At 41.0% G+C, this 72,089-nt stretch overlaps 1 protein-coding gene across 1 annotated transcript; it reads left to right on the top strand.

Moving 5' to 3' along the window:
• Positions 1 to 55,151: 55,151 nt before the first annotated feature.
• Positions 55,152 to 60,445, top strand: DDIT4L (DNA damage inducible transcript 4 like). The gene is made up of 3 exons (XM_014056867.2): positions 55,152 to 55,339; positions 55,933 to 56,066; positions 57,504 to 60,445. Exons 2-3 carry the CDS (start codon positions 55,976 to 55,978, stop codon positions 57,986 to 57,988), a joined length of 576 nt encoding a protein of 191 aa, XP_013912342.2. The 5' UTR covers positions 55,152 to 55,339; positions 55,933 to 55,975; the 3' UTR covers positions 57,989 to 60,445.
• The last annotated feature ends 11,644 nt before the right edge of the window (positions 60,446 to 72,089 follow it).

The raw sequence follows: 72,089 nt of genomic DNA, 5'->3' as shown, positions 1-72,089 counted from the left end.
AAGCTGAAGTGCTAGCAACAAAATGCAAAATGTCTTATATGAAAAGGCTAAATTCCACCACACATTGTGAAGGTTGCGGTAGTATTAATATATATAACAGGATTTCCCTAACGCTTGAAAAGGTGGGACCACTTGAGTCAATCAATACTTCCACCATTTGTTGTGGCCCACCAGCAGCCAGCAGAGCTGGCAGCAGAGTCGGACACTGAGAGATTGGGGAAGAGTATGGGCCAGTCCTGAAAGCTGGAGAAGGCTCAGACAAGGGCTCTGTATTGGAGGCAGAGATGGGGCCAAGGTTGTCTGGCAGTGATCAAGTGTCTACAGAGCTAGACAGCAGTGAGGCCAAAGAACAGCTAGAGCCTGTTCCCATTGTGCGCATGTGCAGAGCTGCCAGAAGGAAAGAACAACTCAGAAAGCAGGGTAGACTTGGGAGTAAAGTCACAGGTGATTGGCCCTCATATCTATATTAAAGGCCTGGAGACTAAAACGTATGAAGAATGGTTGCAGGAACTGGGCATGGCTAGTCTAAGGAAGAGGGATACAGTGGCTAAGATGCTGAGCTTGTCAATCAGAAGGTTAGCAGTTCAGCAGTTTGAATCCCTAGCACCACATAATGGAGTGAGCTCCCGTTACTTGTCCCAGCTTCTGCCAGCCTAGCAGTTCAAAAGCACGTTAAAAATGCAAGTAGAAGAACATGGACCACTTTGGTAAGAAGGTAACAGTGCTCTGTGCACCTTCGGGTTTAGTCAAAGTTTGATTTAGATAGATAAACCACCAGCAGGCAAGACAAGAAGCAGCAGGTGGAAATTTACCAAGGAGAGACTCAAACTAGAACTAAGGAGTAATTTCCTGACAGTTAGAACAATTAATCATTGGAATAGCTTTCCTCTAGAACAGGGGTGTCAAACCAGCAGCCTGTGGGCCAGATGTGTTATGCGCAGGCCATGCCCACCCCAGCTTCGCAAAGAGGGGAAAGGTCACAATACGTCACATGACAGCAATGTGATGCCATGAGTTTGACACCCGTGTTCTAGAAGCTGTGGGTGCTCCATCACTGGCGGGTTTTAAGAAGAGACTGGACAGCCATTTATCTGAAATGGTATAAGGTCTCCTACCTGAGCGGAGGTTGGACTAGAAGACTTCCAAGGTCCCTTCCAACTCCGTTATTCTGTTATGTATATATCCCTTCGCATAGGTTTCTATTGAAACTTGTGATTATGACACTGGAGTTCTACAGGTGTGATTTTCTCAATAGCTGAAACTGATGGGGGAAGTATGGGGAATAGGATGAGGGATATGGTTCATCGCGCTTTTGACGGGTCACGGAGGGATATTGCTTGCTTGAACCCAGAGGCTGGGAGGTTGTGTAAGGAAACTGTTTGATGTATATTGCTGCTATAAGAAAGACAAGCCAAATTAGTCAGTTTTCACAAGGACGCTGTAACAGATCAGAAAAAGGAAAGCAAAGAAATTGCCTGTGAAATCAGCTAGAGAGCTCAGAGTTTAGACAACAGAAGATGAGCTTCCCATAACCTGCAAAGTGAATGCTCAAAACCAGCTAAGTTCCAATACTGTAACTTCTCAAGTGACATTTTTGTGATTTATGTTGAGCAGTAGTTGAGACCGAGGCCCATTATTCACTCCCAAGTGCACAACTGTTAATAATCAGAAGATACTCCAATCTTGCAAAGTGTGAGAGGAAGGTTGTTGCCCCATAAACTCTAAAAAATGAAAATGAAAATTAAAACATGAAATACCCCACTTCTTAATTTTATGATAGCACTACACTGAAAACTGTCTTGAATTTAATGGATCAAACTGTAAGAAAATGTCAGTTTCCCCTTTCATAAATTTGGTTGCCAATCAAAATTTCAATCCTTTCCCCCCAAATTACAGGCTGTATCATATTTTATATTTCCTATTTATGCCAGATGTTACCTACAAATTTCATAAATACCAAGCTCCATATTTCTTAATTATCTTTCTTTCAATTTATGACAAGGGTGTCAACAGGATATGGCCAGAAAATTCAACATGTGATGTACATTTTTTTAAAAAAACACAGATATAGCTTTGATGGCATTATGGTGGTAGCATCTGAGTGATTGACTCAGCCTTCCATCCTTTCCAAGGTAGGTAAAATGAGGACCCAGATTTCTGTGGGCAATAGTGTAAACAGCTTAGAGAGGGCTGTAAAAGCACTATGAAGCGGTATATAAGTCTAAGTGTTATTGCTATTTTGACCCTTTTTTTTGGTCATAACAAATGTCTATTGAGCAGTAAACCATGTAACTCTGGAAGGAAGGACAGGAGGGCCCAAATGGAATGATATTGTTTATACAGCTTAATGTAAAGGGTTCAACTGTGCAATAACAATATTGTTCAATAAATATCGTTCAATAACAATATTTGATTGTTATAAAATATGGAGCTGAGCAGAGGGTGGTTTATCTCCGCAGTAACTTCAGTGATGGGGAACTATTGATTGTTCATGTGAAGCAAAATTTTGATTGCATTTCTTGAGTTCTGGCCTTGGCTGCTGATTTATAAGTAATGGTTTGTTGTTATGATGATACAGCTGGTTTTCTTTTGCCAGCTGGAAGCCTGATATAATTGGCAAGAGAAAGGAAAGATTGCTGTTCCATGGCAAGAAAGTAGGATGGGGTAGCAACAAAAGTGTATGACTGGCATTCTAACTTTCTACAAATATATTAAAGTTGATCATTTTCAGAATGGATATTTCCTGTGTTATCCTTCCCTTTGCAGCCTCCTGCACTCTACCCTAAATCCTTTCTGAAGAATGTACGTTCCTTGGGGAATAGGTGCAGGCATTTCTGTTTATATGTTTCCATATATTAAATGAATTCTGTATGTCTGCCATATAATAAATAGATAATAAATAGATATAAATAATAAATAGATATATTAAATATCCACCCACCCCCGCTAAAGCAAGAATAGGTATGTTGTAATTAAATACATATAGGGACGCAGTGGCTAAAGCAAGAATAGGTATGTTGTAATTAAATACATATAGGGACGCAGTGGTTCAGTGGCTAAGATGCTGAGTTTGTCAGTCAGAATGGTCAGCAGTTCGGCAGTTCGAATACCTAGCAATGTGTAACGGAATGAGCTCCCATTACTTGTCCCAGCTTCTGCCAACCTAGCACTTTGAAAGCATGTAAAAATGCAAGTAGAAAAATAGGGACCATCTTTGGTGAGAAGGTAACAGCGTTCCATGCGCCTTCGGTGTTTAATCATGCCAGCCACATGACCATGGAGACGTCTTCAGACAGTGCTGGCTCTTCAGCTTTGAAATGGAGATGAGCACCGCCCCCTAGAGTCAGGAACGACTAGCACACATGTGTGAGGGGAACTTTTATCTTTACCTTAATTAAATACATAAATCTTAGAAATGTATATTGGTTTTTATTGAGTCTGCCTGGTGCCAGAATCCACTAGAGGCAATCCTCAACTTATGAACCCAATTGAGCCCAAAATTTCTGTTCCGAAGCAAGACAGTTGTTAAGTGAGTTTTGCTCCCTTTTACGACTGTTTTTGCCACAGTTGTTAAGTGAATCACTGCAGTTAAGTTAGTCACATGGTTGTTAAGTGAATCTGGCTTCCTCATTGGCTTTGCTTATCCAAAGGTCGTAAAGGGGATCATGTGACCCAGGAACATTGAAACTATCCTTAATATGAACCAGTTGCCAAGCGTCCCAATGTTGATCCCGTGAACATGGGGATGCGTCAATGGTCATAAACGTGAAAAATGGTCACAAGTCACTTTTTTTCAATGCCATTGTAACTTGAAACAGGTCACTAAATGAATGGTTGTAAGTAAAAGACAACTTGTACTATAACAACTTTAACCCTTGATTATCCAATGTCCGTTTCAATGACTCCAGAAAAGAAGAGTCCACCACCTTCAAAATCAATAGATTTTATCATTTTTACTGGTGTGTAATCAAAATCTTTTTCATTATAATGTAATCTCAATGTTGCTCTTGTTTTGTTCTATCATCTGAAACAATTTGGAATACTTTTCTCTATTTTCTGTAGGATGACCCTTCAGATAGTTGAAGGATGCTATCATGTCTTCTTCCAGTACGATCTTCTTCAAGCTGAACATGTCCATTATGAGCCATTGGTTGCACATTGGTTAGAGTGCACCACTGCAGGCAATTTGGCAGTTCAAGTCTCACCAGGCTCAAGGTTCACTCAGCCTTCCATCCTTCCTAGGTGGGTAAAACGAGGAACCAAATTTTGGGGGTCAATATGCTGACTCAGTAAACCGCTTAGAGAGAGCTGTAAAGCACTGTAAAGCAGTATATAAAGTCTAAGTGCTATTGCTATTACCTTCTGCCATTCTTCATAAGAAGACCATTTATTATCTCAGTTATTCCCCTTGAGACTCCCTCCAGTTTGTGAACATGCTTCCTAAATTGCATTGGCTAGAATAAAATAATACAGTGATGACTGGCACTTTATCCATATTTTGTTGGAATATGGATGGCAGCAAAACCCCTGGGAACTATATAACTTTTGGAATGCAGAAGAAACAAAAAAAAAGCAGTACAATATAGTAGAAACACAGGAGCGAAACATCTGAAGCATACCAGATGTGGGTTCCTACCAGTTCAGACCGGTTTGGCTGAGTAAGTAGTAATTTGGCCGGCCACACCCCCAAATTGGTTCTATTAGTGAAGCATAGAAGCCACCATCTTGTTTTTTTGCTTCTGCGCATGTGTAGAAGCAATTTTTTTTACCTACTGTGCATGTGTGTGTAGCACGCATCAAGCCCGCACGCCCGAAGCGCATCCCTGAGCAAACCAGCAGTAGAAGAAGCCGGAACTCACCCCTGAAGCGTATGTGTCTATTTGCATTTCATCTGATATTCTTTGGCCATGCCTAAGTAGCATCAACAACTGCCACGAAATCCTAATGATATAATTTGTATTATTGTAATGACTTCAGGGCAAAACTACTTTTGATTGTGTGTTGGTTTTATGCCTGTTTAAAGGTTGAGGCCATGCCAAAGAATCTGTTGGAGCAATCACTTGGAAGAGTATTCCAAGTTCCTTTTAATCACAAGGACAGTGTCCTGGATGACCTGATGAAAGGGAACACAGTGTAAGTATTATGCTGCAGGGTTTTTTTTCCTGATTTATATCTATTGGATTAAATGCAAAGAAGTGAAATTCCTTCCCTTGTGCACTGGTAAGAATGTATTATTATTATTTTAATATATATTTTTATTTATTTAGAAACATACAAAATACACACAGACAAAACTTAGACGTACACTTCATTTACACAATACAGTACGAACAGGAACTTCCTGTTCTTTCTAATAGCAATTACCAATCGATACAATTTTCCATATGTTATTTCTCCTTCTTGTATATTTCATTTGCATTTTTTATTTTTTTTTATTTTTTATTTTATTTTAAACACATCAACACATCAACAGAAACAAACACATAACTTAAAAACAACATAGGAACAATAAGTTCCATTGTATATCATACAGCAGTTCCGAATTGGTTTCTTTGCAGTTAGTGTTTTCTCTGCTATACATTTCTATCTTTCATTCATAATCTCCTTATTCGTTATTCATTTGTATGTACATTTCTTTATTTATTTAAACTTAGCTACTTATGATCAGATATTATTTACCTATATTATGCTATATATTTTTACTGTCATTTGTTCTCTTACATACAGATTATAGATATACATTCATATAATTATTCTTTTTCTTTGCCATTCTTATGTTATTATTATCCCATTTGGAAGGTTATAAGGTAGTTTAGAATGCTTTGTTTACCATCCTTCGCACCTGCTAAGACACCACCTTGTTTTCTCTTTCTTTTCCTTTCTCCCTCCCTCCCTTCCTTCTCTACTTCCTTCCTTCCTTGTCTCCATCCCCTTCTTCTTTCCCTTATCTCTTCCCTACTCCTACCCTTTTTCTTCTCCTTCCTACCTTCTCTCCTTCTCTTTCTTTCTCTTCCTCCCTCCTCTTCTTTTTCTCTCCTCTCTACCCACCTTCCCTTACCTCATTCTTCTTCCCTTATCTCTCCACCACACTTCTTCTTCTCCTCCTACTTTCTCTCCTTCTCTTCCTCTCTCTTCTACTCTCTTCTTCATTTGCATTTTTAACCCTCTTATTTTACTCATCTATCTGCTATATTGGGTGATTACCTCTAATACATTTAAACTCTCTTGAGTGCATATCAGTGGTGGAATCCAGCCAGTTTGCACCTATTCAGGAGAACCGGTTGTTAACTTTCCAAGCAATCAGGAGAACCGGTTGTTGGAAGAAATCTCCATTTGGTTCTTTCCACTTTACAGGATAATCCTGTAAGGAAGGCAGGAAGGAAACATTCTGGTGTTGTTTCTAGCCTGATCTTTATTGCCTTGCTTAGATGGCTGGGGAATTCTGGCTGGGGAATTCTGGGAGTTGAAGTCCAGACATCTTCAAGTTGCCAAGATTGAGAAACACTGCTCTAGAGGTTTTTGTTTGGCTCCCTGACCACCAAGGCAACCGATATAAAAGGGAGGGAGCATAAAATTACTCTGATAGTCATATTAAAGATAAAATCCCTTTACAGTTACATTGAACAAGACCGACCATTTACAGCACCAGATTATCTTGGGCTAAACAATCTGAGCATCTATAACATTCATCTCCAAACAGCATCTGATTGCTGACAAGTCCAGCTTCCCATCAAAAATTTACTGCACCTGTTCTCATTGCACCATTATATATACCATATTTGGTTTAATGTTTTTTAAATGATCTACAGCAAGGCTAATTGAAACATACAGTAGGCAAGGATTCATTTGCATAACATCTCATCCCCAGACTACCTGGTATCAGAGAGGCTTTGAAACTGGAAACAACATTCCATTAAATCTTTATTATTGTTATTTTTTAAACAGGAGAGAAAGCCGACGGACAGAAGATGGAGCAGCCATTTCAGCGTTTGGTCTAAGATGAAGAAGGTCCTGGAATACAGGCAGATAATTGTACCCACCGTACCATACTTTGACCAATCTTAGAGGCCTGTTGTGACAATAAAGTATGAAGAATTGTGGGGGAAAAACGGCATACCAATGCAATAAAATAAGTCCCCTGGAGTATAATGGTACTTGAATTTATCATGATAAGCTTTATGAGAGAGCTCAGATTAGATTAATGATGGAGCTCAGACATATTTCATAACTTGAGTTCTGAAACTTTGTGTTTACTTCCAGGTTTGGAAAATGTAATGATTTATTCCAAACCTTTGTAAAAAGCGTCAGAAATGTGAGGGATACTAAATTTTCCTGCCCTCTTCTCTTCTTCATTGTCACTAAAGTAACAATGCAACCAATGTAAAAAGGATCCTAGAGGGGTTTTCAATAAGTTATAAAAACCTGGCTTTTTCACCAGGCCCTGGGGTAGGATGTGTGCTCTTCTCCCCTGTGATCTTTTAGATTGCCAGGAACATATCTATCCCCGGTACAGAGTAATTTTGTAGTTGAATGCATACTTCTTGTCATTTTTACTTGCTGTTTTATCCCCTTTATATAAGCCACATAGAGGTGACAAACAAACTGATAAATAAACAATAAATCGAAAGCTTGAGAGAAACCTGGGAGCAGGGGCGGGCTTCAAAAATTTTAGCAATGGGTTCTCTGCCTGGTTGCTGGGTGGGCGTTGCCATGGTGGGTGTGGCCTAGTTCGCCTCCTGTACTACGGTAGCTGGGGGGCTGTTTTTGCCCTCCTTGGGCTCCGGAAGCTTTCCTCAAGGTTCCAGGAGGGCGAAAACGGCCTCCATGGAATCCAGAAGCCCTCCAGAGACCAGAACGGGCCCAGTTCTGGCCTTTGGAACTTCTTAGAAGTCTGTCTTTTGCCCTCTCCAGGCTCCGAAGGCTTTCCTTGAGCCTCCAGGAGGCGAAAATGGTCTCCTCTGGGCTCCGGAGGCTATAAATGGGCCCGTTTCCAGCCTTCTGGAACTTCCAGGAGGCCCATTTTTTGCCCTCCCTGAGCCTCTGCATGGACCCTATACTTACCTGGCATCCCAAAAGGGCCACGTGGACACTCCTGGGAGGGGAGGTGTGGGAGGAGACAGCCAGGGGTGAGATTTGCGGGTTCACTGAACTGGGAAGATCCTTAGCTAGAGGATCGCCCGAACCCGTGCAAACCCGCAACAGCCCACCCCTGCCTTGGAGTGGATTTGTGTAGTGGGATTTCTGTTTCTCTTCCTGATGATTAAAACACAAACATAGAAGGCTATGAAGAATCTGAATATTGGATTCTATTCAAGATTCATTATTATCTGCAAAAGTAACGGGTCCATAGCAGGCAGCACCAACCCAACCTGAGCTAATCTTGCATAAGCAAAATTAGACCTAGGTAGTTCTTAGATGGAGTTCAATCAGGATGTGCCAAAGAAGTTTACGTTTTAGAAAAATCTTTCCAGAAGAATGGCAATGTCATAAAGGACAGCGCATCAGCATTTATATGAGTTGACTCATTACAACTACATTTCTTTGGAATGCTGAAAAAAATATATGACTCCTTTAAATATGTGCTCCACTGGGGTTTCATGCATTTGGAACAGAGGTGGCATTCAGCAGGTTCTGATTCCTTCTGGAGAACCAGTAGGGGAAATTTTGAGTAGTTCAGAGAACTGGTCAATACCGCCTTTGACTGGCCCCACTCCCATCTATTCTCTACCTCCCAGCTGATAGGGAGAAAATTGGGATTTTGCAGTAACCTTCCCCTGGAGTGGGGTGGGAATGAAGCATGGGTAGGTTTCAGCTGGTTCGCACTGGTACGGGCGTATCAGTTGGTGAAATTTAGTGTGCCTTCCTGTACCCCTTCTTCTGGAGGCCCCGTACCGGAATGCTCCCTCCCGTAGCCTGCTTGCACACGTGTGAAGGAAGCAAACAGCAGGCTCCTTTGCCTCGGCTACATGACCTTCTTTCATTTCTGCCTGCCTCTTTCACTCTTTCTGGCAGGTGGAGAATGAAAGGAGGTTCGCATAGCCAAGGGCAAAGGAGCCTGCCACTTGCTTCCTTCACACGCGTGCAAGAAAGCACCTCCACTGCCCGAATGTGTGAAAGAAGCACTCACTGGCCACTAAACCACCTGTTAGCCATCATTTCGCTTCCTCTCTCCCGCCATGGGCTCTCTGGGGGGGGGAGGGAAGATCCCTCCCAAAACCTTGCTTGTCCTGGTGGCACCCTGGCAATAGCAGCTAAGCAAGGGAAGGAGGAATTCTGGGAGTTGAAGTCCACAAGTCTTAAAGCTGTCAAGTTTGAACACCCCTGGGGTTTTCTTTCTAAAGGATTAGGGGTGCAAGGGTCTTGTAACTTGACAGCTTTAAGTCTTGCATGCTTCAAATGCCAGAGTTTCTGAGCCAACATTTTGGTTGCTAAGCAAGAGCGTTATTAAGTGAGTTTCATCACATTTTACAAGTTGGCCATGCCCACCCAGTCACATGACCACCAAGCCACTCCACCTGGTCACATGACCACCAAGTCACTCCCACAAAGCAGGCCACACCTACAAAATAGATTCTAAAATTTTTTGAAACCCACCACTGGAATGGAGATTTTGCAGTATTCTTCCCCTGCCACACCCACCAAGCCATGCCCACCAAGCCACACCCACAGAACCAGTAGTAAAAAAAATGTGAACCCCACTACTGATTTGGAAGCGTATCTTCCCAATTGTTGCCAAACTGTGCACAACCCAAAAGACAGATCTCTTCCATGTAACTGCCAAGAAAGCAACATGAGTACAGGAGTCTGTTCTTGCACTGAAGAAGGCTATGTGCCTAATTAGAATTCAGTTAGATATATTTGGGGCACCAGATGTTTTCCCATGGCTTTATTGCAAGTACAGTTTGGGTTAATTTTTATAAGGGAGAATTTTCTGATTGCTGCGAAAGTATCTCTTGCTGTAATATCGCATTGACTAACTGCCCACTCCTGTTGCTGCTGACTCAGATTGCAAAGGCCACAGAAAAAAAAATATTGATGTTGCAGGGCTTCCCAAAAACATAAATTAAAACAAGATTTAAGTACACAACATAACATAATGTTTTGAAAACTTTCATGAAAAAGCACATGATTCTCTTGTAGCCTATGCGGCTAAACACTTTGGTTATGGAGAATGTTAGAGAACTGTTGTGGCCCGGCAGGAGCCATTGGAGCTGTCACCAGACTCTGACAGTGAGGGGTCTTATGAGTTGGCCTTGGAGGAGGTGGAGGACCCTGGACAGGGTGTCGACTCCGAGCAGGGCGAGGAGAGACTGGTTGGCCACCAGGTCGCAGCAGAGCATTGGATCAAAGGAAATGTTCAGGAAAACATTTGGGAGTTGTTTCAGGATGCATGCAGACGAAGGGCTACTTGACGGAAAGAACAACGGAGTAACTACAGGAGGTGATTACGAGCAGCTGATGCTGATTAAGATCCTCTCCTGATTATAAAAGGGACTGTTTGTGCCATGCCCTGGTTGCAGGAGTCAACGTTCTCGTTCACGTTCATGATTCAGAGAAACCAACTTGGATAAGTGGTTTGCTGTGAGAAGCTTGTTTAATTGCTGCCAGAGAGCTTATCTCTTTGTTTATTTTGGGCTTGCAGCCAACAAGTGTCTGGACTGATTAAAACATTCTTTTGTACGTCTGTTTTGGCTTTCGTTCCTGGACAGAGAAGGGGGGGTCAGAACAGAGAACTATACTTACTTTCCAGAATAGTACCTCAATGGCTGCTTTTGGCATAAACTTTGATTTATGGCAGAATCAGTTTACTTCCTTTTAATTCTTAATAGAGATATATTTTAGTTTTGAGGGATGCCCTGGAAACAGGTGTGATCCCTTTTGATCTTTCGGATGATTACAGGTAGTCCTCAACTTACGATCACAATTGAGTGCAAAATTTCTATTGTTTAAATGAGATGTTTCACTTTATGCCACATTTTAGCAATAGCAATAGCAATAGCAGTTAGACTTATATACCACTTCATAGGGCTTTCAGCCCTCTCTAAGCAGTTTACAGAGTCAGCATATTGCCCCCATATTCTGGGTCCTCATTTCACCCACCTCGAAAGGATGGAAGGCTGAGTCAACCTTGAGCCGGTGAGATTTGAACCGCCGAACTGCAGATAGCAGTCAGCTGAAGTGGCCTGCAGTACTGCACTCTAACCACTGCACCACCTCGGCTGACTTTTCTTACCCAGTTGTTAAGCGAATCCAGGATAGTGAGGAATTGAAGGATTTATATCAGAGGTGGTATTCAGCCGGTTCGGGCCGGCTAGTGGAGAAAGTTTGGAGAATCAACAAATACCCCCTCTGGCTGGCCCTGCCCTTCCTCCCTCCCCCGCCATTCCCTGTCCTATATTCCCTTGTTTTTTTAGCTCAACTCATTCGCCTGGCAGAGCGAATCAGCTAAGCTAAAAAAAAAAGCTCAGCTCACACAGAGGGCAGTCTTTCAGTGCTGTGCTTAGAAAGTGCATGCACGTACACAAAGTTACAATACAGTACAATAGCAGAGTTGGAAGGGACCTTGGAGGTCTTCTAGTCCAACCCCCTGCCTAGGCAGGAAACCCTATACCATTTCAGATAGATGGCTATCCAACATCTTCTTAAAGACTTCCAGTGTTGGGGCATTCACAACTTCTGGAGGCAAGCTGTTCCACTGATTAATTGTTCTAACTGTGAGGAAATTTCTCCTCAGTTCTAAGTTGCTTCTTTCCTTGATTAGTTTCCACCCATTGCTTCTTGTCCTACCCTCAGATGCTTTGGAAAATAGTTTGACTCTCTCTTCTTTGTGGCAGCCCTGCTGCTATCATGAACACTGCTATCATGTCTCCCCTAGTCCTTCTTTTCATTAAACTAGACATACCCAGTTCTTGCAACTGTTCTTCATATGTTTTAGTCTCCAGTCCCCTAATCATCTTTGTTGCTCTTCTCTGCATTCTTTCTAGAGTCTCCACATCTTTTTTACATCATGGCAACCAAAACTGAATGCAGTATTCCAAGTGTGACCTTACCAAGGCATTTTAAAGTGGTATTAACACTTCACGTGATCTTGATTCTAACCCTCTGTTTATGCAGCCTAGAACTGTGTTGGCTTTTTTGGCAGCTGCTACACACTGCTGGCTCATATTTAAATGGTTGTCCACTAGGACTCCAAGATCCCTCTCACAGTTACTATATTGAGCAAGGTACCACCTATACTGTACCTGTGCATTTTGTTTTTCTTGCCTAAATGTAGAACCTTACTCTTTTCACCATTCAATTTCATTTTATTAGATAGTGCCCAATGTTCAAGTTTGTCAAGATCCTTCTGTATCTTTAGCCTATCTTCTGGAGTGTTGGCTATTCCTGCCAGCTTGATGTCATCTGCAAATTTGATGAATTCTCCATTTATTCCCTCATCCAAATCATTGATGAAGATGTTGAAGGGTACTGGGCCTAAAACAGAGCCTTGCGCCGCAGCATACTTCCCTCCATGTAGATGCAGTTCCATTGAGGACTACACATTGAGCGTGGTTGATCAGCCAGTTACGAATCCATCTGGTGGTGATGCTGTTTAAAGTTTAAAGTTTAATAACATTTATATGCCGCCCAATCCCGTAGGACTCCAGGCGGCTAACAATACAAATAAATCAAAAAGAAGAGAAGGAAAGAAAAGATAGATTTAAAAAACACACCATGCACTACATTCTAAGTGGGGCTGGACCGTGTTTTGGGGTCAACAGCCCCAGGCCTGCCGGAACAGCCAGGTTTTAGTGGCTTTACGGAAGGCTGAGAGAGTGGGGAGGATCCGGATCTCTGCGGGAAGATCATTCCACAGGGCCGGGGCAGCTACAGAGAAAGACCTCCCCCGAGTAGTCGCCAACTGGCATTGCCCGGTCGACGGTACCCCAAGGAGGCCCAATCTGTGAGATCTTATAGGTCGTTGGGAGGTATGTAGCAGGAGGCGGTCCCGGCGGTCAACCCACATTCTTCTACTTTATCTAGTAATGGGTTATGGTCTACTTTATCAAATGCCTTACTGAAATCCAAATAAACTATATCGACAGCATTCCTCTGTGCTATCATAGAACTGTTAGGAAAAGATTTGGAATCTCACCACTGATATATATTCCTTACAGACACCTGGTCATCTGCATCATTTTGGAGGGTGGTTGAAGCACTTGGAAGTTTATCTCTGTCCTCAGGGTCACCTGAGTGGTGCTCCTGGTTCCTGTAGTCTGAGCACTACTCAGGTAACCCTGAGGACATAGATAAACTTCCAAGTGCTTCAACAACCCTCTAAAAGATTGCAAATGACCAGCTGTCTGTAAGGAATATAAATTCTTCCATTCCCCGCTATCCTGTCAGAGCTGGAGAAGCTTTTTGGGTGAGAAGCAAAACATTTTCAAAGAAAAAACAAGAAATCCCAGTTGCCTCCTGAAAAAGCACCTTTTGGACAACCATGACTGACAATCTCTACAGACGTTGACCTGTACTATAATAGTAGTTTTGGTTTGACTTAAATGTAAGAGTTGCTGCAGTGCTCAGGTTGATGGTGAAGGCTCCACGCAATCTAAAAATGCCAGCATTGACTTTTCATAGGAGAAGGGATTCTCTTATCCACTAGCAATGTAACCTAGGCTGCCTGGCACTCTGAATTGATTCACTGTGGCAGCTATACAGCTGGCAGTAACTTTAGAATCCTGCTTTCCTTTGCCTGAGATCTGAGGGCCCTCCTTTTTTGCAGCTAAATTTACAGAGGGGAATTGGTTCAAACAGAAAAACACTTTGCTTAGCCTGTAAAATATACAGGCTATATTTCTCTAAAGCAGTCTTCCCATAACTGTCTTCAAGAACTGTTGGAATATGTTTACCGTTATCCTGTAACTCTTGGCTTGAACGATTCTGCACCTCAGTTTGAAGGAGCTTTTTCAAGATCACCCATGTGATGATAATTTATTCAGATCAATCAAACCCTCTTGTACGCGAGAACAAATTCACATCTTCAATTGCACTGGTTGTGGCAACAGACATTTTGGTTCAGGCTATATTCGTTTATTTCTGTTTTAATCCCTTTTTAATATCTATTTATACTCAACAATGCTTATTTTTATTCAATTTAATTCTTGCTTTCTGCCAAAACATAGCTTTAAAAAATCAACTACTTAAAGCACAACAATATGAAGTGTGTCATCCAGTAACATTAAAACTGAACTCATTTGCAAATTAAGTCTCAGTATCAAAGCATTTCTACCACCTGGCAAAAGGACAGCCAAGAAACTTGAATAGCACTCTTCCTAAATTCTTGTGACTAAAATAGTCCCACAGATTACAAAATGGCCCTTGGTCCTTAGTTCTATAGAGCTTTTTATGGCTTACTCAGCATGATGGATTGCACCCAGAAACAAGCCAGAAGGTATCCTCCATGTAGCTTGGATCTCAACACTTTGAAAGACAACCCAATGTTGTATGAACACCATAGCCTCCCCCCTCCCAAACCCAATAAACTAAAATAGATCCCCTCCATGGCAAAATCTGGTTCCTATAGAATTAGTGACCTTGGCACACTTATGTCAGCTCCACAGATGCAGTTCTGGCTGCCACCATCATTACCACCCTGGTATTCACACTCATAACTAAATTTAGGAGAGCATCCAAGCTGTGATCCCAAACCTTCAAAGGAGCATTTTCCATGCAACACAAGGTTTCTCTTTCGACTGGTAAGTATGTCTTTGTTACTGGAGTTCAGTTTCAACAAGTTTGCCTTCGTCCAATTCATCAATACCAGGAGATGATTACTAGATTAAACCCCTTCCTTGGATGCAGATGGAAATTAGAGTGACTCAAATGTCATCAATGTATTAGTGACATAGAACTCAAATTCCAGAAAGCTCTCCCAGCAATTTCATACATCTGTACAGTATGGGGTAAGTATCCTAAAAGACTCTGAAATAGAAAGTTGGTGACTCAGCGGCTAAGACGCTGAGCTTGTCGATCAGAAGGTCAGCAGTTCAGTGGTTTGAATCCCTAGCACTGCATAATAGAGCGAGCTCCCATTACTTGTCCCAGCTTCTGCCAACCTAGCAGTTCGAAAGCACGTGAAAATGCAAGTAGAAAAACAGGAACCACCTTTGGTGGGAAGGTTACAGAGTTCTGTGCACCTTCAGCATTTAGTCATGCCGGCCACATGACCACGGAGATGTCTTCAGACAGTGGTGGCTCTTTGGCTTTGAAACAGAGAAGAGCACCGCCTCCTAGAGACTAGCACATATGTGCAAGGGGAATCTGTACCTTTACCTTTTACTATGCTCAGAATTTCTAGCCGGCATTGCATCAAGACTGGGCAAATCTGCAATAGGCCAAGTCTTACCTTCTATGGCAACTCCATAGTAGTTCCCCTACTAGTAGTTCAAAATGGCTCATGATATTGGAAGCCTCTGAAATATCCAGGAGAATTCTCAGAACTATCTGGGATACCAACCCTTATGTAGTTCCAAGCACAGATTCCCCACAAAAGCACACCAGACCAATCTGGTTCACTTTACCCAGGCCTGAAGCCAGACTGAATGGATTTCATCCAAAAAAACAAATAATCTGTTTCTAAGAATAGAATATCCTCCAACTCCATAAGCTCTTGCGTAGAAATGCTTGTGAGTTTTCTTGGAAATTCATTGGGTTGAAGCCCCCTCTCCCTTCAAATCCAGATTGTTTCAAGGTTCTGTTTTCGTTTTATGAGTCCCTTGCGCTTGGAACATGATGTACCCTTCTTCAGCCTGGTGCCAAGAAGGGCCTTGTTGAGGGCCATTGTGATCTGCCCTCTCAAAAGATGAAGATCTGATTTCCAGGTTCATTAAACTAGAGCTCTCGTTCCGAATGGCATTGGCTTACTTCCAGTATTGGCAATTAAGCATATTATTTTCCCAACTTAAAATCCTCTATACAAATCTGATGGGATTAGGTGGTTTCCAACTTCCGCCTACCAAAGTTGAGTCAGTCATCAGGGTGGCTGCCCAGTTGCTTAACACCTGTCGCACTTCACAGACATGAAGCGAGAGGCAATGGGTCGGCTGAACAGAATGCCAGTCTGAAAAATGCATGTCCATCTTTGAGTGAAGTAGAGGGAGAACACAGCAGGCAGTGTTTGTTACCTGTATCATTTTGTAGACTCCAAATAAGAATCTACATAGTTGTCTAAACCACATTAACAGAGTTGGAAGAGTCCTTATAGGTCATCTAGTCCATCCCCCACCCCGCTCAAGCAGGAGACCCTACACCATTTCTGACAAATGGCAGTCCAATCTCTTCTTGAAAGTCTCAAGTGATGAAGCTCCCACAACTTCCAAAGTCAAGATGTTCCATCGGTTCTCACAGTCAGAAAGTTCCTCCTTATTTCTAGGTTGCATCTCTCCTTGGTCAGTTTCTATCCATTATCCTTGTCTGGTCTTCAGATGCTTTGGAAAATAGCTTGACCTCCTCCTCTCCATGGCAGCCTCTCAAATATTGGGACACTGCTATCATCTCTCCCCTGGTCCTTCTCTTCACTAGACTAGACAATTCCTGCAACCATTCTTCATATGTTTCAGTCTCCAGTCCCCTAATCATCCTGGTTGCTCTTCTCTGAGTAGTCAATTACTGATAGGAGTTGTAGCCACCTCAACCTAGGTGACTCAATCTCATTTTTCCTTCTCTGTTTTCTAAGAAAGAATGAAAGAAAGAAAGAAAGAAAGAAAGAAAGAAAGAAAGAAAGAAAGAAAGAAAGAAAGAAAGAAAGAAAATAAGATTATATTGATATAGCTAAAGTATAGCAAAAACTAAAGTTTTGGAAAAGTCACTTCTTCCCATCTATTTTATATATTTCCCCAGATTTCAATGCTTGGTAATGGATTTGTCAATGGCAATATCAAGATAATGTAACCTTGCTGTCAAATAAATATAATCTGTCAGTTTTTGCAAAGGAATTACTCTGGGACCATTTCATAGATACTTTCTGCTGTCTGTAACTTAGCATGAATTGTATTTCATGTCAGTCACTTGTGCTTGGCTGTAAAGATTACCTGACATGTAGCCATCAAAAAGCCTTAACTCTAGAAACTTTGCATTCAGAATAAAATTCATCTCTCAAAAGTTCACTTTCATGAACTTGACCATTTCCTCTCCCTCGATGACCCATCAGATTGGGGGGGGGAGAGGAACCTACCATAATTTGTACTGTATTGATACCCTTCTTAATTTTCCACTTCTTAATTGCCCACTTTTTCTTTCTAGAGAAATCCTACAAAAACAAGGCACCTTATTCAAATGTAATCCTTTTTCCCAGACTTAGAAATTCTACTAGCAGATTAACTGAAAGAAGGTAAAGTTTCTTTCCTACAGAGATGTTAAAAGTAACCTGATCTACTGCTGTCCCAAAGGTGCGTTTTCAGGAGGCAACTGGGCTTTCTTGTTTTTTTTCTTTTTGCTTCTCATCTAAGAAGCTTCTTCAGCTCTGACAGGACAGTAGGGAATGGAAGTATTTATATTCCTTACAGACAGCTGGTCATTTGCATCCTTGGAAGAAGCTTCTTGGATGAGGAGCGAAACACCTTCAAAAGAAAAAAAATAAGAATGTTGAATGTTGAATGTTGATTTTATTTATATGCCGCCCTTTTCCCCCGAAGGGGACTCAGGGCGGCTCACAACTCAACCAGGGAAGGGGGATACAAACAAGAATTTAAAACGACATAAAAAACAATGCATGATTAAAACACAACAGTCATACCAATTTGAGACGGAGGCAACAGTTCTTTAGCCCCAGGCCTGTCGGAACAGCCAGGTTTTAAGGGCTTTGCGGAAGGCCTGGAGGGTGGTGAGGGTTCGAATCTCCACAGGGAGTTCGTTCCAGAGGGTCGGAGCAGCCACAGAGAAGGCTCTCCTCCGGGTAGTCGCCAGTCGACACTGGCCGGCGGATGGAATTCGGAGGAGGCCTAATCTGTGGGATCTAATCGGTCTAGTGGAGGTAATTGGCAGCAGGCGGTCTCTCAAGTACCCAGGTCCAATACCATGAAGGGCTTTATAAGTGATGATGAATGAAGAAAACCCAGTTGCCTCCTAAAGAAGCACCTTTGGGACAACCATGACCTGGATGACTGAGAATCTCTAGAGACCTGATCTACTGCTGTACTTTGGAAAGTAGTTTGAGAAAAGTTGCCAATGAGGTTATTTGCAGCTTGATCCTCTACTCAGGCTGACAAAGGCACAACCAACGCTGAGTTGGCAAATCCCATGCTTCCTTGTCATTGCTCTTCTGGCTAAATCAGAAGATTACTGCATTTCCCTCTCCTGCTCTTGTGTTCAGAAACGGAAATATTTCTGAGAACACATGATCCAGCAGCAGAGAGTTTTTATGTACTGTAACTATCCTAAGTATACGATTATGTTTTTTGCAATGTCTTATACTGCAGAATTTCCAGGGGAAAATTTGCATGGAAAGAAACGTTTAAATGCATTCTGACTTCTACAAGCATTCTGTATAGAGGGGAGAACTTCCTCCCCACTTTCTCTCTCCCTCCACTTCTTCCTAGCACCCTATGCCTGTAATGGTGAACCTATGCCACGCGTGCCACAGGTGGCATGCAGAGCCCTCTGCGAGCCATCTCTGCGGGTATGTGAGCCGTCGCCCCAGCTCAGCTCCACCTTGCATGTGTCTCCCGCTGGCCAGCTGATTTTCAGGTCATGTGCAGGGGCGGGGAGGGTCACATGTGCATGTTTGTGGGGGGCAGGGGGGAGTGCAGAGTGGTGCGCCCCCCCCATGGCCCATTTTTGGTCCCAGGAGGCTGCAGGGAGGGCTACTAGGCCCAAAATGCGGCACGGGGGTCATGCACACATGGGGGGGGGGAGATGTATCATGCACACATTGCATTATGGACGCAGGGGCGTGTGCGCGCTGTTGCCGCGTGACAACAAAAAGATTAGCCATCACTGCCCTATGCTATTTTGCATCGAACGAAGTGTTGAAAGAACTGTCCTTCTGGGTTCGGCTCCAAGTGGGGAAAAAGACACTGGAGACATGGAGGCTGCTTGGAAAGATGGTTTAATGGTAGACAGGACCACATGGCTCGAGCCCTGAACAGAAAACGTGATCACATGCTTCAACGTTGGGTGGAGAAGAAGAGAAGGGCCGAAGAGAGAGAGGGCGAGGAAGGGGCTTGCTGGGCTTTTTATAACCTATTCAGCCCCACCTCTCTGTTTCCTGTTCCTGTCTAAGAAATGTATTCTGATTGGTAGTCAGACTCCCATGGGCCATGCAAGGGCAACTCTCTAGGCTGTGTTTTGAATCCAGGTTTGGTTGAGTTCTCAGATGCCATGTGGTGAGTGGATAAAGGCTAATCATGCCTCAATCCTATCACCTTGGAGCTGAAGGGGAGAACTATTTATTATGTAAAGGGACTGGCTTAGGGATCTTAATGGCCCATTGACAAAGGGGGTGGGGGCAGGAAGCTTCAGGGAGCTATTGTGTCTTTAAAACATGTTTCTCCGTTTTCACATGCAGAGAATATTCTGTCTTTTAAATATTTCCTAGGATATTTCATTTTCTGGGAGAGGGCTGGGTGATAACTTCTTACAGAAGGAAAGTTAAATGTCATTCACTGGATACCTCTGAATAGAATCCCCATATTTATTTATAGGCACTTGTATCCAGGAAGGGCAATGGAAACAAAGGTAGAAAACTCATGCAGGTTCAGTATATCATGTTTGTGAAAGGGTGGTGGCAGCAGAAGAAGTCCTCTGCGTGAATCTGATAAGTGATAGGTATGTATTCCTGAGCATTTGGAAGATGGAGTATGAAGCAGATCTGGTTTCATCTTTCCTGCTTGCTGTGCTAGGCAGCGTTTCAAGGCATATTTTTAACGTACAGTAACAGATGATAACAAGAATTTGATACCAACCCATCCAAGCTGTGCAGAGGAGCTGACAGATCTTGCAGAGACCTGAACCTGTTGCTGGATGACCTCCAGGTGTGTTGCAAATTTTAAGACTCTCCGCCAAGAATATAAACTCTTTGGGGTCATTCTTTAAGGTGCTTTGTTGAGATTAAGCCAGCTTTCTAGCAGCTGGATGCCCTCCAGTTCAACTCTGGGAATTGAAATCCCAACATGTCTAGAAAGGTAATTAATGGGAATTCAATGGGAATTACAACCTGGGTTAAGTTATATATTATATGGCATTAATATTAACAGAATAATTATGGGTACTCCTTGACTTACAACAGTTTGTTCAGTGACCATTCAAAATTGCAACAGCACTGAAAAAAAGGGATTTATTGTTCTGAGTCTGACCTAGGCTTCCCAAGAGCATGAAGCAAACTCCTTGTCCCAACCAAAAAACCCTTTCATTAATTTACTGTGAATTCTGCTCATTCACATCCAGCAACGAGGGAAGATTTACAGTCACAGACCTTATCTGGCTTGGAGAGCTGACAGCCCGATATCTGCAAAACTTGGCAAGGAGCCTCGGAGAGTCACGAACCAATTAAGCAAACTAATTGTCTCCTGCAAACTCCACTCTCCTTTTGCTCCTTTTTTATTTCCCCTGGGAGGGAGGGCCATTCATCCACCTGTGGCCTTACTCCCAAGTTGACCCCTGTTCTTTAGCTGTTCCCTTCGTCTGCCAATTCTGTGCATGCACATACTGGGAGCAGGCTCCAGCTGTTTGTCTGCCTCACTGATGTCTGACCCTGAACGCAGATGATAACTGGCATACGGCTCTGGCCACCTCTCTGGCGCAGATCCCTCATCAGAGCCTTCCCCAGAATCCAGGACTGGCCCATGTTCCTCCCCAACCTCCTCACTGTTCAAATCTGCTGCCAGCTCTGCTGGCCACTGGTGGGCCACAACATTTATGTCTATTCTACACTTAAGACCCTTGCAATATCCCCATGGTCAGATGACCAAAATTTCAGATGCTTGGCAACTGACTCATATTTATGACAATGTTGCAGTGTCCCAGAGTCACATGATCATCTTTTACAACCTTCTGGAAAGCAACATCAATGGGGAAGCTAGACTCACTTAACTGTGTTACTAACTTAACAGCTGCAGTGATTCGCTTAACAACTTAGGAAGAAAGGTTGTATAATGGGGAAAAAACACATTTAACAACTGTCCCTCTTAGCAACAGAACCTTCTGTTGGCCCTAAAGCGAGGACTACTTGTCTATTGTTATCTATCCAGAGATAATCTTGCATTAAACCAGTTCTGCAAACCACTTCTAAAAACAAGTTAACCTGGGGGGAAATGGAAACAAATTAAAACTTTTTCATGATTTCTTTGGAACAAGAGGAGAACATAGAATGACTGATTTCAAGGATGTGTAACAGTTTCCTCTTTTCATAATGACTAGAACACATAACATATTTCTTTAATGCTTGTTTAGGAGGAGTGCTTTTATTTATTGATTTGATTTATATTTACTTTTCATTCAGGAGTTTACAATTGCAACCCTCTATTCCCACCCACTATTTTTCTCACATGGGACGTGGTGGCTCAGTGGCTAAGATGCTGAGCTTGTCCATCAGAAAGGTTGCCAGTTCAGCAGTTTGAATCCCTAGCACCACATAATGGAGTGAGCTCCCGTTACTTGTCCCAACTTCTGCCAACCTAGCAGTCCAAAAGCATGTAAAATGCAGAAGGATCTTTACCTTTACCTTTATTCCACACACACACACATTGTCCCAAAGGTTGCTTTTCCAAGAGGCAACTGGATTTTCTGGTATTTCTTTGAAAAAATTTTGCTTCTCATCCAAGAAGCTCTGATAGAGCTGAAGAAGCTTCTTGGATGACTTCAAAGAAAACCCAGAAAGCCCAGTTGCCTCTTGAAAAAGCACCTTTGGAACAGCCTTTTCCTCATTTTTACTATAATTTCCCATAAAAAACACACGTACTGAACTTAGAGCCTGTCCATTAGAGTTATAAGGTATGACGGATGTAAAGCACCCACCTGAACTGCCTGATTTTACAACCTTTTAATAGTAATTGTTAAGTAAATGCCACAGTCATAAAACCAATGCCCACAGTCCCTGAACAAATCCACTCTTCGTATTTTTCAGAGTATAAGACGCACCAAGGTTTTGAAGAGGCAACTTTTAAAAGAAAAGTTTTTGCACTCTGCAAACGTCCCCAAAACAGCCCATTTTTCGCAAAAGCGGGCCCGTTTTTCCCCCCCCAAAAAAGGGCATGGATAGGAGGCTTATAGAGTACTCCTGGCGGCTGTGGGGGGGGCAAAATTGAACAAAAAACAGCCCAATTTTTGCTCATTTCTGCCCTCCCCAATCTCCAGGAGCTCTCTGAAAGCCTCCTAAAAGCTATGCATGGCCATTTTGGTGAAAGGGGTGGGGTTTCAGGAGAAAAAAATGCTGTATTCAGTGTATAGGATGCACCCAGATTTTCAGCCTCTTTTTTGAGGGAAAAAGTTGTGTCTTATACTCCAAAAAATATGATAATATGGGCAGGTTTTGCTAAAACTGGAAAGAAATGCTGATTTTCGACAGAAACATCATCAATTGCTGTCACATGAAAAGCAGGCCAGTTGCCAAGCATCTAAAATGTGGGTCATGGGAGTGCGGTGGATGGCTCTCAGAACTTCAGACAGGGAGGGCCGTCATAACTTTGGACAGTCACTAAGCAGCTGGCCATAAGTCAAGTATTACCTGTGAGTAACTGGGGGCAAATGAATGAACTGTAGGGAAGAGGCATTAAAATTACTCTGAGGCATCTGACATGTACCAGATCTGTACACCTATCCAAAATGACATGGCAGGAGTGGTTTGATAAGGGAATGTCCTATCTTTCCACTAGACAGCACTTTTCATGGGTCCAAAAGAAAGATGCAAATGGTTTAAAGCAGGGGTGTCAAACTTGATTTCATTGAGGGCCACATCAGGGTTCTATTTGACCCCAGGGGGTCAGGGGGAGGGGCATGGCCAGGGTGGGCATGGCCAGCTCAACATCACTTGTGTCCGGAGTGCATGTGGTGGCCCAACCACTCTGCCAGCAAAAACAGGCTCCTGAGCCCCGTTTTAGGCTGCGACAGCCTCCTGCAACCCTCCACCAGTGAAAACAAAGCTTGGGAGGGTTGCACGTGGCTTTCCCGAGCTCCATTTTTGCTGGCAGAGGCACTGCGCTCTTCACTGTTTCCAGGGCAGCCTTGCAGGCCAGATCTAAGCACCGCATGGGTCAGATCTGGGCCACGGACCTTGAATGTGACACCCCTAGTTTAAAGAGTCCCATTCATTTTAATAAGTAGATTAAATCAATGGCATCTTTTGGGGGAGGGGGAGGATTTGTATGGAAGCCTGAAAAAAAATCTCTTTTAATAAATAACAAAAAAAAAAGTCACATTCATGCCAAATCACTTTTTAAGCAGGCCCACTCTAATAACTTACCTTGCAATTTCTCAGTGTTGTTTCTCAGTTAAAGAAACTTCCCATTTCTTTATCTTATTAACAAGATGCTTGAAACTGATTTTGGATTTCTCTCGGGCAGATTTTGTTTCAAAGCTTACTTTCCTGTTGGAGATGAGGCTGCTGGTGGTGATACTATTTTATGTTGTACATTTTCCCATCACTCTCAAGCGTCCCCAGCTGTCCACACTTCCCAATCTGAAAAGGGGCTGATGGGAAGAATGCTTTCATGATGCCTTCCCTTGGGATTTAAAGAAAGCCTAAAGTTCCCGACAGCTGGAAAGATGACTGCACAATGAAAATAGAACTTCCACATTTGCTCTTCGGCCATCTCCTCACTAAATCGGAGCAAAAACATCTCATTGTCCCCAAGAGAAATTTACCAAAATCTCTTGTCTTCCTGGAAAGCTACTTCAACATCAATTTCTTTTTCATCAAATGGAGTGAGAATTGGTAGAACAATATGCAAGAGAATTCAGGCAGGTTTCTGCTGGATGCTAAACTGCCATTCGCTTTGCCCAATTCATCTTCCTTTGCAACTATTCAGCATGGAAAAAATGGAGCTCAAAAGGAAGTGGACCAAACTGGGCGAAGTCTGTTAGGCCAGATGAAAAAAAATCCTGTACTCAGGGGTGGGCTGTTGCAGGTTCGCAAGGATTCAGGTGATCCTCTAGCTAAGATTCTGTGCAGTTTAGCGGACCTGCAAATCCCACCCCTGGCTGGTCCTGCCAATCCTGCCCTGCCCCTCCCATGAGTCCTCATGTGGCCTGTTTTGGATGCCAGGTAAGTACAGGTCACAAGTGGAGGCTCAGGGTGGGCAAAACATGGGCCTCCCGGAGGTTCCAGAAGGTTTCCAGCCTCCAAAGGGCCTCCAGAGCCCAGGAGAGGCTGTTTTTGCCCTCCCAGAGGCTCAAGGAAAGCCTCCGGAGCCTGGGGAAGGTGAAAAATGGGCCTCCTGGAACTTCTGGAAGGCCGGAAATGGGCCTGTTTCTGGCCTCCAGAGCCCGGGGAGGCCGTTTTTGCCCACCTGGACACTCAAGGAAAACCTCCAGATCCTGGGGAGGGTGAAAATGGCACACCTGCCATGGTGCAGGAGGCTGACTAGGTGACACACACCATGGCTACACCCGCCCAGCCACCAGGCAGAGAACCAGTTGCTACAATTTTTGAAGCCCACCCCTGCCTGTAATCCATATTTGGCCACAATTCTTAACCATGGAGCAAATTCACATCAAACAGCCTTTCTTTGCTTCCAAGATGCACCAAGCTTTTTCCATAGTGAAGAAACATTATTTATAAGGCACAGGACTTGGGGTACATTGTCAGGAAGAGTCAGTTTGAATACCAGTTATTTGAAGATTATAAAGATTTATAATATAAAAATGTAAAGATTTGCAATGCATACCTCAGTCTATGATCTGAAGACTTTTGCTTCTGCTCATCTACAGTATATCTTTCTGTTTGTATGTCTTTTCTGTTGATTGGTTTATTTTTAATTTAACAAATAAGACGCAAATGCCTTAAGATCTTATATAGAATACTTGTGTCTGAAGCTTAGCTCCAGTAGGGTCTTCTGCAAGGTTTTCCAATCTAGATTACAGAAATGGCCATTAGTTGGCGGCAAAGACATAGAGATTTCTGTGCCTCTTTGTCGCCATCCAATTGTCATCTGCATTTCAACAGCCTGTAGAGCTGTTGAACTGTTCAACAGCCTGTAGATCTATAGCTCCCGTGGAGTGCTATTACCTAGTTAGGTAATAAAATGTTTGCAAGAAAGCAACCAAGATTTTTGGGTTAATGTCAGGGTTCCAAATAGCATCCAAAACTAAATCAGAGTCCGAGGCAAAAGATTCCTCAAAGTTCAATTTATTAAAAGAGTCATGTTGGCACATGTAGGAAAACTCAAATCTGAAAGCTTCCAGGTTTTCCCACTCAGTTGAAAGTTCAGGATCCTGCCCCTATACCCACAAGTCCATCACATAGTCCAATCTTCCACTGCCATGCTGGCAGCTTCCACCCATCCAGTTCCAGCCAGGTGCAGAGACAAAGAATGACCTTGAGTTTTTAAGAAGAATGTTATTATGGCTACATATCATGCAACTCCATATAATCCCCCCCCCCCGCATTTTCCCACAATAGAAAATGAATAGTAGAAAGTGTGGCAGGCCCGAAGTCCAAAAGAAAGTTGGCTTGAAGACCTGACAAAAGCTCAGAGAGGACTTCACAGTTCAACCAGGAACTATAGATATTCAATCGCAAAATAGAACATTATGAAGTCCTTTGTGGTCTCTGATCTTGGTTGTTGCAGATGTTTAATTACCTAACTAGGTAGCATCAGTGTGCCTAGTTAGGTAATTAAACATCTGCAACAACCAAGATCAGAGACCACCAAGGACTCCATAATTCAACATGGAGTTACAAATATTATCTTCTATTCTTTATAGCAGAGGCGTCAAACTCACAACTCACAGGTCGGATGTGTCACACACTGGCCACGCCCACCCCTGTTTTTGTGAAGGGGGGAAGTCACAATAATTTCAATTTCAATTTCAATTTATTAAATTTATATGCCGCCCTTTTCCCCCGAAGGGGACTCAGGCCTGGAGGTGGTTCGAATCTCCACGGGGAGTTCGTTCCAGAGGGTCGGAGCAGCCACAGAGAAGGCTCTCCTCCGGGTAGTCGCCAGTCGACACTGGCCGGCGGATGGGATTCGGAGGAGGCCTAATCTGTGGGATCTAATCGGTCTAGTGGAGGTAATTGGCAGCAGGCGGTCTCTCAAGTACCCAGGTCCAATACCATGAAGGGCTTTATAAGTAACGACTAGCGCCTTGAAGCGTATCTGGAGACCAATAGGCAGCCAGTGCAGCTCGCGGAGGATAGGTGTTACGTGGGTGAACCGAGGTACACCCACAATCGCTCGCGTGGCTGCATTCTGGACAAGCTGAAGTCTCCGAATACTCTTCAAGGGCTGCCCCATGTAGAGCACAATACATCATGTGACAACAATGTGACCCCACAAGTTTGACATCCCTGCTCTACAGTATTTGTCTGCTTTCTCCATGTCAGCTCTTGTTCTTGGTACTTTTCATAACAAGACCATCTGCTGCAGGGCTCCCTTCTTTCTCAAGAATACTGGAAAATGTATTACAGAAAGAACACAAACATTTTGATACAATGTGGGAGGATTGAATTATGCCAGCAAAATCCTCTTGAGGCTTATGCATTGGTTTAGCATCTGCAAAAGCGCTAAGTCCCTTCATTTCACATGCAATTTTGGCCCCAGGAATTCTGCTATCCTTCTGTTTGGGGATTGTGGTGCAAAATGAATGACACCATAGGGAAAGAAAACGGAGAATAAATTTCCTCCTTGTCCCACTCCTTTTTTTCTAGCCTGTCACAAACAAAGCAGCATGCATTACTTCCAATGCAAGGTTGCCCAGCAACACGTTAGTTCTGTCTATATTGGGCAATGGACATTAATCTTTTTTTTTCCAGCGTGCAAACTCTGTTTGAAGGCAAAAGGCAAGGTAGCCAGGTTGCCCCCACTCCCCACCCACCCAAAAATCCTCAGCTGCTTATTAAGACTGTTCGTGTTTGCTTATTTCTTCATCTCAGCAGACCTTGGGAGAGTCCAGGTGCAACTTGACATTATTTTGTAAGCGACAGGATCAAATATGTATGCTAGCATGACTCATTCACTCCCACCATTAAAGACTGCAATAAATGCAGGAACAGATTGAACATCAGGTCCTTTTTCTCCTCATCTCTTCTGCCTATCCCTTTCCTTTCCTTTCTTTCTTTCTTTCTTTCTTTCTTTCTTTCTTTTTCTTTTAAATTACCATTTTGAATCATGAAGCATTTTTCAGCACCCTTTAGTCAGTTAGTCAGCCTAATCAAAGTATTGCTTTAATCTGAATATTGGACATTTCACCAGTTTTGTGAGATGATTCCCATTGTCAGGGTTCCAAATAGCATCCAAAAGTGAATCAGAGTCCAAGGCAAATTATTGCTCAAAGTTCCAATTTATTAAGAGAGCCATGTTGGCATGTCTGGGAAAACCAGAATCTGAAAGCTTCCCAGTTTTCCCCACTTAGTTGAAAGTTCAAGATCTTGCCCCCACAGCCACAAGTCCATCACATGGTCCAATCTTCCACTGCCATGCTGGCAGTTCCACCCATCCAGTTCTGGTCAGGTGCAGAGGTGCAAAGACAAAGGATGACCTTGGCTTTCTAGAAAGAATTTTGTTATGGCTACATAGCATCTAACTCTGTACAATCCCCCCTCCCATTCTCCCACAATAGAAAATGCATATAGAAAGTGTGGCAGGCCAAAGATCCAAAAGAAAAGATGGCTGCAGGCCTGACAGGCAGCCTCCCCTCAGAAGAAAAGTGTATCCTGAAAAGAGAATAATGTAGGGGTTAACATATGCATAACTAACCCCCTCTCCTACATTTAAGATGCCCAAAAGACCTTTGCCATCCAGGTGCAACCTCTTGGGCTGAGGGAAGATTTAGCTACCAGTTAAATTAGTTTCTGCACAGAAAAAAAGATAGAGCACCATTTTGTCTTCATTAGAAAGCAAAGTAATTTGTTTTGGTCATGACAATATCAGAGGTGGGCTGCGACAGGTTCGCCTGGGTTCGGGACAACCCATAGCTAACGTTATGGATGGTTCAGAGAACCTCCAAATTCCACCCCTGGCTGGCCTCACCCACCATGCCCACCCCTGCCACCCCACCACACCTCTCCCAAGAGTCTCTACACGGCCCATTTTGGATGCGAGTAAGTGCAGGGCCCGTGCGAAGATTCAGGGAGGGGGGGAAATGGGGATCCCAGAAGGTCTCTGGAGCCCAGAGGAGGCAGTTTTTGCCTTCCCAGAAGCTCAAGGAAAGCCTCCGGAGCCTGGGGAAGTCGAAAATGCCCCCTCCCACCATGGTGTACGAGGCCGACTAGGCCATGCCCACCATGGCCACACCCACCCAGCAACTGAGCAGAGAACCTGTTGCTGAAAATTTTAACGCCCACCCCTAGATAATATGTCTTACTTTTGAACAGATATGCACCAATGGGTGTACCAATCTGAATCTCATTTTAGGAATTAACAACTGGTAAAGAATTTAATCCCTTTATACTAAATGAACTTTTAATCATATTTTTCTTACGTAAATGAATTTCTTCTGACATTGGAAATGCTTTCCTATCTTTGGGGGTAGGATTATCCAAGTCAAAAGCCACTCACAAATTGCTACATAAACCTTGCTCCTTCACTTGTGGAAAGGGAAGGGAAGCCATCTGTCTAATAATTTGATAGGTTCCTGCTATTATTTTGTATTTCTATAATAAAAGTGCTGATGGACCTAATGCCCTTTGCAAAGAACATCTAAAAATATAAATCTGAGGATTCCAGCAAATCAGAGGTGGTATTCAGCAGGTTCTGACCAGTTCTGGAGAACCAGTAGAGGACATTTGGAGTACTTCAGAGAACCAGTAAATACTAGCACCACCCCCATCTATTCTCTGCCTCCCAAGTCCCAGCTGATTGGGAGGAAATGGGAATTTTGCTGTAACCTTCCCCTGGAACGGGGAAGGAATAGAGATTTTACAGTATCCTTACCCTGCCACGCCCACCAAGCCACACCCACCAAACCATGCCCACAGAACTGTAGTAAAAAAATTTGCGGCAAGTGTTTAGATCCACAAATATTCATAAGAGTACTCGGTCTTTTTACATTGTGACTGAGAAATTGCTCCCAGTGAATTCAATTTTCTTCTGAAATACAAAATGTAACAGTATTAATGAAATAATTAGTAACCTAAACCTGGGATGGGCCCTGAAAATCAATTGGCTAACTACTGCAGAGAACAGAGCAGTGAACCATTGTACTCTGCCCACAGCATCCCACCCAATGGAAACTTCTGAGATCCTTGCAAAGAAAACTTTCTGCTTTCCAACACGTAGGCAATGTTTTCTGGATCCTATAAGCTCCCGCAGCCTTTTTTCAGCCTGGCTGCTACTTTCCTGGAAGAAGCTGATTTGGATTTTCCGTAGAAAATCCTTGCAGAGTGAGTTACAATATGCACAGCAGCTGCTGAAAACGTAGAGCAATTGAAGCAAACTAAATAAATGGTTTGACTCTGCCTAATTAAGAAATATTATAAAGGAAGACAAGAGGCTTAGAGGAAGCAAAGAGCTCAAGTAGAAAATGTCACGCAACGTTCTGACCTAAACGAAAGCTTTTCTCTTGCTTGGCTAGTTGTTGAGAGACCCAACGGTTAGCCTGAATTAATGTAGTCACATTAGTACTTGAGAAAAGAGCCTCCATTTTATAACTTTAATGATTCATCGGGAAGAGGCACTTGTATGAAACAGTAATTCTCTAGCTTGAGCTCCTCTTTACATCTAGCTCTTAAAATCCTTATGGGGCGTTATTACTATGATTATTTATTATACTGTACCTAACAGATACCCCGCCTTTCATTTCAAATGATTGCTCAAAGCAACTAACAAAATATTAAAATAAACCCACAATGTCAAACGCTTAAAGCTCACTATTGCTACTAGTAAACTGTCCTACCTTAATAAAAGGTTCCTTAATACTTAGGAAAGTTACCTTTAAAAGTGGCAATAGACCAAAAGCCTATGACAGTGATGGCTAACCTTTTCCGGATCAAGTGCCAAAGCGTGCGCACACCCTTACTCCAAAAATGCAATGTGCGTGCGGGTCCCTGTCCATGTGCCCTGCCCTTACATGAGCCCCACCTCTACGCATGCATGTGCGCCCCCATATGCACCATGTCCCCCATGCACGTGTGCATGCCCCCTCTGCACACCCCCACGCATGCGCGGCAGAGACCCAAAGACTATCTGGCTGGCAGGAGGCGCAAATGCATGCACGGTGGAATTGAACTGGGGCGACAGCTCACGTGCCCACAGAGAGGATGCTGCGTGCCATAGGTTCGCCATCACGGGCCTATGAAAACCTGTGCTTTTGGTGGCACAGTGGTCAGAATGCAGTACTGCAGAGTACTTCTGCTGACTGCTGGCTGCCTGCAGTTCAGCAGTTCGAGTCTCAACAGGCTCAAGGCTGATTCAGCCTCCCATCCTTCCAAGGTGGGTAAAATGAGACCCCAAATTGTTGTGGGCAATATGATGACTCTGTAAACCACTTAGAGAGGGCTGTGAAAGCACTATAAACAGTATATAAGTCTAGGTTCTACTGTTATTTTGTGGGCTGTGCTCTTTCAGGTCTTGCTGAATTCTCACCGGCCTATTGACCAATGGAGAAAGGCCGTACTGTTCCACTCCTCAGATTAGTAAGTATTAATTGTCTGCTGCACATTTTTTTTCACTCAGTTCTCACCACAACCTAGTTTGAAATATCTTCTGATTATCCAGGATGGGTGAAAGCAAGAGACAAAACCCAGAGTTCTGCATGCATTTCTCTTCACTTTATCTCTAGTAGGGATTGAAATTTCAGTACATTTAACGCAAGGACACAGAAGTTGCTTGGCTTGCCAAAATCTATGCTTGCAACACAAATGTACACTGCGATGTAAAGATGGGGCTATGTTTGAAGTGCAAACAGTCTTGAGTGCCCCGTTGATTAAAGAAGCCATATCCTCAGCTCCATCGACCTCCAATTATCAAAAGTTGTGCAAATCTGACTATGTAATCTGGCGAACAGCTGATTAAAGCAAATGCTGATTAGGCAAGCATAATAGCTAGGATCAGACAAAGGACTAACTGTGGTGGTGGGTTATATTCAGAAAAGCAGAAGCATGTGATGATCCACTGAGTAGGTCCTTTTTCTAGGTTAATTTGGTTTTTTATTAAAATTATCATAATGTGGAATACAAATGAAAATAAAGTTGATAGGAAAATGGGAAAGGATTAGGGTTAGGACACCCAAGAAAGGAAAAGAGAGAGATCTAAGTATAAAGGGAAAGAAGAAAAAAACATTGACTTCCAACATTTTGCAGCTCAGTAAAGTACAGAATGAAATTACAGCCTCAAAGTTTTTTTACCTTACCTTATTAACAATACTAGAACAACAAGCTATATTATTCAGCAAAACCCAACATCAAAAGTTCATTTTTAAAAATGTGCTGAGCACTCCACTGAACAAATGCTGAGGTTATTCAAAAATAATAATAATAATATAAAATTCATTCACCATAATAGAGGTTTCCTCTAAACCCAGAAAAAGTTACAATTGTAACATAGACTAGTTCCTTGCTTTATGGAACTTAAGGCAAACTTATAATAAAGTGATACTGAAAAATATTTCCATGCACTTATAGTATGAAACTCATTAGAGCTGTGAGTTCCTCACAAATTAATTTGTTTACAACTTTCTACTTGAGTGCATGCTAGAAAATAATGTAGTTTGCCAGCATTTTTGCCACTAATCAGGAAGAATATGTACTGATATCACTAAAAGTAACCACTCACTCACTCACCTATATTTTAAAATATTTAAATATATTACTAATCCAAATTCATTCATTCATTGTTTATTCAATTTCTACAAGCACCTAATCTCCAAGTAACTGAAAGTAATCTGCTAAAAGGATTAAACCACATTGTTAGGGGGGAAATGCAATGGGTCAAAACTAAACTAAAATATCCTATAATATTCCACTGGGCTTACAAATTGTCCTGGCCAAAGGTATGTTGGAAGAGCCAAGTTTTGAAGGCCTCCCTAACGATCAGCAGAATCGGGGCCATATGAACCTTGGGGAGAATATTGGCAAGGGTGATGATAGCGATATCCTTCAGGATATCACAGATTACATTGTTTTGTTAAAGGGTCTCCAAATGTGGTGATGTTATAGGATGGACAGAAGCAATTGGAGAAAGTTTGTCCTGCCAATATCCAAAGCATAAACCATGGAGGCTTAATTTGTTAATTTGTTAATAAGTTAATTTGTTAAGAACTCTAGAATCATGGCAATGAATTGATCAATCGGTAGAGAAAGATCTGAATCTCTGTATTTTTATGTTCTTAAAATACGATTGTTGATTGTTCCAAAGGACTCATCTTTAAATTTCATAGATAATGTTAACCTGTGCATGTTGTCTACAGTCTTGGCTCCTTAATACTTTGGAAATATTCCAAACAAAATTACATGAGAAGAAAGATTATTACATCAGGTTTTTTTTTCACTTGCACCAAATTATAGCATAAACACGCCCTGGTACAATTTCATCCAGGGGTGGGCTTCAAAAATTTCAGCAGTAGGTTCTCTGCCCAGTTGCTGATTCGGTGTGGCCATGGTGGGCGTGTCCTAGTCGGTCTCCTGCACCATGGCAGGGGGCGTTTTCGCCTTCCCCAGGCTTTGGAAGCTTTCCTCGAGCCTCTGCTTCCCCCCAGGCTCCATGGCCCTCCAGAGGCTGGAGGCAGACCCATTTCCGGCCTTCCAGAACTTCTGGGAGGGAGCATTTTCCCCCTCCCTGAGCCTCCGTGCAGGCCCTGCACTTACCTCACATCCAAAACGGGCTGCGTGGAGACTCCTGGGAGGAGTGGGGAGGGTGGGAGGTATGGGGTGGGAGGGGCAGGGTGGGAGGTAATGAGCAAGGTGGGTGGGACCAGCCAGGGGTAGGATTTGCACGTCATAACATTAGCTATGGGTTCTCCCAAACCCAGGCGAACAAGTAGCAGCCCACCCTGATTTCATCCCCTACCCACATTTGATCCATACTTGCTGCAATGTTATTTTCCTACCTATTCTGATACCACATCAAGATGCATAAAATCTTTTATCTCCATTAACTTGGAGAACGTATCTGTGTAGAAATAGAAGCAGTAGAAGCAAGCGTTCAGGAATAGCATGCAACAATATAAAATATCACAAAATGTCCTTGGTAGTGGTGAAAAGTAACTCCACAAGCACAAGGCAGAGGGTTCCACCACAAAACCGCGTTCGACTAAAGCGCGCTCGACGAAACCGCGTAGCTGACGTCATCAACAGGGCGACAACAGCGCGGAGACAGAAGCACGCTGTAAACGCTAAACCTAAAATTAACCCCTAAACCTAACCCCCCTAAACCTAATCCTAAACCTAACCCTAAACCTAACCCTAAACCTAACCCTAAACCTAACCCTAAACCTAACCCTTAACCTAACCCTAAACCTAAGCCTAACCCTTAACTTAACCCTAACCCTAACCCTAACCCTTAACCTAACCCTAAACCTAACCCTAACCCTTAACCTAACCCTAAACCTAACCCTAAACCTAACCCTTACCTTAAGTTGAATCGGCTTGCTTTCAAAGCGCTATTTAAAGCGCCCTTCTTTCTCCGCGCTCTGTTGTCGCCCTGTTGATGACATCAGCGACACGGTTTAATCGGGCACGGCTTAGTCGAGCGTGGTTTTGTCGTGCCACGAAGGCAGAGTAGTAGTCAATTAAAAGCACTGAACAGCATTGATAGACCTTTTAATATATAAATAGCTTCAAACTAATTTACCCAGACTCCCTCCCATGTCTTCCTCTATCTAATGAAAATCGGGCGCTCCATTTTTTTTACTCATTTAAAAGCTGCAGCATCTGTCCCTTGTTTCCTACAGCAATAAATAAAGATCTGCCATCGATCTGAGAAATCTCCTCCCTTCCAAGTGCTCTAATAACTGAGATAGTGGGTGGCCTCTTGAGAATTTTGACTCAACGAGATGAATAAGGTCAATAGTCCAGTTTTCACAATTATGTCAAGTGTCGACCTTCCAGACATAGGCACAGGTTTTTCAATGGCCAGTTGCTATGTAGGATACAAAGTACATCCTGAATTACTAACACTAGCATGAACAGCATGGTCTACTACAGTTTCAACTCTAAGAAACGCAACCTGCTTGTCTGTTCATATTCATCTAGGACTTTGAGCACAAAACCACAAGGGGCACAGATCAGGCGGTGCTGTGCTTGTTCGAAAACCAATGCAATTATTTTATCTCCTAAGTTACCAGTTTTTTTTGTTAGCTTAATCGTATCTTCTTACAGTTTGAGACCAAGGTTTTCTAGCACTGGGCAAATGTGCGCAAGCATTAAGGTAATCTTTTCTGTACATTGTAATCAGGAGAGTGCAAATTCTATCTGCTTTAGCGGGTTTGCGCCAAGCTAAGCCAAAGTTCTTCGGGGAGAGTTTAAAGGGGTTCCATGATTGTCTCAAATATTTGCCTCCATTTGTTCCTTAAACTCTCGTTTGACCCCTCCCAAAGAGCAAAAAACAAAACTAAACCCTCAAAACAAAATTTTGGCTTTATCAATTTTCAGGGTCTAGCAATCATGAGAGGAAGGTTAATGAATCACATGAGCCCCTGGATTCTCACTGTTCTGGATCCTGCAGTATGTTGAAGTGTCAAGTGTCCACATAGAATCAATTCACATGCCAAGCAGTTGAAAGTGTTGAATGCCAAACCCAGGAAATAATCTTCTTGGCGATGACCCTACGTAGAAGCCTTGAGGTAGGGCAGGGGAGATGATGAAAACAGTATCATGTCACTGCACACTTCTTTTCTATTTGCACTGTGATATCTCAAGCACATACAACAAGTTAGGATTAGGGTTATTCTGTTCTTGGGGGGAGTTAATATTTTTTTATTTTTAATATAATCATTCCATCTTCAGTTGAACAGTGTGTTGTCTGGGTACAAATATAACAATAATCAAAAATAACAATAATCAAAATGGCATCCTTCGTTAAATTAATATTGATTCTGCAATCTTTAACATAATAATATTCCACATACTAATATTACAATATTAACATAATAATATTCAACATACTAGTCACAATATTTACTTGTCTCTTTTAACATATTTTCTTTACTTTCCCTATTTCTTCCATTTTTATTATTTAAGCATTGGTAAAATAGATCCCATACCATATAGTATTCAGTTTGCTCTTTCTCCTTAATTGCCAACATAAATCTATTCATTTCCACACATTCTAATATTTTCCTAATCACATTCTCATCTGTAGGTATCTCTTCACTCTTCAAATTTTGTGCAAACACAATTCTAGCAGCAGTTAATATATGGATAACTAAATATGCATTTTCCTTACTTTATTTTTGCGGGGGTTTATGTGGCTTAGATGATTGTTATAACAAAAATATTATATTTCATGTAAAAATATTTTCATTTTGCATGGGCTTTTGAATACATTGTCAATGCAAATTCTGGATTTACATTTACTCTGAGTTTGGACTGACTTTTCTTATGGATTCTGAGTTTTAAAGTAATCTCTCTCCTTTTCCACCCATCTCTCCAATCCTTTAAATATTTGTTTCGAAAGCAAAGAGATAAGGAGAAATATTTGTATGATTGATTTCCTCCCTATTTTGTTAAAAACGACTGGTATGGGCTTTTTAAGTGGAGCTATAGCAAAGGAGACAGAATAATCAGCAATGCATTCTTGGCTACAGTGAAAAGTTGACTTCGTGTATACTGAATATTATTAAAGTTCAGCATTCTGCTGAGATCCAGCTTCTTCAGAGCTTCAGATAGGAAAGAGAAACAGTTATATATTCCACCTGGATAAGATTTTTTGGGGGGGGAGGGATTGGTATCTCAACCTTAGAAACATTTATTTTGAATCCAATACTACTAATATTTGACTGTTTGCTGCTACCCAGCTTGATTTACAGGCAATCCTCAACTTACAACCACAATTGAGCCCAAAAATTCTGTTGCTAAGTGAGGCAGTTGTTAATTGAGTTTAGCCCCATTTTACGACCTTTCTTCCCACAGCTGCTAAGTGACCCACTGCAGTTGTTAAGTTAGTAACAACTAAGTTAAGTGAATATGTCTTCCTCATCGACTTCGCTTGTTGGAAGGTCATAAAAGATTATCACATTACCCTGGGACCTTGCAGTCATCATAAATGCAAGTCAGTTGCCAAGTATCTGAATTTTCTTCACACAACCATGGAGAATGTTGTAATAGTCAAAAGGGTGAAAAATGGCCATGTTCCTTTTTTCAGTGCCGTTGTAACTTTGAACAGTCACTAAATAAACTGTTGTAAGTCAGAGACTACCCATATTAGTTATCATACTAAAACATTGTTGTTGTTGTTGATGTTGTTATTATTATTATTAAATACTTTATTCATTAAACATGAAACTCAGCCAACTGAACATTCAAAAATGCATTACAAATACCAGTGACTGGTGTTAATGGTTGATACAGTTTGCTGCCAGCGTCCTAAGCATCAACTAAGTACCTTCTTAAAATAAAAGATGTTCTGAGTAGCGCAGTTTTTTGCAGTTCCGCTGGTGTTATTGCAGGAAGCTGCAATTTGTTGAGGTATCTTGTAAAATTCTTAGACATGGTGCCAAGTGCCCCAATGACAATGGGTATCACTATTACATGCTTCATTCATAGCCATGTAGTTTCGGTGGCCAGATCGCGATATTTCATTATTTTTTCTAGTTCTTTTTCATTATTATTATTATACAATTGTATCACAGCGGCCAGTTGTTTCGCCGGATTTGGCATGGTTACTAGTTGGGCCCCACCCAGGGGCCTAGGACATCGTAACGTATTTTCGTAATATGCGTGCAGATCCAAGCAGTGCGGCTTTTTGCATTTGACTGATGGTGATTTTGTCAATTTTTAACTGTTTTAAATGCAATTCCAGTGCTTTTGGAATAGCACCCAGTGTGCCAATTACCACTGGAATTATCACTGCTGGTTTGTGCCATAGTCGTTGAATTTCGATTTTTAAGTCCTGGTATTTTGCGATTTTTTCATGTTCCTTCTCAGTGACCCTGCTATCACCTGGTATTGCGATGTCTATGATTGTAACCTTATTCTTCTCAACTAGTGTGATGTCTGGTGTATTATGTGCCAGTATTTTGTCCGTTTGTATGCGAAAATCTCACAAGATCTTGACCATCTGATTTTCGGTGACTTTTTCAGACTGATGTTCCCACCAGTTTGTTGCTGTTTTAATATTATAATTTTTGCACAAATTCCAATGGATCATTTATGCTACTGAATTGTGCCGCAATTTATAATCAGTCTGCGCGATTTTTAACAGCAGCTGAGTATGTGATCAACAGTTTCATCAGCTTCTTTGCAAAGTCTGCATTTGGCATCATCAGAGGATTTTTCGATTTTGGCTTTAATGGCATTTGTGCGGATAGCTTCTTCTTACGCAGCCAGGATTAGTGACTCTGTTTCTTTCTTTAATGTACCTGTTGTTAACCATAACCAAGTTTGTTCACTGTCCACTTTATCTTTTATTTTTTCCAGAAATTGGCCATGCAGTGCTTTGTTCTGCCAACTCTCCATTCTTGATTTTATCACATCTTTTCTGTATTCTTGTTTCGTCTGTTGGGCCTTCAGTAGATTTTTGTTCTTTACTTCGATTAATAGATGTTCTTGACTTTCTTTTAAATAATCAGCCAGTGCATGTTTTTCTTCTTCAACTGTTTGCTTCACTTGTAATAATCCTCTGCCACCTGATTTTCGGGGCAGGTAGAGTCTATCAGAATCACCACGTGGATGTAAACTGTAGTGCATTGTCATTAGTTTCCTGGTTTTTTGGTCCAAAATGTCCAAATCAGCTTGTGTCCAGTTAACTATACCAGCTGTGTATCTTATAACTGGTATTGCCCAGGTATTTATGGCCTTGATTGTATTTCCACCATTCAATTTAGATTTCAAAATTTTCCTAACTCTGTTGGTGTACTCTCGCCTGACAATAGTTTTTACTTCTCCATGCTTGATGTTATCCAACTGCAGAATGCCTAAGTATTTGTAGGCTTCATTTTCATTGCATTTAATTAGTTGCCCATTGGGCATTTCAATTCCCTCACATGGAATGATTTTGCCCCTTTTTATGGATACAGTGGCGCATTTTTCCATGCCAAACTGCATTGAAATATCAGTGCTGAATACTTGGCTGTGTTTGTCAATGATTGGATTTCTATTTCTGACTTTCCATAGAGTTTCAAATCATCCATATATAGTAAATGCGAAATTTTTTCAGCTTCTTTGGCTGTTTGGTAGCCTAATTTCATTTTTTTTAAGATTACTGATAGTGGGATCATTGCGATGATGAAGAGAAGAGGTGAAAGTGAATCACCCTGGAAAATTCCTCGCTTGATATTAACCATTCCGTAGATCTCATTCCCTACTGCCAACTCAGTTCTCCATTGTTTCATCGCCTTTTCAGTAAAGGATGTAATATTTTTGCTAATGCCAGTTGTTTCTAAGCATTTTATGATCCAACTATGTGGCAGTGAGTCAAATGCCTTTTTGTAATCAATCCAGACCATATTCAAGTTCGTTTTTCTGTTCTTACAATTTTCTAATATCATTTTATCAATTAGGAGCTGATCTTTTGTGCCCCTGCTCCTTCTTTTGTTGCCTTTTTGCTCTACTGGCAAGATGTTGTTTGTTTCCAAATAATCCATCATGTTATCTGCAATAATGCCTGTGAGTAATTTGAAGGTTGTTGGCAAGCATGTTATTGGTCTGTAGTTTCCAGGTGTTGTTCCTTTAGTTGCATCTTTCTGAATCAAATATGTTTTTCCAGTTGTCAACCATTCAACAATTTGGCCCTTTTGTAAAATTTCATTCAGTTGCCTGGCCAATATTGCATGTAAACTGGTCAGATATTTGAGCCAGAAACCATGTAATTGGTCCTTTCCAGGTGATGTCCAATTCTTTACCTTTTTTACTCGATTTTTGACCATCTCAGTTGTTATTTCTAATACTTGCATTTGTTTGTTGCCAATGCAATTTTCTCAAAGTCATGTATCCACTTTGCTTCCTTATTGTAGTCCTTTGCATTTTCCCACAAATTCTTTCCAGAATTCAACTGTGGCCTGCTTTTCTGGTTTTTCACTTTTGGTGTCACCATTCACATTAAGACTTTGATAAAAACGCCGTTGGTCTGATCGAAATTGCTGATTTTGTTTATATTGGATGATTCGTGCCTCATATCTTTCAATTTTTCTAGCTGTTGCTGTTATCCGCTGTTTTACAATCTCTACAGCTTCATTGATGTTTCTTGTATCCAATCTATACATACATGTATGTAATTCATACATTCGCTTTAAATAACCTCTTTTTTCTGATTATTATTATTATTATTATTATTATTATTATTATTATTATTATTGAGATCTTCCAGAGAATGCCATTAATCAAATAAGTATTCTGTTCAATATTAAGTTGTCCATTCCAGAATTCAAAAATCAGGTTTTTTTTTAATTGAACCACAATCTAAATTTGGTGTGTATAAATGCGGGAACTGTGTTTGGAGGAAAATGAAGCTATTTTTCAGCTTCTCCAGGAACATATTAAGCAACCTAGTCAAGGTTTTAACATATGTTAAAAATAAGCTGGGAAAGTTATATATGAGCACATATGGCCAGATTTATCCAATGAAAGCATGGGCGTTGCAGCCTTAAATACAGTCTTTGTATACAGTAGTTATATTTTTGTACACGGTGCCATATTTTAAATATAGAAATACCCATTAATGGAGTGAATGTACAAGTATGTGTGTTTATGGGTTCAAAAGGATTCAACAGGTTGCATGCACAGAAGTGCCCGGGCGGGTAGGCAGGGCTTTACACTGCCACTACTACCAGTTTGGCCAAACTGGTCCGAACGGGGAGCAACTCACCACTGATTATCATCCTGTATTTTGATATCTAATTATAGATATTCACAGTTTAAGGACTAATATTATTGTTTTTTATATGTTTTATTTATACATTTTTCTTTAGTAAATATAAAAACTAATAACATGAACAATGTGTTGTCTGAATACAGTTAGTTTTCAAAAGTAATAATAGTAATCATTAATCATTCTCTTAAGCTTTTAAGTTTCTAACTTCTTTTTCTGTTAACTAACCATTGGTAAAATGAATCCCATGTTAAAAAGTATTCTGTTTCTTCCTTCTCCTTTATTTTAAGTGTTAATCTATCCATCTCTGCACATTCTAATTTTTTATTACACTTTCATCTGTAAGGATCTCATCATTTTTCCATTGTTGTGCAAAAACAATTCTCGCCGCTGTTAACACATGTAAAATTAAATAGACATTCGCTTTATTGTATTCTTCTGGTAAAATACCCAAAACAAGAATATGTCAGGTTTTAAATCAATATGTTGCTTTACCATTTTTTCTAACCATTTATGTACTTTTGTCCAATATTTTTTTGCCTTTGGACATGTCCGCCACATATGATAATACGAACCTGGTATTTGATTACATTTCCAACATTTTGGCGGACATGTTTTTAAACATCTTTGTCATTCTTGCTGGTGGAAGATGCCACCTATAAAACATTTTATATAAATTGTCCTAATGGCTAAGGACTAATATTATTATAGCTTAGACTGCACTCTTGTTTATATGCAACTGATAGATGGAATGCCAAGTTCTATTTTTAACCTAGATTTTATTTGTTATCTGTCATTATTTTATTCTAGAACTTTTAACTAGATACCTTTTGAATATTTTTAAATATTTATATTGATCTTTGACTGTAATAAATATTTCAATTCAATTCTGTTCACTAAAGGGATGGGGAGAGTCACTCTTCTTCCACTGTACATGTGGTAGCTTCAACCCTGATCAAGCCATTGTTTTATTGACTTTTAAATTATGTTATTTTGATTTATGTCATTTATATTATGTTTTTTTTTAAAAAAGGAAGCATTGGACAGCCAATCACTTTTCAAATGGTTGGGACACTACTCAACATGGAGAATTACCAGCAAACTGTTTGCCCTTAATTTGCTCAATCATTAATGCATGAAAAAAACAACTTTTTGCATACAAACACATATACTCGTTGAGAAGATTTTAAAGGTTAACATACAATTGAAATTGGAGGCTTTTCTTTTGGATGTCAGGTTAACCTGCTCTTCCTTGAAATGTTGATATTTGCCACTAAGATCATGTCAGGGTCAAGGTATGGCAGCTGCCCCATAATATATAAACAACTTCTTTTTGAGATTGCTAAGTTAGGTTTTTGTAGTTACATATTCCAAAATGAATTTCTAAGGGAACACACATCACAGGATGGTGCTGTTATTTCACAGTATAGAATCACTGTGCTAAGTTCAGAATCAAAACACAGCTCAGGTTGTGATCAGACACATATTTTCTAACCAGAAGGGCAACAAGAAATAATTGAGTGTTTCTTAATTTGAAACGTCAATGAGACCAAAATGTGGGGGGGGGGGAATCATGAACATGTTTTCAGGCCTTATGCCAGCTAATACAGAATCATGGCATCTGAGACAAAACCTCTAGTGTTTTTTTCCTACATCATAGTAATGGGCTCTACTGCTAAAGCAAGGTCATGGCACATACTTGAAAGTAAATCAGGAAGACTGTAATTGGGGAGGGTATGTTTTGCAAGAACAAAGAATGCTTATCAACAGGAAATATGCATGTGTAAAGCTTGTAGCAATTATGGGTAGTTAGAAAGTTGATAAAAGTAACAAGAATTAGACAACTTGCAGACCACAGCTAAAAGTTAGGAATAGAGATGACCAGCAGCAAATGAAATGTGTATTAGATAACTCCTGGGGCATTCATTAGCCAAGGCTTAGGAATAGGGACAGCTAGAGACCAATAGAACAAATTGTAGAATTATTACTAAAATGTTTATTAGATGAGATTTCTTATTATTTCACCTTGTCCCGCCTTCTCCTTTAGTGAAAATGTATAAAGCTTTCTTAATCCTTGGTTCTTGGCCTTTTGGCTCTTTTTCCTTGGAGTACTCCAATAAAAAGCAATCAGAAAACCTGCACCTCGTGTCTGGCGTCCATCATTGGCTTCGGCACCAGGCTCTGACCCGAATTGGGGACAACAATAGCAATATTAAAAAATATAAATCAAAAGAGCATTGAATTCATATTTCATCTAATACAATGTAAAGAAGATGCTTAAAACCTGAAACAATAGATCTGGGTCAGTTTCAAAAAAGTGTAGCTGTGGTACAGAGCTTAAAACAAAAAATGTAAAAACAAATTTTGCATACAAACACATATACTCATTGAGAAGTTTTTAAAGGTTAACATACAATTGAAATTGGAGGCTTTTCTTTTGGAAGTAATGGGCAAACATCTGGAAAAAGTCGTGGAACCTTATTTTTAAATATCTCAACTGTAGTAAGATTGTTATATGCACAATAGTGGATAGATTTGATATTACCCGCAAAGAAGGAATGGTTGGTGAAGCTGATGGAATTAGCAAAGATATCTAAATTGACTTTTTTAATTAGAGAAAAAGCTACACTTTTGTCTCTGTCTGTTACTGACTGGAAGCTGCTAATAGCCTTTTTCTGAGAAAAAAAATATGAAGTTATGACTTAGTTTTGATGATTAAAAATAGATGATAGCAAAAAGAAAAACTTGTTTTTGTAATTATAGAGTAAGAGATAATTTTGTATTTGTAATCATACTTGCTATAAAGGAAATCAGAAACAACTTCTATTTCTTTCTATTTGTTCTTTTTACACTTTTAGCTTTTTCATGGTTCTTTCTCTTTTCATTTTACTTTATATCATTTCTTGTATTTATTTTTTCTTTAAAATTCTTAATAAAAATTACATAAAAACAACCCCGCAAAACATCGATGTACTGCGTTCTTGCTATTAAAATGATGCATTCCCTTTTGAAAAGGAATCTAATATAAAGCTACAAACATCATTATATATTTATAAAAATATGTGGGCATTTTTCTATTCTCTGCATGTTAAACAAAAGGATATTACAGGGAAGATATAGGGGGGGGGGATACAATTGAGATGGCCGAAGGCAACTGCAAAATTTGCACGATGAAAGATTTAGTTTGTTTTTTAAGCTTGAAGAGGAATAACAAAATAACAGAGTTGGAAGGGACCTAAACTATATAAAATGATTACTTTGGGCTTGAGGTTATAATGATAGGGTAGTTGAATCAGGAGAGGACTTGAGAGGTGCAGATGGAAGGTGTGATCTCCACTCTCCGGGAGGCAGGGTTACAAATAATTTTTAGGGCTGGGATAGGCCAGTATTGACAGGACACAGATAATTGGTTTAATTAGGTGAAGAAAACCAACATTTTTTAGGATAGGATCATGTGGTCTTTTGTTCCCATGTTTGTTTGTTTGTTTAGTCTGTCACTCGTGTACAAGATAGCAGGAATAAGAATAAACATGAATAAGAACACAGGAAATGGGTACAAATAAATGGAGACAGTAGGACAGGGATGTTAGGCATGCTGGTGCGCTTAAGCTAGTGACCTCTTAGAAATAGGGTGAGGTCAACAGTAGACAGTTTAAAGTTAAAGTTATGGGGGTTTGAGGATGTAACAACAGAGTCGGGTAGTGCATTCAAGGCATTGACCACTCTGTTGCATTGACATTCTGTTAACCAAGTGTCTGTAAGGGCCTGCCTCACCAGCCTTCTCAAGAAACAGAACTCTTGAAATGAACGGCATTTCAAAAGGAAATTTTATTGGAAGACAGTTATAGCAGAGAGGGTGTAGGCAGAATCTGAATTTCATGCGCTGGAGCGTTAAGTTAAACCAGTGGTAGGTTGCCAATTTTTTTACTACCGGTCCGGCCGCATGCGCAACGCTTTTGTGCGTGCACAGAAGCATCCAGGCGGGTGAGTGGAGCCTCCTGCCACCGCTATTACCAGTTACCCCACACGGACTCAACCGAGTGCAACCCACCTCTGGGTTAAACTGCTCCTTTCAAAGCCCCTTCCCATGTTCAGCACATCTTTAAGCCAAGGTGTGAAGATGTTGTGAGAACATCGGGTTGAGTAGTTGATAACAGGCAGTTCACAGGCACCATGATCTCACTCCTCCTGTGGTGAGACAAAACAAATGGCCCAAGGCATTCTTTCCCCTCCTCCTAACATCCTAAATGTACATCAAAGCGAAGAAAAGGAACAAAGAAAATCCCATGTAAGCAGTAGTCCCAAATCCTCCCCACTACCCCCAAAGGTCCCTATAGAAATCAATGGGACCTGACAGTGTCTCTCCTGTGTTTTTTTTATTTTCCCCAAATTCAGTTCAGCAATATTAGCTTCTAACCACTTAAAGCAGTGGTGGCTTCTAGATCCCGTTCCAAGCGGTATGGTTGGAACGCGCCCGGCGGCATCCACATGGACATGCTGTGCACGTGCGGGTAAGCACTGAAGACTTAAAAGACCAGTAAGGAGCTTGAGCGGGCAGGTGGGCCCTCCAGAGCACCATACTGATATGGTATCCAGTGCTCTGGGCAGGCTCCGGTATGCCTGTACCAGGGGGTACCGCCTGCAACCCACCACTGACTTGAAGGGATTAAATGTAACAGCAAAACACAGGCATAATAAAGAAAATACCTATGCCCAGGATATAGGAGCACATGAAATGTAGGTACAGGGACTAAATAGAAAACCTTTCCCCTCAGTTGTAGTGTTGGAAGATGGGGTCATTTGATGAAACTGAGTAATGACAAGTGCAAGACAGAAAAACTCCAGCAATCTTGATAAATCAAGGTTGAACTATGGAATCTGCTTCACAAAATGCATTGGTGGTCATTGAATTTGTAGGACTGTGGAAGTATCATCAGATGAATCCTTGGAGGACACAATCTACATGAGTTTTCATTCAGTCTAACATTTGGGAAGCGAAGGTGCACTAGTATAACAATGTCATTGCTGCGTTCATATTACAAGGCCAGTCTGAAATTAGCTGGACATAGTTTAGTGTTTTGTGCACTTAGTAATTACTGTATGCATCAGTGACACAGGAAAGTAAAATTTCCCCTAATTCAGTAACAATTTTTAACCGTAGGTAAGCTTGTCACAAAAAGGAAATGGAGCGGAGCAGAGCGGAGGAGAGGAGAGGAGAGAAGAGTTGGAAGGGATCTTGGAGGTCTTCTAGTCCAACCTCCTGCTCTGGCAGGAAACCCTATCCCATTTCAGACAAATGGTTATCCACTTTCTCCTTAAAAACTTCCAGTGTTGGAGCATTCGCAGCTTCTAGAGGCAAGTTGTTCCCCTGATTAATTGTTCTAACTGTCAGGAAATTTCTCCTTAGTTCTAAGTTGCTTCTCTCCTTGATTAGTTTCCACCGATTGCTTCTCATCCTACCCTCAGGTGCTTTGGAGAAAAGCCTGACTCCCTCTTCTTGGTGGCAACCCCTGAGATATTGGAACACTGCTATCATGTCTCCCCTGGTCCTTCTTTTCATTAAACTAGACAGACCCAGTTCCTGCAATCGTTCTTCATATGTTTTAGCCTCCATATCTCTAATCATCTTTGTTGCTCTTCTCTGCACTCTTTCTGGAGTCTCAACATCTTTTTTACATCGTGGTGACCAAAACCAGGTACAGTATTCCAAGTGTGACCTTACCAAGCCATTATAAAGTGGTATTAACACTTCACAGTTGTCATTTCACGCAGAGAAGGTTGTTTTAATGTTGGAGAAAGGGTTCTTTTTTGTCATTGAATCTTACACTCTGCTTAATGTCAGATCCAAATTAAACCTTTTATAACAAATAGCTCGCTAGCTAGCTTCTGCTTCAAAACAGACAGTGAAGAGGAGCTCACTTTGTATCTGGGTAATTGGTTTCACTGTCAAACTGGTCTTATTGTAGGAAAGTTTTCTTTAAATTTAACCAGAATTTCCCTCCCAGTCATTTAAATCCATTTTTCCAGATCCTACACAGTGGGATGACAGAGAGTGGCTTTTTAGTCCTCTGTTTCAAGAACTCCCTCGGGCATCTGAATAGTGCTGTCATATCCCCCACTTCTCAAAACTAAATATACCGGTTCTCTTAATATGTCTTCATAGCTCTTTATTTTCCCGTTCTTAAGCATAATTGTAGTCCTTTCTGAAGATGTTCCAATTTTTGGTTTCCAAATTTGGATGCAGTACATACAAAAGGGGTTGAACTAACACATAATAGAGTATGACCATCCATGAGCCGAGGTGGCGCAGTGGTTAGGGTGCAGTACTGCAGGCCACTTCAGCTGACTGCTATCTGCAGTTCGGCGGTTCAAATCTCACCGGCTCAAGGTTGACTCAGCCTTCCATCCACCCGAGGTGGGTGAAATGAGGACCCAGACTGTGGGGGCGATATGCTGACTCTGTAAACAGCTTAGAGAGGGCTGAAAGCCCTATGAAGCGGTATATAAGTCTAAAAAAGATTTGCAAACTGTACATCTGTTTGTATGCCCCAAACTAGATAAATTGTGTTCAACTAACATATTTTTGTCAAATGGTCTTGTAAGATCTTGTGAGGAAAGGGGTCAAACCTATTCTCTAAAGCACCTTAAGCAGTGGTGGGTTCCTATTGTTTTGGACTGGGTTGGCTGAACCGGTAGTAGCTTGATGGCCTGGGTCGCTGGAACCTGCAGTGACCCACGACTGCCAGGCTCCCGAACCGGTTCTCCAGGCAGTGCCGTAGGAGCTGCCATCTTGTTTTTTGCTTCTGCGCATGCGCAGAGCAATTTAGTTGTACTACGCATGCGCGTGCCGTTCGTATCAAGCGTGCACGCATGGCACGTCCCTGAGCAAACCAGCAGTAGTCTCTGCCAGAACCCACCCCTGACCTTAGGGCAAGACAAGAAGCAGTAGATGGAAACCAATCAAGGAGAGATTCAACCTAGAACTAAAGAGAAATTTCCTGACAGTTAGAACAATTAATCAGTGGAACGATTTGCCTCCAGAAATTGTGAGTGCTACAACACTGGAGACTTTTCAGAAGATATTGGACAACCATTTAGTTTGAAATGGTAAAAGGTTTCCTGCCCAAGCAGGGGGCTGGATTAGAAGACCCCCAAGGTTCCTTCCAACTCTGTTATTCTGGCAACAAGAGAACAACAATTCTGAGTTCATATATTGTGCTAAACCCTAAACTTTAAATAACAAGGAAGAGTCCTGAGTTTGTGCTAAGGCAAAACTAAACAGAACACATCAAGACTTAGTCCAACACGTAAGTACACCTATTGGTTTTACTGCTACACAACTCTTTCCAAAGTCAACAGCTTTAACATTACCATTCTTTAGTTCTTAGTTGCTGTAACAGCTAGTAAATCTGTTATATCCTTCCTGTAATAACTACAAATCTGTTTTTTCTGCAGACTAAATATATCCAACCCTTTAAATCCTAAAATTGGATTGGTTAACCAACTCTTCTCTGGATATATTGAACTTACCAATTTCTTTCAAAATTTTGACTTTCAGTTAGTCCCACAATTGTGATCTGTCACACAATAGGGTAGAAGTACTGGTTATACAGTACTGGTCTTCTTACTATGTTACCCACAACCCTTAACTCTAGATGAGCCTGCAGCAAAAAAAATACACTGCCAAATATTGCATGATTACAGCAATAGTTTTTTTTTAAGTCCCATAATTAATTGTTAACAATCCCTTGAACAAGGATGCTTGTTTTCTGGAATTTGTATTCTAGCATTATATACATATAAATATACATATACGCATACACGCATATACGCATACACACATACACACGTATACGTGTACACACACACACACACACACACACACATGAGTTTTCACTAGAAGCACATTCTTTCCATAAGAATCCCATGCCAATCCAGCTAACCATAATAAAGACAGTGGCATAGATTGAAAGGCCAGTGACATAGATTGTCATTGTTTGTGCAGAAATATTTGATAGGTACAGTAAATGTTAACCCGTCAGGCTAAGAATCTACAATATCATTTCCATTCTCTTGGAGTTGTTTCAGTTAGGAACTCTGAAAAAAACCACTGAAAGGATCAGTCAACAAGATATTTTGAAGGGCTGCGGTGGCGCAGGGATTAAAGGGCAGTACTGCAGGCTATTTCTACTGAATGCCGGCTGCCTGCAGTTTGGCAGATCGAATCTCACCAGGCTCAAGGCTGACTTGGCCTTCCATCCTTCCAAGGTTGGTAAAATGAGGACCCAGATTGTTGGGGGCAATAGGCTGACTCTGTAAACCACTTAGAGAGGGTTGTAAAGCACTATGAAGCAGTATGTAAGTCTAAGTGCTATTACTAAGGGGAGAAACATCTCCCAACACCAAACCTTCTTTTAATACTTGCTATTGAACTAAACAATTATAATAGCACGATTAGCACATCAGCTTGTCAAGAAAAAAGGATTTGATTATGAGGATTACTGGGCAATCTCCCAGGGAGCAGATGTTTTCAGTTCTGCTCACTGCAAGCCATTGTTATGGTTCATCAGATAATCAGACAGACATTTAGACTAGATTTGTCATTTTTTGTCCACCTACTGAGGCTTTCCCAAAAATCTGGGATAGGCAGATGTTGTTTAACAATATCAAAGGTATTGTTTTTATATACACAACAATGTGAAATCATAGATTCAAATTCTTTAGCTGGTATTGGCCTTTGCATGTACCCTGTTTTCCCCCAAAATAAGACCTTCCTGGATAATAAGCCCAATCGGGCTTTTGAGCACATCAGCTAAAATAAGCCCTCCCAAAAAAATAAGACCTCCCTGAAAATATTGCAACACAGCAGCAGCCATGAGATGACCACGCTTGCCACTTTTTCCACCTCAAAAATAATAAGACCTCCCCAAAAATAAGGCCAAGTGCTTATTTCAGGGGTCAAAAGAAAATAAGACCCCGTCTTATATTCGGGGAAACACGGTATCAAGTTCTTCCCATGAGCCCAGGATGTTGTAATGCAAATGCATTGACCAATGTATATGGATCCAAGCCGTGCAGCCGTTTGTAATTGACAGATGGACAGTTTATCAATGAGCAGATTTTCTAAGTGCTTTCCAAGATTTTTTTGGTATAACAACCCATGTGCCAATACCTACTGGGATCACCACAACCAGTTTATGCCATGAACTTTGCACTTAGAATTATGATGGTTCATCACAGTCACTCAGATATTTAGACTGGATTTGATGATTCTTAATTAGATCAGTTTGGATATTTACCTGGTGACTACACACAAGTCAGACTTCAACAATCCAGCACTATTAAAAGGCAAAAGGCATGCTTTCATGTCCTAGTGGACAACCATTTAAATATGAGCCAGCCATGTGCAGCAGCTGCCAAAAAAGCCAACACAGTTCTAGGCTGCATAAACAGAGGGGTAGAATCAAGATCACGTGAAGTGTTAATACCACTTTATAATGCCTTGGTAAGGGCACACTTGGAATACTGCATCCAGTATTGGTCACCACAGTGTAAAAAAGATGTTGAGACTCTAGAAAGAGTGAAGAGAAGAGCAACAAAGATGATTAGGGGACTGGAGGGTAAAACATATGACGAACGGTTGCAGGAACTGGGTATATCTAGTCTGATGAAAAGAAGGACTTGGGGAGACATGATAGCAGTGTTCCAATATATCAAGGGTTGCCACAAAGAAGAGGGAGTCAAACTATTCTCCAAAGCACCTGAGGGTAGGACAAGAAGCAATGGGTGGAAACTAATCAAGGAGAGAAGCAACTTAGAACTGAGGAGAAATTTCCTGACAGTTAGAACAATTAATCAGTGGAACGGCTTGCCTCCAGAAATTGTAAATGCCACAACACTGGGAGTTTTTAAGAAGATAACCATTTGTCTGAAATGGTGTAGGGTTTCTTACCTGAGCAGGGGGCTGGATTATAAGACCTCCAAGTCCCTTCCAACTCTGTAATTCTAGTCTAATATACTGTATAAACTCAAATAAGTCTGTTCTTCCTGACTTGGAGTGAGCAAAAAATACTCAGGTTTGAGTCATGAAGGTAACACAACCAGCACCTTGGCTTGTACCTGGAAACAGACTGATATCCAGTGTAGATGTTAGAGTAGAGGTGCCATATGGGCAAACCAAGACATGTCCATAACTTTGAGCTACAGCTTCCAGATGGCCTTCAAGGACAGTCCCACATAAAAACTGGAAGATGACTTATGCTAAATTAAAGTTTATATGCATTTGGACATACATGCAAAAGGAAATCCAGAGTTACAAAGGAGTGAATAATGTTATAAACGGTGATTCATAAACAACCAGAGAAATCTCATTATTGTATTAAACAGGTACAAATGCCTGGAGCTAAGCTTTATTGAATTTGCGATAATTACTTCTTCCATATGTACAAGTTTTTTAAAAACACTGGTTGATATGCTGGCCAAAACATCTTTGACTAGACTGAAATGGATTAGATGATCTATCATTCAGCGTGTTATAGGACTCTAGCTATTAGCATGTTTGCTTGAATTAAGACATTAGCTTAAATCATAAGATGTTTTATTGAAGCATAATGTTTTATGTGAACACAAGAACTGTATTGTGTAACCTAAATTTAAGGGTTTAAACTCTGGTTTTTGCACAGAAAATATGAAATATCTTGCAAGGATTTAGGATTTAAACTGGTAGTCTGAAATACAAAATTAAAATAAAGGGGGAATCACAAAATCTCTGTTGATGACTTTTCTGAATCTGAGCCCTTCTGCAGTAGTATTTTGCATTTCAAGATCACCTTTCAGTGTAACTGACACCATGTTGTTGACTGTGTTTTGAAGCATGTTGATCTATTTCTGAATTTTGTGGACAGACTGTTTTGTCATGAGTGGAAGTATTGCCTTGTCCTGGCTCTTGGATGTGAGCCAGCCATTGCTAAAATCCCTGCTTCCAAGGTGTAAGTGTTCTGTTCCTGGAGCATCTCCTCTTACATACACTTTCTCCCAATACAGTTGTCACAGTAACTTGCAACCATGGCCAGCATTGTGGGGAAAGTGTTTATTTGCAAAACTGGGTGGCATTTTACCTTCACACTTCTCAGGGGCTTTTAAATGTAGCAAAGAAAGAGAGCAAGTCAGGTGGGAAGGCTTTAAAACATTTGTTTACATTTCTTAAAGTTAAGGACCCTCCCTTATAAATCATTCCTTATAGCATCTTTTCAAATTTTCTCTGTAAAACTGTATATTTGATAATTCACATAATAACTGCAGCTAGGATTGTATTTGTACAATTGGAAAAATTAATAGATCACTATGGATGAGAATGTGATTAGGAAAATAGAACGTGCAGAAATGAATAGGTTAACATTTGAAATTAAAGAGGAGGAACAATTTGATCATTATAACTTATGGGAAATATTTTATCAATCGTTAAAGAATAAATATAAAAAGTGGAAGTGTATAAAATATTTGCACAAAATATTTGTAACCAGATGGTACACTGTTTAATGGAAGATAATGTTTGAATCAAAATAAAATAAAAAAAAATTGAAAAAGAATTTCTTTGCCAATACCTAGAGAAATGTATGCAAAAATGTGTTCTAAAGAACACAGAGAATGACACAATACTTGATTCTCTTTGTAAGACATACAGTGGGACATTTTCTTTACTCCATGAGGGCTGGTAGCCCATGGAGTGGGAATCCCATTGGATTATATTCCATGTATTCCTCCTCCTTCTGGAATCAAAGATAGTAAGAACTAATTGAATCAGTCATGGTGTTCTTTCTTCCCCAATCTGGTTCTTTCCAAATATTTGCACTAAAACTCCCAGATTTCCAGCTACATGGGCAATGTTTAACTGAGAATTATTTACTTGCAAATTGACAGGGGATTATGGGAAATGCAGACATCTAGAAAAGACTATAACGTCTTTGATTGGACTCATACTTCACCATGGTCAATTGAATCTACCATAAGAACAATTAACCTAGTCACTGTTTTCCAAAATCAATTCAGATTTGAATATTTGCTGAACTCACAGGTTACATCTATATAGTACAACTTAAATGGTTGAGATTAGTCTGTCAATGCAAGATTAATGCAACATGTCAATGCAACATGTGAATTTATCAGAGAGACTCCAACCTAGAACTAAGGAGAAATTTCCTGACAATGAGTATAATTAATCAGTGGAACAGCTAACCTTCAGAAACTCCAGTGCTCTAGAGCTCAATCTCTAGAGGTCCAGAGTGGTATAGGCTGTCCTGCTTGGGCGGAAGGTTGGATTAGAAAACAAGATCCCTTCCAGCTTTGTTATTCCGTGTTCTTTATATTGACCCAACACTAAACAACACGTTATTGTTTATCATAGGAATGATGGGCAGGCAGCAGCTCTTGTTCCTTTTCCATGTGCAAAAAAGCCCACACACCAATGGATTACCTCCAATTATTTCCTCCTCTCCCTCCACTAAAATGGTTAGGGATGTCAATCAATGATTGACAGGTGCCTTTGCAAATGTATATACCCAGTTTATAATCACAACAAAAATAATACACCTAGCAATTACATCAACAACAAGAAAAACGTTTCAGACATGAGATTTAACACTAGTGGTGGAGAAGAAAAGGAGCTGGTGGCAATTAGGAGAACGTTTGCATACCTTCATTTTGTGCATCTTCTGAAACCAGAGACCCTTTTCAAGGCCTTGGCTAGCTCCAATGGATTACTGAAATGTACTCTATATGATCCATGTTCTGATCTGGACACCCTGATTACACCTGTGTTGCACTTTTGCTCTGCAAACTGTACAGCACTGATTGCCAGTGTGCTTCCAGGTGTAATTCAAGATGCTGGTTGTTACCTATAAAGGCCTTCATGGTAACCAAGATAATGGTCAGATAAGATGAGTCTGAGGCAGATATATAATTTGAGAAAACATCTCAAGACTTAGTTCTCTAGAAAATAAAGGGAGGGAATGGGGAAGATTAAAGATTTTTAATATTGTAAGTGGTGTTAGCCTCCTAACTTTGGGTTCCTAGTCTGATCTATCTCAAAAAGTGGGGGGGGGATTCTCTTCCAAACACCTGGCTTTTAGAGTTTTGTACCGCTGTAAAACATCACTCTTGCCCTAGGTATGGGGTTTGAGAGGCTAATTGGGCCCAGGAGAAGAGAGGCCATTTGCAGATGATTGTTGTCCTCTTTTGTCTTTATGCATGTTTATTATTCTAAAGAGCTGAATCTGATTTTTAATGTCATATTACGGTAGTGACCCAAAGTCACTGTTTGAGATAAGCAGCAGTACAAGTTGATTAGAGAAAATAAATAAGTCTGCTTATAAATAAACCAGAAAAAATTAAGAGAAGAAATTTCTCTAACATAATTTTTTTTTCTCAACCAGCAGTCCAGATGGGCTAAAACACAACTTCTCCAGGACATTTGACCCAGCAGCATGATTCTGCAGACTTTCTGCTCACACAGCACAGCTATTTCAGATCTGGGAGAAGCCACTGGATCAGTTTTCCCCTTTAATCCTCAAGTCTCGTTTTAAGCACACTACTAGTAGGACTTAACACTACTCTAAGCACATATAAGACTGAAGTTGTGCTTTTTTGCCACTTTTCGTTATGATTAGAGTAAATCTGGTGGCAAATGTTGAAATGTCTCCTGGGGTGGAGGAGAGGTTGGATCACTTCTGAAATGCAGAATGTATGTCAGGTTGAACATCCTTTTGCCATTGGCATTGTTCAAAATGTCTCTTCACTTTTCCTCCAGCTCAAAACTCAAAATGGTGCCCCTTGAAAACTCATTCTGGCTCAGCTGCATTAACCACATGTCAAATTAGCAGCACTTTGCCTTATAATCTCTTTTCATCTATGGAGTCCTTGGTGCTCTCTGGCCTTGATTGTTTGCTTGCAGACGTTTCGTTACCAGAGTTGGTAACGTCTGCAAACAATCAACCAAGCCCAGAGAACACCAAGGACTCCACAGTTCAACCCTGAGCTGCAGATATTCTCTTCTGTCAGCTAATTTATTCTTTGTGTTCAGCTGCCATTAAAGAGAAGGAAAAGAAGAAGAGGATGATGATGATGAAGAGGAGGAGGAAGATGAGATTAGGAGGAGGGGGAGAAGAAGGAGATGAAGGGGGAAGATGAGAAGGAGATGAAGATGAGGAGGAGGAGGAGATGAAGATGAGGAGGAAGGAGATGAAAAAGAGGAGGAGGAAAATGAGGAGGAAAAGAAGGAGGAGGAGATGAAGATGAGGAGGAGGAAGGAGATAAAAAGAGGAGGAAGATGAGGGGGAAGAAAGGAAGGAGATGAAGATGAGGAGAAGGAAATGAAGATGAGGAGAAGAAAATGAAGAGGAAGAGGAAGAGAAAGAGGGAGGAGGAGGAGGAGGAGGAGGAGAAGGAGAAGGAGAAGGAGAAGGAGAAGGAGAAGGAGAAGAAGAAGAAGAAGAAGAAGAAGAAGAAGAAGAAGAAGAAGAAGAAGAAGAAGAAGAAGAAGAAGAAGAAGAAGAAGAAGCAGCAACCACCGGAGGACTCACCCCTCTCCCTTACTGACCCCAGAAGTTTACCACTAAGGGAACTGGAACCTGTGAATCTAGAAGCCGTGGTGCCGCCCACCTAAACTTTCCCCAGCCATTTCAAGGGCGCGCCGAGCGAAAAAGGGAGCAAAGAAGCGGCTCCGAACGGGTCAAAAAGCTCCGGGCAGCAGTGGATCAGGTGACTTTGAATGCCTCTCCCGCCCCCCGCCCCCCCCTCCCTCAACCTCTGGTTCTTCTGCCGTTCCCATTATCCAACCAACCAAAGTCACCCGCTTGTCCCCTCCGCCCCCTGTCCCCCTCCCCACGGGCTTCTCCTCTTTCCGATTCAAACCCCTTGCTCTGCTGGCCACCGCCCGCCCTAAAAGAGCGGCGACCAATGAGAAGAGAGTTCGGCTGCCAAATCGGGGAAGGGGTTGGCCAGCAGGACCCGGACGAATAGGGCGGGGCGGGGCCGTGGCGGAGGGAGAGTGAGCGGGTTAGGGTCTATAAATGTCTAAGCAGGCATTTAAAAAAGGAGAGGAGGCTCATTGGTATCTAGAAGTTTGTGTCTATAATTTCTCTCTCTCTTTTTCCTTTCTTTCTTTTCTTCTTTCTTTCAGTAAGTGTTTTCTGATGACACGGGAGTCTCTGCTCTAACAAAGTTTCCCTCCTTTACTTTTTCCGCAGGTAAGAGCTTGTGCTGGAGATTGTGTTAATAAACAAAAGCTAACTCGAATAACCATTTTTTCCATTTCCTTTTATATATATATATTGCATTTAAGCAAGACGTTTTTTTAGAATGTTGTTTGTTCTAATGTAATTTTAGAATGGGTTTGTGGATTGATTTAAAAACAGCAATGTCCTGGAAGTGAGATTCATGGGGTGTAACAATTCATTTACCCAGGAGTAGCCCTTATAAAAACTGGTGGCGTTTACTCCTGGTAGATGTCTGTGGCTGAGCAGGTGTCAGCCAGTAGATGACCCCTAGTTGACTTTAGATAAATTGATATTTCCTCTGGTTGGTTGGTTGGTTGGTTGGTTCGGTTTTTCCCTTGGGGAGGGGAACAGAGAGACAGCCAGGTAATTTCACAGCTTTTTGGCTAAATTGGGGAGTTGGAAAAAAAACATTTTAGAATTGGGCATGTCTGTATCCTTGCCAAGAACATTGCAGGGTTGGTTTAGGCCTCTGGGCCTTATTTTTCTGTTGCCCCTTTCATTGTGTTCACCTGCCTTATCTTCTAACAATCTCTCAAGTCAATTCGGTTTGCTTCCTCACACAGTAGTCAGAATTGTAAGGTGCACCATGGGACTTGCTGATGGTGAATGCACCTCTTCAAAATGGTTGCAACCAACAACTTAAATAATAAAAATTCTGAACTGATACAGCAGAGATTTCAGCAGGCATCCTTCTCCGGTAAGTAAGATAGTTTGACTGGGGTGGGGGCTAGGTCTGAACAGGAAACAATCCAGATTTCAGTAAATTAGAAGTGCCCCATCTGATACCATGAAGCCATGTTTAGCCTCTGAAAACTGTCAAATTTCATTGACAGATAGTGCCTTTTAATAAAATACAGTGTTAAATTTTCATCTGGGCTCATGCACTACTTTTGGAAGTCATATCTCTTGGTGTCATGCAAGCACCAAGTATGCCCTTCGCCCAGGATTGCTGCATACAGTGTATTGTGTGAAAACATGAGGTGTATCCTAATACTATATTTAGGAAAGAGAGTTTTGAATATTTTCTCTAGTGCAGTATTTGTAGATACCTATCTTTTGTAGACAGAAAAACAAAAGCACACAGTGAAGCTTGACTTAAAATAGCCTAATACTGAAAATTGTGCTTGATTCATGAATTAAGGGGTTGAGGTGTAACTTTTATGCTTTCTACTGAATTTAAAAGTCTCAGCACACTTTGTCAATATGATAAATAGTTTGCGTCATAAAAAAATGATGGAGAATAAACAGCCCAAACTAGCATTAGGCTACAAATATAAATCTTTTTCAGGTTCTGCTGAAAGAAGAAATAGCTCATTCAATGTTAAGTCTTAGCATTTCAGAAGCATATTGATGTACTCCAGAACTTTTAGTCTTAATTAGAAACACTGCAATTATAGATGTGATGCTTCACTGGCATGCAAGCCAGCTGGAGGATCAGAACCTAGGTATTTAAATATAATTCCTTTATAAATAATGACAACATATTTGTTTTAAATGGGAATATCATCTTTTTTTTAAAAAAATGGCAGCAATAAAGATAATTTGTATAATATCTAGTTAATGAAGTGTAAGTAAATTGAATGCATTACTATTTTCTGCAAAACTGAAGCTTGAAGGATATGTAGCAAGACCTAAAGATGTTTGCTTAGAATTAACCATTAAGACATGAGCTCACTGATGTTTCTCTAAAGTGTGAACAAAGTGTGAAAACTGCTTCATTTCTCTTATCAATTTCAATTGAGGGATGCATCTATGTCCAGGACTCTCTTAATTTAGCAAAGTAAACAAGTTGATTCTTTTTTGGCATGCAGCATGGAACAACTTGGCTCTGGTCTTGACAGCCTGCCAAAATTGTAATCTTTAGAAAAACATAGTTGGATCTCCTATTTTTTTTTTATGAGTCTATTGTGCTGTGTGTGTGTTTTTCTGCATTTTCTGTTCCATCTGGCAAGCTGTCTGTCCTATCTAGTGGCATTCTGGCTTTAGTCTGATGACCCACAGCTGTTTGTGATGGTACATTTGTGCGTATGATACTTGCGATGAACTTAAATATAATAGCTGGTTGCTAGAAGTGGTGCGTGGCTAGTTTCTTGATAGGGAGAATCTCTTCTAATTTTCACTTTTTTCTTTGCAGACTTTGACTATTGGGATTTTGTAGCGCCTGAACCCAACTTTAATGAGATGGTGTTTGAGGAACGAACGTGTCAGAATCTAATTAGAATGCTGGAGAACTGCCTCTCTAAATCAAAACAGACTAGACTGCATTGCTCTAGGGTCTTAGTCCCTGAGAAATTAACACGGAGGATAGCTCAAGATGTCTTGCGTCTCTCTTCTACGGAGCCTTGTGGTTTGCGGGGCTGCATTATTCATGTCAACTTGGAAACTGGAAATGTATGTAAAAAGCTGGATAAGATTGTTTGTGAGCCCAGCGTCATTCCTACTTTTGAGCTGACACTGGTGTTCAAGCAAGACAATTGTTCATGGCCTAGCTTCAGGAGTTTATTCCCCAGAGTTTGTTTCACTTCTAGCTATAAACAGACTCTGATCTTGAGCCCTGGGTTTCGTCTAATTAAGAAAAAATTATACTCCTTGATTGGGACTGTGGTTGAAGAATGCTGAAAAGTGTACTAGAAAGTGTACTGGAAAAGAGAGCTGAGCTTACAGCCCTTAGAAGTAGAAGGGATATTTGCACAATAAACCATTGATGGTTTCAGAACTATCTGGTGCTATGTAAAATAAGGAGTGCAGCTCCTTGATACTTGAAACATTCCTTGGTTAGCAAAGATATGGCGAGCCCAATAGCCACACTGATTGCTATTTATTGCTAGCAGTTGAACTACATGGTTTGGCATTCTTTGGTATTTGTTTTTAACATGAGTTTCCTGGATTCACACTGTTTTTTAATCCAGATTGGGGAAAATTTCTCATAAGCTTTCAAGAAACAAACTAGTCTCTAGAACTAAATATATCAAAGAGGTGGGAATGATGCTTCCAAAATACTGTTCATTGCTGCATTGGTAGCATCAAACAAAAGAGACAGGACATAAGATGATTATGAGAGATTTTGAAGATGTTGTTGCTTTTTCTTCAAGGCCATCCTCTTAACTAACAACATTTGTCATAATTCGTCTATAACATTCAAAAGCCTTACATGGCTTCCTGCAACCTGGTATCTTCTTGATGTATTGCCTCTACAACTATTGGCACGCCCATCCAGCATGACCAAAGGCTGGAAATTTTAAGTCCCAACATTTGTAAGGAGTGCCATCTTGAAGAAAGTTATCTGCCATGATTGACTTGCCTTCTGTGCTAAAAGATTTGCAGGGAGCTAGCTTACCCAAATAACCATTGCATTAGAGTTCTACACTCAGTTTTATAAGTACAATAGTGCTGAAGTCTACAAAACATTTTACGTACATTTGGCCTTGAACGGTTTGTGTTGCTTTGTAGTCAATTTATTAAAATGCATATTGTTGTCATGCTTTATTTTTGTTAGAATGCCCAATTTGGAAGGTAAAAGCAGTCTATGGGGTTTTTTGCCAATTGTAAGTGAAGAGCAATAATCTAAAATCTACATGTCCAGTTGATAGTCATAGAATGTCAGAAGCCATTGCTTCACTGTAAACTTTGACTCTCTTATTGAACTGATTCCCGCAAAGAATCAATGAAATGCCACTCCTTTCCTTCAGTGATTTTTGGTTCAATTATGGAAAAGATAAAGATAAGATAAGAAAGGTTTGGGTCTCCAGCTTTCTTCTAGACACACATATACACTGCAGATATTCATAATCCAAGAAGCACACTCTATAATTCTTAGCATATGCATACACAAATATAGATGAATTCTCACTTCAGCAGGATTGGGAGCAAGTCCCAGATCTTGTCTCTTTTTGATACGACATTGCAAAGCTGGGAATCCTAATTCTTCTCAAACTGGTGCCATTTAGATAGACAGGAGACCAGAATTTCAAGCTTTTTTGGCCTAATGACTATGTATTATGAGAACTACAGCTTCATTATTTCTGGAGAGCACTATCTTGGAGAAAGGTTGCTCTAGATCCACAGCTAACATTTCTTCGTGGCAATAAATAAAGAAATGTAATACCTACTATTGACCTTTTAGGAAAATCTGTAAACATTGGGAAAGATGAGATCCTTGCTTCCTAGGAATTAGGATAATATATTTTATAGCATTAAGCTTTCATGGGTTGCAACAAATAAATAACATTACATGTCCCTTCTAAAAGAAACAAAAAGTGTCTTTTTTCCCCAGAATATCTCAATGTCTCAGTGGGGACCAGACTCTAAATTGTACAAGCAGAAGGAAATGAGGGAAGGAAGATGAAAACGCCACTGGATTTTTGTTTTGTTTTTGTGTAGTAGATCTTGCGTCTTGCCTTGTATGCAGGGAAGTGGAAAAGATAGATGAATCCAACTATTCTTGTGAAACACTCTTTTCTTTAAATCAGTTTTAATAAACACTTTAAATTACGATAAACTGATATGTAAAGTATGTAAGGGTTATTTTTGCTTTGTTGAATTTAATATGTGAATGATAAAAACATATGTAGTCTAATGCAGGTGTTTTGGGGAAATCTCTTAAAATGCAGAAGACTATGAATTATATATAGCTGACTTTAAACTTGAAAGTTGTGCACTTCTGTTTGCCAGTCAACTGAGACTATGTTGTCCTGGCCTTAGATCTTTATAAACTAGTGTTACATATTCTGTGTCATAGCCCATCTACAGCATGGGTTCTTGCATCTGGATTCATCAAGCTTAGGATACTTTCCTTAGCAAACTCAGGAGACAAACAGAGGAAGGAATAATTAAAATGACAGCTGTGGCAGCAAAAAAAAATTGCTTTTGTTAACATTAGAAGCCCAGCGTTTTAAATTTTCTAATGTTGTTATCATCGCTTTGTGAGTTTGTACATATGTTCTGAATTGCACTGATGCAGCAGGCTCCCTTATCGTTGTGGAGTTAGGAATTTTTTTTTCCTTACTTCTGTCATAGCAGTGTTCTTAAATGTGATACTTATGTAAGTCCATCTCTAAATAAAAATATATATTTTAATTCCCAGTGCTCGGGTTATCATTGAAAGCATAAAGATATTTTATCTGGTATTTGTCATAAAACCAGCACATAAAGCCAGCACTACTTTTCTTTGGAATGTTATAGATTTCATATGAGATGATTTTCAGATAAATAAAAAGTGAGTCACTCATCCATTAGTATCTAATCCTGTTAGTAATACGATGTTCAACTATGGTGGCCACAAATATCCTAATGAAAAAGTATAGAAAAATTCTTTGAAGGACAGAAATATAGAATGACTTTAAAATACAATGTTACTTCAAACATGCAGATATTATCATAAATTGGGTTGAGTCCACATGTCAACCTGTGAATTATGATTTGAAAAAACAACAACACTTGAATTAAAAATTACTATCATCCCTTGAAATTTCTCTGGATTAGCAACATTTGAAAGTAAAGTTGGGGATAAATTCTAAAACCCCCACAAAAATTCAATTTAAGTATTAGTGATTTGGGGCATCACTATGACAGGAACACAATTCCCAGGATATGTTTAAGCCTAGGAAATGTTTACCTGTGACTTACTTAGACTACCTTTTTTTTTTCCTAAAATAAGCATTGGAATTCCTAGTATATTTCCTATTCACTATTTTATCTGGGGAGCAATAGGAACCTTCCCTTGTTGTGTTTAGGTCTCAAAAGAAGAGCAGGGTTTTCTGCAGAATTTGTTTTTCTAAAAATCTTCACACACAGATGAACTTAACCTTCAATGCTTTGATGATTTTATATTTTATTGAAAACAGGCTTCCCAGGAGAAGGACATAATGAAAGATGAAAGACAGTAGAGTTGGGAGAAAATGCTGAATTAAGTTTACTGTGGGTTTTGTGACATCTTAACTATGTCAGGTCTCATTCCAAGCCATAATATGTTTTATTTATAAGAGCCAATCTGGGTTGGTCACCGGGACCAAAGGTTTATTCTGATAAACCAGGAAACCCCCGGTCCCGGTGACCGACCCAGAGTGGATCTTGTAACATTATCCAGAGACACATATATTTGCTTTCATATTTGGTTTGGTTTCAGCTTAGAATATTGTGAGAATCTACAATGAGAGCTACAATGGTTTATGATTGAGGACAATATATACCGTATTTTTCGGAGTATAAGATGCACCTTTTCCCCCCTAAAAGAGTATGGAAATGTTGGTGCGTCTTATACACCGAATACAGCCATTTTTGGCCTCCCGAAGCCCCGGCCCACATCCCATTTTTGTTAAAAATATGCAAAAAATGGACCATTTTTCACCAAAACGGGGGTGTTTTTGCCTTCCCCCACCCCCCAGAAGCACTCTGCAGGCTTTAGCAGGGCTGGGGGAAGGGAAAAACACCCCCGTTTTGATGAAAAACGGGGGCATTTTTGCCTTACCCCAGCCCTGCTGAAGCCTGCAGAGTGCTCCTGGGGGCCAGGGAAGACAAAAATGTTTTTCTTACTTACCTCTTCCAAATCTTGGTGCATCTTATACACCGGTGCGTCTTATAGTCTGAAAAATACTGTAATCAGCCAATATCACTTGTGTATTTGTGTATGGGCAGGTAAGGGTGAATACTTGGTTTTTTGTACTTATGCTACTTTCTCACTCCCAATTTTTGATGGCAATAACATTTTCCCCATCATACATCTATTTAGAAGGATCAGCACATGCTGTTGTTTTTTTTCCACTGAAACAGGGCCTTTGTTTTGTATTCAGTGCAAATGTTTCCCTTCAACTGCATGTAGTAAAGTTAACAGAACTACATTCATATATCGTCGTACATCATTTTTCAACTGCAGGGATAAAGGACCTGTACAAATGGAAACTGGAAAAAAAAGTTGCATTTTAGAGCGTCCCATTCTGTTTTCAATTTCTCTTTCTACACGCACACACACACTCATTTTGTCCATCTTTGTCCAAAACAACATTCAACCATGTTGACACCATCTTCTTGGAATTCTTTGAATAGGTGATTCCATTTTGGCTGCAGAACTGACAGCACTCATTCCTCGAGCACTAGAATGAAGTGCAGGAATTTGTTGGAGGGAAAACTACATGTTAAGTTTGGGGGATCTATTTATAATTCCTCAGCACTCCTTTTGAATGCCCTGAACTTCCAAAATGATGTTTAATAAATCTTGGTTTGGCATTAATGTCTTTGCTTCCCAAAAATTAATTGGCGTGAGAAGGCAGTAAAAAAAACCAGCACTACATAAAGGAAGTTCGGGCATTTTTCCTCCCTTTTTTTCCCTTTGTGTACTTTGGGATTAAGCCAAATCCTTCTAGAAAGCTGGCAAAAAAAATCCACTCTGTATCTCTCTGGAGTCCAAAGGGGAACGTAGTAAACATTTCCATCTATCATTCAGTGCTGCAGAGTGCTGAGAGGGTGAGATTCAACAACTGGTGTATGATTAATTGTTACAATAGCTCCTCTCTTTTTATTGAAAATATATCCAGAACCAGGTAGAATTCTTATTAGCTGTGCAACCCGGAAGGACTGAAGCAGAGTTCTGGATTGTGCTCTGTATCAGTGTGTTTGTGTGTCTGGATGTGTGCATATTAAGGTAAAGGTTCCCCTTGCACATATGTGCTAGTCATTTCCGACTCTAGGGGACGGTGCTCATCCGTTTCAAAGCTGAAGAGCTAGCGCTTTCTGAAGACTTCTCCGTGGTCATGTGGCCGGCACGACTAAACGCCAAAGGCGCACGGAACGCTGTTACCTTCCCACCAAAGGTGGTTCTTATTTTTCTACTTGCATTTGTACATACTTTTGGACTGCTAGGTTGGCAGAAAGTGGGACAAGTAACGGGAGCTCACTCCGTTACCCAGCACTAGGGATTCGAACCACCAAACGGCCAACCTTTCTAATTGACAAGCTTCGTCACTGAGCCACTGCCTATTACAGAGATACATATCTTCTTGTCCATGCTGAACTTTTACTGCCTGTGTTATTTTGTCAATTATGTTGCATTCTTTCATATTTCATCATTAGCTGCCATGTTGCCTCCTATTAAAAGAATAAAAAATACAGAGCAATAAATAAAGGAATGTCGGAAAACTTTTTTTTGGTCAATAAATGCAGAAAGAAAGAGAAGGATAGGCAAAGGGTTTTTTCCCAATTAAGACTATTGACCTGGGATGATGATGATGATGATGATGATGACGACAATAACAACAACAACAACAACAACATGTGCATTCCTCCTTTGGATACTACCAGATTTAAGATCCAGACTGCCTCATCCAAATGAATATTGCTGCTAATTGCTCTGCCATTGGTTCTAATGAGGCTGAATGCTCTCCAAGCCTCTAGGGATGTGGTTGTGCTTGAGAACAAAACTCTTGTGTCTACTGGGTGGCCTTTTTCTGGCTGATTATTAAAAGAACTTTCCAAGTAATTCATGTACTGCAGACTCTTTGTGAATGCTGGCTTTGTGAGCATAATTGGCAACTTTAGAAGACCCACGATATGGGCCGTGGTTGTTTTTCATTAGTTTTCCAATTTATTGTTTGTTTGTTTACTTACTTACTTGCAGGATTTCTGTGCCAATTTTGCTCTTTTGCTGAAGTCAGCAAGTAACAAAACAAATCTGACCAGCCTATTATTTAGCCAGGTCAGAATCCACTCCAAATTAAGTACTTTTCCAACTCGCTGGACCAATGAAAGATTCCAGCCTGCAAGTGATCCTCCCATAGAAAGCAATGAGATGTTTACAGATATTGCAATTTCATCCTACCCGGATGGCATTATAGGTTTTATGACTGCAAAACTTGGTATGGAACAGAGGTGGTATTCAGCAGGTTCTGACCAGTTCTGGAGAACCGGTAGCGGAAATTTTGAGTAGTTCAGAGAACCGGTAAATACCACCTCTGACTGGCCCTGCCCCCATCTATTCTCTGTCTCCCGAGTCCCAGTTGATCAGGAGGAAATGGGGATTTTGCAGTAACCTTCCCCTGGAGTGGGGAGGGAATGCAGATTTTACAGTATCCTTCTCCTGTTACACCCACCAAGCCATGCCCACCAAACCAGGCCTACAGAACCAGTAGTAAAAACAATTTAATCCCACCACTGGTACAGAATGAGAAGGCACAAAGGAAAGAAGCAAGTTTCTTTTGAGTCACCAGCTTCATCTTCCAAGCTCTATTCCAGTATTTCAACATTAGGCATTTTAAGATGCATGAACTTCAGTTCCCAGAATTCCCCTGCCAATATGCTTTATTCCCCAGCGCTTTTCTGAGCACAGGGAGACGGACGGCGCAAATTACTGTCTGTCTCCCCGTGCTCAGAAAAGCGATTCCGTTTAAATCCTTTGCTGGTAGGCAGGTTCTAGGACACCTGCCCAACAGTAAGGGAACTCCCCGGACAACGCTTTTCTGAGCACGGGGAGACGGACGGGGCAGGCGTTCAGGAACTTACTTCCGGGTCCACCGGTGGAAAGAGCCGAGGTGGCACAGTGGTTAAATGCAGCACTGCAGGCTACTTCAGCTGACTGCAGTTCTGCAGTTCGGCGGTTCAAATCTCACCGGCTCAAAGGTTGACTCAGCCTTCCATCCTTCCGAGGTGGGTAAAATGAGGACCCGGATTGTTGGGGGCAATATGCTGACTCTGTAAACCGCTTAGAAAGGGCTGAAAGCCCTATGAAGCGGTATATAAGTCTAACTGCTATTACTATTGCTATAATCTCCTCTCACCGGATCGGTAAATGTCACCATCCGGTCCTCCCGATCCAGTGTGAACCGGCAGAAACCCACCACTGCTCCCCACATAAAAGGATTGCAACAACCCAAGTCTTGCACCACACGCCTGTTTTCAGCACATGAAAGGGTCTCTGCAATTCTGCTGACTTCATTAACTTCCTCATTTAGCTACAAAGATTGTTTTATAGTATTTCCTTTGCAGCTGTGGGTTAGTTGGTTTCCCATCAGAAAACACTCTTGCTTTTTCCTGTCTCCTGGTGTGTGGGATTCCCTCTTCCCTCCAGAAGTTGAGGTGTCAAGAATGATTTGGCACATTGTTTTCAGTCAGTCCAAAAGGTGATGACACACTGGCTGGGTTTTCTTCCCTTCCTTAAAAAAATTAATACAGCAGTACTTCAATACTCATTGTTAATTGGTTCCAGGAGGTGCAATGAGTACCAAAAACAATGAGTACTAAACAATTTTTTTCCCATAAGGAATAATGTAGTGAGTCACATAGGGGCGCGGTGGCTCAGTGGCTAAGATGCTGAGCTTGTTGATCAGAAAGGTTGGCAGTTTGAATCCCTAGCACTGCATAATTGAGTGAGCTCTGGTTACTTGTCCCAGCTTCTGCCAACCTAGCAGTTCTAAAGCATGTAAAAATGCAAGTAGAAAAATAAGAACTGCCTTTGGTGGGAGATAACAGCGTTCTGTGCTCCTTCAGTGTTTAGTCATGCCAGCCACATGACCACGGAGACGTGTTCAGACAGTGGTGGCTCTTCGGCTTTGAAACGGAGATGAGCACTGCCCCCTAGAGTCGGGAACAAGCACATATTGTGAGGGGAACCTTTACCCTTTACCCTTTATCTAGTGGGTCACAAGGCAGATGACACCAACAAATTGTAGCTTGTGCATCAAGTACCAAACAAACAATAAGTACTGGGACAAAATTATCACATCAAAATGCATTGAGTACCAAATGCAATGAGTTTCAAAGTGTTGAGTACCAAGGTACCACTGTATACAGGTAGTCCTCAACTTACAATAATTTAGTGACCGTTTGAAGTTACAACAGCACTAAAAAAGGGACTTAGACCATTTTTCACACAACCATTGCTACATCCCTATGTTCATGTGCCAATAAGCTTGGCAGCTGGCATGAATTTAGGATGGTTGCATTGTGTTAAGGTCATTTGATTCACTTTTGCAACCTTCTGACAAGCAAAATCAATGAGGAAGCCAGATTCAATGAACAATTGTGTTACTAAATGATCAGTTTACAACAATTAATTCAACTGTGGCAAGAGAAGTAATGGGACAAAACTTGCTTAACAACTGTCTTGCTTAGCAAAGAAAAGTTATAGTTATAAGTTGAGGATTACCTGTAGTGAGCCATGACAAAGAATGAGGGTATTTAACAGGCTTTGTTAAATTTTGCACACCGCTATTGGCACCTGAAAAGGGTTATTGGTCAACTCATGATCTTTGGCAGCCAACCATGAGGGCATTTGCATGGTAACATGATTATAAAGGGGGGAAATGTGACTGTGCAGAAGTGCCTTGAGCACACTCTGGTGGCTCAGAAAAAAAGGTATAAAATGGGGGGGTGTGTGTTCCATTCTCTGTTGCTGTAACAAAAAATAATTTCATGATGTTGCCTTGCTAGAATAGCCTCAAGAGGCAGAAGGAACAGGAGTAGGAAATGCCAGGAGAAGGTCCTCTTCATGCTGCCCAAATACACAAAGCAGATTTTAAAACAAAATAGTAGAAAAATGTCAGAGTGTGCACAGTGTGACTACTATTTTGAGACAACTTAGGAGCAAAATACAGTACACAGAGGTTTTGTATTTCAAACAGTGGTTTATATACAAGACATATATACATAAATACCAGTGGTGGGTTTCAATTTATTTTACTACCGGTTCGCTCGTGTGTGCACTTGTGCAACGCTTCTGTGCATGCATAGAAGCATCCAGGCAGGTGGGCGGAGCCTCCCACCACTACTGGTTCGCCCGATCCAGGGCGAACGAGCAGAAACCCATCTCTGATACATACACATGTTAGGCAAATACCAAACAAGCAATCAACTACAAGGGAGATAGAACACAAGGAGAGAGAGAGAGAGAGAGAGAGAGAGAGAGAGAGAGAGAGAGAGAGAGAGAGAGAGAGAGAGAGAGAGAGAGAGAGAGAGAGAGAGAGAGAGACTCTCACATGACCTCCCTTATATATACAGCTTCTTAAAGTGGCAGTAACCCTGCTGATTCATCCTCATGTCACCCATCTCAGTTTACAGCCTTACAGCAGTTGGTCAGCTATTAAATCGTCATCACCTTAACAAAAAATACTAGACAAGCCTTCATCATCCTGAAATACTAATTAGAACTAGGCTAATTGAAACACTTATCTGTCATCCATACAGAGGTGCCAATGTACCTGTGACTTTTCAGAGAAGATGTTGCTTGCACATTTCCTTCTTTCACAAGAGGTAAAACTGTACCTTTTCAGTAGCACCATCCTGTAAAAACCCCAAGATAAAGTTTGAAATACTTACAGATTCACAAATAGATTCACTTCGTTCCCTCCAATATTATTGTACAACAGATATGGGCAGTAGAACCCAGCAGCCTCAAACCATAAAGAGTACAACAGTAACATAATGCAGGAGGGCAAGCAGGGAAACTTTCCATGGTTCAGCTGGGTATTGAGGGCCACACAATATGGTCTTTGTAATACTTGCAATATGGTTTTTGTAGTACTGCTCCACTGGCCAACTAACATGGGTTTTCTTGAAGGTTAAAGCTTACGGCAAATCATTAGCTGTACATTTTGAAAAGGGCAAATTTAAAATACATATGTGTCACCTCCATTAGTAGGAAATCCTATCTGCCAACACAGCTCTCCTGTCTACAATGGGCAAATTCTAGTAAATTGAATATACACTGGGAATTTAACTCATAATTGTAAGTGTTTGCATCTGCCTTTGATATTGAAATTGTGGCCTTAAAGCAATTTTCACAATTAATTACCTAAGGTTGTAATTATAAGTCATAATCAAGGGTTTGCCAGTATACAAACATTTCAGAATGTAACATTTATGGGCCTATGTCCTCCTCTAAAAAAAAAATAAGTCTCTTTTAGCCAAAGGAAATGAATTCACTGAAAAGATGCTGTGTGCAATGCCCTATCTGGCGGCAGAGTTTCTGGAATCACGGGATTTATAAGCACAAGCTAAAGATATACGGTCTAAAGGAAACAGTCATTCCTAGAAATGTTTTCACTGCAGCTGCTTGTTTTGAGACATCAAAGCATCTAAAACACTTTCTGTGTGCAAAGCTTCTGTAGCCCCCAAAACAACCTTGGAAGACAGATTTGGAAGCCTTGCTTTATATGAAATTCAGACAAATAGAGGCCTCTCCAAAATGGGTTTCTGTTATGTTATGCACTCGGCGTCGGCTTGAGAGCCGCGGTGAGCAAAATGTTCCTTTTTTTTATAACAAGACATCATTTCAACAGGGCTGGCAGCCAGATTCAGGACCCAAGACCCCAATCTCTCTCTGGAGTAAGAGGAAGTTATAGGCTGCTCTGGATACAGACCTTTTCCCTTAAGGTTTAGTAGTGTAGGAAGTTAAAACCCAGCCCTCTGCTAGAAAACTGAAATATCCTGGGAAATATTAAGAAGGCAGAACATTATATTTCCCTGGATATGAAAAGGGAGCAACATGTTTTTAAAGACAGAGTAGCTCCCTGCAGCTTCCTGCCCCCCCCCCCTTTTTGTCAATGAGCCATTAAAGCCTGAGCTAGTCTATTTTACATAATAAAGGTAGGATTAGCCTTTTACAGAAACTCACCACGTGGTATCTGGAAATTCAATCAAACTTGGACTCAAAACACAGCCAAGAGAGTTGGCCCTGCATGGCCCCATGGGAGTCTGACAACCAATCAGAATACATTTCTTACACAGGAACAGGAAATAGAGAGGTGGGGCCAAACAGAGTATAAAAACGCAGCAAGCCCCTTCTGCTCTTTCTTTTCTTCTTTACCTAATATCTGGAAGCATGTGACAAACCCCACCCCTTTTCTGTTCAGGAGCTCAAGCCATGTGGTCTTGTCCACCATTAAACCATCTTTCCAAGCAGCCTCCATGTTTCCAGTGTCTTTTTCCCCACTTGGAACTGAACCCAGATGACATTTCTTCCAACGGTATCCTCCGTGCAGCTGCCAATGAATGCAGCCTTCCCGAACTTTGGAAACAATTTGGGTGCCAAACTCGATTTCATTGAGGGCCGCATCAGGGTTGTGTTTTACCTGGGGGGGCGGGCGGAGTGGGCATGGCCGGGGTGGGTGTGGCCAGGTTGATGTCATTCATGTCGGGGGCGTCTGTGGTGGCCCGTGAGCTCTGCCAGCAAAAACGGGCTCCCGAGCTCCATTTTCGACAGCCTCTTGCAACCTTCTACAAGTGAAAATGGAGCTCCGTTTTAACTAGCAGAGGCACCACAGGCCTGTCCTTTGCTGTTTATAGGGAGGTCCTGCGGGCCAGATCTAAGCACCCTGTGGGCTGGATCTGGCCCGCGGGACTTGAGTTTGAAACCCCTGTGCTAAGCTGATGGTGCTTTGATTCAGCAAATACTAGCTGTGAGAAACATAATGTTAATTGGCAGGAGGGGTACAGAAAACTGGCTTATTTTGTATCAGAGCATCTAACTACCTCCTATCTAATCCAGCATTGTTAACATTAAGCAGCTGGGTATTCTGACCTTTCAGATGTTTTTCCAACCTACAGTACCTACAGCTACAAAGACTGGACCTGGAAGATTGACCCACAATTGCTCCCAAAATAATAAGAGATAGAAAAAAATAATTGTATATTACATATAGCTCTTAATTTTCAGCAGAGTTGTTTGTGAAGCACAACAAAATCAAGTAATATTGCTCAGGATGCTCTATATGTGGATTCAGCCCAAGGTTTAGCTGGGAATGTGTCCTGACCACCATCAGCCCAGATCAAAAGCTGTAATAGTGGGAAGCATCCCAGAAAACAAAAGTTTCCTTTGGGGGAAACTTGCTAGTTTTGCCCTACTGATAGTGGAAGACATTTTGTGTACAGCCTCCATTGCTAGCCAAGAGCCGTGACCGTACAGTGGTTAGAGTGCAGTACTGCAGGCTACTTCTGCTGACTGCCGGCTGATTGCAATTTGGCATTTCAAATCTCACCAGGCTCAAGGTTGACTCAGCCTTCCAAGGTTGGTAAAATGAGGACCCAGACTGTTGGGGGCAATATGCTGACTCTGTAAACCACTTAGTGCTGTAAAGAACTGTGAAGTGGCATATAAGTCTAAATGCTATTGCTATTTTATATAAGAGCCTACAACATAGGCTCTAAATTCCAGATATGTCAACTTGTAAAGCGTTTCCATGACTATTATCAAGTTGACATGGAAGGGAGGGAGAATTCCATGCATACCTTCAACCAGAGTTGGATCTCAGATTTCTACAGCAGGCATGTGAGGCACGAAAGTTCACAGCCTGCGGCAGCACCTTGTTGGTGGATGTGATTTATGACAGACTGAGGGGAGGGGAGACACAAGGGTAAAGTTCAGGTGCCATTAAACGGAAATCAGATTTGGCTCCGCAATAGAAGAAAATGCCGAAATGACTGGATTATTAATAAATGACTGGATTTCTTTTGAACTTTGTCTCGAGGCTCGTAATTTACTTAGGGCATCTTTTGGAAACTTCACAGTATAGTGGTAGGAAGAATCCAGATGAATGAACTCTGTTCATCTTCCTAGTCATGACCCAAAGGTGCTTTTCAAAAGTTAACTGGTTTTTCTTGGTTCTTTTCTTGAAAACATCTCAAGGAAAGAATCAAGAAAGTCCACTTGCCTTTTCGAAAGCACCATGATGTGACTTCTTAAGTTCTGGGTGGTGAATGGAGGCAAGACCAGACTTATTTCTAACAGCTCTTTATTCAATAGTGCCTGTGAGGCAACGAAAACTCCCTGACTGACAGAGCTCCTTTATAGGAAATTGATCAGCCGAACAACCAATCAGGAGAGAGACTTTTCCCGCTCCAACAGAGGACCAGAATGAGAACTTCAACCGACAACTATACACTACATACAATACAATAAAACCGGTGATAAGAGAATTTCCATAGACATTCCCTGTCATAAGTGTCTGGAGTCAAGAAAGGCAGTACAATGTTATGTTGTGTTATACAGTGTCCAAAGATACTAATTGTCTCTCTTTTGGTGATTCTCATCTTACCTCAGATAACAATGGCATCAAATAGTGCTTTCCTTATTTAAAGTGTAAACATTTTGGGGCCACTTACTGCTGAAGAGGTTCAGCACTGTAGTCTTTTGTGGTCAGATCCTCCCAGACAACCTTGTATTGGAACACACAAATGAAACAAATATATCTTTTGGAAGGGCAGCATATGCTCCCAGGACATTGTATACTGTACTAAGCTCAAACGAATAGATCAAGGACAAGGACAAGATTATTTTTCCCCTGTAAATATATACAGAGAGGATGAACAGTTGATATATATCTTAACACTGGATTATGAAAAGTTTCCATAATATTAAGAAGGCCACAAAAGACAGAGGTGGGAAGCTGCTGTTTGTTAAAAACAGGAAACTGTTTTTCACATAACAATTGCAGGGATTTGTTTTTCTACGTACAAGGGTTAGAATTAGAGTCTTGGTGTGATGAACACTTGTGTCCCTTAGAATCATATTACCAATCATGCATTTGTCTTCTGAGATTGTCTTTAAGATGCTGTGCTAAGTTCTCTTTTCAAGGACTGCTCTCTCATTTCCAGGGAGATTCTTTTTTGGGAGATGTTAGAAAATATAAGCTGCAAGATGTAAAGGGAAGTGATGTAGTGATTAAAGAATAAAATCCCCATGGACTCTTTCTCATGGCAATGTTAAAATTCTATCTAAAGGTAAAGGTAAAGGTTCCCC

Source organism: Thamnophis sirtalis, unplaced genomic scaffold (genome assembly GCF_051295495.1).
Source record: "Thamnophis sirtalis isolate CommonGarterSnake01/CBP01778 unplaced genomic scaffold, rThaSir2_p1.2 scaffold_10, whole genome shotgun sequence".
Lineage (NCBI taxonomy): Eukaryota > Metazoa > Chordata > Lepidosauria > Squamata > Natricidae > Thamnophis > Thamnophis sirtalis.
The sequence above is the reverse complement of the archived record's forward strand: the minus strand, read 5'-3'. Positions and strand labels throughout refer to the sequence as shown.

What these genes read in the sequence shown, in the direction of transcription:
- DDIT4L (XM_014056867.2), top strand. Translation starts at nt 55,976, where the DNA reads ATGCACCTCTTCAAAATGGTTGCAACCAACAACTTAAATAATAAAAAT. An exon ending in TCAGCAGGCATCCTTCTCCG is followed by an intron (nt 56,067 to 57,503) that starts GTAAGTAAGATA and finishes TTTTCTTTGCAG; the next exon opens with ACTTTGACTATTGGGATTTT.